At 43.0% G+C, this 72,089-nt stretch overlaps 1 protein-coding gene across 1 annotated transcript; it reads left to right on the top strand.

The window, feature by feature from the left end:
• Window positions 1–12,002: 12,002 nt before the first annotated feature.
• On the top strand, window positions 12,003–39,655 carry OPN5 (opsin 5). Its single transcript, XM_006190729.2, has 6 exons — window positions 12,003–12,132; window positions 16,012–16,131; window positions 20,412–20,582; window positions 23,944–24,278; window positions 35,565–35,806; window positions 39,592–39,655. The coding sequence occupies exons 1-6, from the start codon at window positions 12,003–12,005 to the stop codon at window positions 39,653–39,655; spliced, it is 1,062 nt and encodes a 353-aa protein (XP_006190791.1).
• The last annotated feature ends 32,434 nt before the right edge of the window (window positions 39,656–72,089 follow it).

Consider the following 72,089-nt stretch of genomic DNA (forward strand, 5'->3'; position numbering starts at 1 on the left):
TATTTTATTTCTTTCTGTAGGTCCATGAATTGCATATACATATATACATACATACTGAACAATTTTAATAACTGTATGCATGACACTTTTCTTAGAGACTGCTTCAGAGAGGTGAGCACAAATATTTTCAACATGCATTATACAATTCATTAAAACTAAAGAGAAGTATTGCATTTTTTCAAATTTTCAATTAATTAATCTTTAATATTGTTAGAAAGGTATTGCATTTTAGGGGCCATGGTTTGGTGGCTTAATCAAAGATCGTTTACTTTTTACAAAATATCTTTTGAGGGCTTTTCTTGTGACTTCCTAGCAAAGTTTCCATATCTAAAGTGATAATTTATGGTTTCATACGTCTATCTGAAAATGGTTTTCTATGTTATGCAATACTCAAGTTGTTTTATGGCTATTAAATTGGATAGCAGAATTTTATATTCTTCAACTATTTTTTTGCATTTGTTCAATCAAAAATGGAGAGTATGTGAAGATGTCCCACTGCGATTAGGAAACTATTTCTCCTTTTTAAACCTGTCAGCTTTATATATTTGAAGCTATGCTAGTGTCTAATTCGCTCTTTGACTTACCTACTGCGTTTCTACTTTCAGTTATTGTATTTCTCAGTTCTCGAATTTCCATTTAATGCTTCTTTTTACTGATTCTAGTTCCCTGGTGAAATTCTTTACCTTGTGATTCAGTTCTGAACATGTAAATCACAGACTTTAAAGAAAAATGACTATTTATTAACTCCAGTACCTGTATCTCTTTATTTTTATCATCTGCTCTGTATCTTTTCTTTTTTCTTGAAAATTATGTCTAGTAATTTTTGACTGAATACCAGCCTTGGCATAAGAAATACGGTAGAGGCTCTGGTTGGTTATCTTCCTCCAGACAATAGAAGGTTGTCTTCATTCAATCAGGGCTTAGACTGATTGTAAGCTTTTTTTTTTCCCCCCCAGTCTTTTTAAAGACCTGATCTATTTCCTCCTAACCTTAATTTCTAGGATGCAGTCCTTCTGAAGCCTTGGATTACTTATCAGTATCCCTGTAAATAAGCAGACAGGAAACTTCAGGCTTACCTGCTCAGCACAACGAGCTTGCTAGTAACGTTGCCTGGGTTTTCAGCTTTCAGCAGGCACTCTTTGTTGACCGTGGATGTCAAGTTCACGCTCCTGCGCTTCTCCGTTCTGCAGGGTTGTTGTTGCTCAGTTCCTGATTTTGCAGCGGTAGCCTCCAGCTCAGATACATTTTTTTCTAGCCTCTTGAGACTGCTGGAGATCCTGCTCAAATTTCCTCCTGTTATCTAGTTCTCACTCAGCTTCTGAGCCTCCTTTTGCCCTCATTACTTACGAATTAGCAAAAGCTTTGATACTTACGAATTAGCAAAAGCTTTGATACTTACGAATTAGCAAAAGCTTTGAAGAGAACAGCTTCAAGGAACTCCGGTAAACTTGACTGGTTGTTTTATTGGTTCTTTAGAGGTGGTATTTTCTGCCTTCTTTTAACTCCCCAATCTAGCTCCTTAAACTCAGGAAGACTAGATTCTTCCTCCCTGAGTCACTCCTGGCAGAAAGCTGGACAGTTACACAGAGGGCGGACACTGTCAAGGGGTCATTGGATTCAGGTGTGAAGGAAATGGGAGAAAAATCCTTGAAGAGACCTGGAATATGAGCCTTCTAGTCAGAGAAAGGAGAAAGGCCCTGAAAAGGAAATAATGAACATTAAAAAAAAAAATTAGTTGTAATAAAACTTAAATGTTACACTAATTTACTTATCAAGAATTTGTTACAGGGCAGGGATAGTCAAAATAATAATTGTACATCCCTTAAGATGATTTAGATAAATTCAAGTTTGTTCCCAGCTAAGATGGAAGCAGTCTTTCAAAGGCATGGACCCAGGGAACTGGATACAAGCTAATATTCTGGGGGGAAAATGCGAGATATATTATTTATGGTAGCTCAACTGACGAGTTGGATTGTTTCAGTTTAGTTGATGCATAGGGTTTTTTGCTTCCTGTGTAGAGAAAACATTCATCGAGATGGATTTTAACAGTGATTGCGTTTCTTATCTAAAAGGAGGAATAATTCTGCATCTTTCCTAATGCCCAAGTTTATATGTTAAATCCCAGGGCGGCAGCATTAGCCTACAACCATCTGCTTGAGTATTACTGGTGTTAAGTCAAAATGACAGACAAAGAAGATTAAGGACAAATAAATGATTGAGAAAATCTTCCTTTATCAAAATCAGGAGCCCCAGAGCTCCAGATAAAAAGTTGTATCGAAGGATTAAAAACATAACACCATGACTGATCATCTGAAGAATGTGGGAGCAAGAGAGAAGAGATAAAAGTCAACTTAACTTCCTACTCTTCTTTTTTTTTTTTTTTTTTTTTTTTTTTTAATGAGGGAACAGTCAACACTGTTTGGTCTCTCTGTGCAGGACCTCTGCTGTGTCATCCAGATTCTTCTGCTCGTGGTTCCAGTTCTCACATGGAACGTCCCCCTTTTCATTGATTGATTCATGCAACAAATATTTAATGAGTGCCTACTGAGCGTGCTTCTGATGCTATGCCTGGTTCTGGGGACAATCTTGGTGACCAAGAGATGTCATCCCTGTTGTCATGAATGCTTCTGTCAGGCTGAAGAGACACACATTAAAAAGATAGTCGCCAGTTTTATAAAGGAGAAGTTGAAGATTACTTGGGAATAGGTAACAAGGGAACACGGGTCAGTGGACCAGATGCTGGGAACCACTGTTGTCCTGGTGGTGACCTTGAGATCATTTTGGCTGAGACTCTGAAATGTGTGAGATGCGTTTCACAGGTTTCTTGTCTTGAGGGGGTCCCAGCAGAGGTTGGGAGCTGGATCTGATACAAGAGCCCTTGTCTTGGGTTTAATGCTTTTACCTACCTCAGTACCCTTACCAAGCACATCATCTCACATTCCTTGGCCCATTTCTAAAATAGATGGACTTGCTGCGTCAAGATTTTTGGAGACGTTTATAATTCCTATTAATGTTTATTGGGCAGGTACTTATCTCAATTGTAATTAAATAAATTTTGTGTAGTGACCTTGCATCTCCATTAAGATGGAAACTCTGTGAAGGCAAGAACAAATTTTTATCTGTCATTTTAAGATTGTATCCCCAGAACCCAGAAGGTTTGCTGGCTCATGGTAGAAAAACTGATCTTCTTTATTTTAAAAAGCTATTACCTGTATAGTTATATGGATATTATAATAATGCATGGAAGATGTCATCATCTTCCAAAACATTAGTGTCTTTCTCTTTGGAATTCCAGCATTTGAGCCTCTCTTTGGATACCTAACTCTGACTTTCTGTGGCCATTAGTTAGCTTTTCATACAGATTGTAAAATGTAACTAATCCTGGAACCTGGGTCTGCTGAATCCACACTCAGATTTCATTTTGTGACGAGAGCGAATCTATACATAAGGTGGGGTCTGGCACTGGTAGAGAATCCACATGCAAATTTAAAAAGTCAGTGTTCTTTGTACTGTTCATTCCCTCCCTCCATTTAAGCAGCTCTTCATCACTTTTCTCATTCCAACGTCTTTCTTTGGAGAGACATAATGATTTTTAAGTTTTAAAAAATAAATCACACATCTCCAAGAAAGACAAATCTGTCCTCCAAATCCAGGCTTTGGAAAACAAGGTATCTGATCTCCAGGTGGAGGATAAGTGGGTGAAGTGAAGCACGATTTACGTTAAGAATATTTTCAAAAGAGGGATCATGTCAATAGCCAAGATAGGGAAACAACCTAAGTACCCATCAAAAGATGAATAGATAAAAAGAAGTGTATATGTGTACAACAGAATGTTATTCAGTGAAGAGAAAGAAGGAAATCTTTTTGCAACAACATGGGTGGACCTTGAGGGCATTAAGCTAAGTGAAATAAGCCAGACAAAGACAAGTACCGCATAGTACCACTTCTATGTGAACTCTCAGAGAGAAAAAGTCAAACTCGTAAAAACAGAAAGTAGAAAAGTGGTAGCCAGGGCTGGGGGTTGGGGGAAATAAGGAGAGGCTGGTAAAAGGGTACAAACTTTTCAGCTATAACATGGTGACTACAGTTGAGAACACTGTATTGTACAATAGAAATTTGCCAAGAGAGTAGAACTGAAATGTTTTCACCAAAAGAAAGAAAAAAAAAAGATAAACATGGGAGGAGATGACTGTGTTCATTAACTCAGCAGAGTGGAATCCTTTCACGATGTGATTTCAAATCACCATGATACACACTTCAAACATCTTATAATTTTATACTTCAGGGCTACCTCAATGAAGCTGAAATTAAAACATGGGGTCCTTGGATTGGAAAAGCACAGCTATAGTGTTGATAGGGGATAAGATATTTAAAACTGAGATTATATTGGAAAATCTGGGAATATTTCTTTGATGGGGGGGTTAGGCTGAAATAATCTTGTTACCTTTTAGGAGGCTTGCCTAAAATGATTCTGTTTATTGACACATAACCTTTTTTTCCCCCTCTAAAATAAATACCATTTCCCCCTTTTGTCCATGAAAACATACTTGAAGCCATGTTTTGTTTGGGTTCAGGGTTTGTTCATTGATTCAATTCATAAGCATTTAATGAGCTTCTACTAAGAAGGAAACAGTGTAACCTTGCGTGAGCTGTTGGACTTCTTCAAGTCTGTATTCTTATTGACAGAATAGCGATAATGACCATAACCTACTTTGTAGCATTAGTGCCCCTGAGCTGTGATGGAACAATGCATGTGAAACACTAAACACAGAGCCAGTTATGGGAAGAGCACTTGATCCGTGCCAGACATTCGATCCCATGAATGCTTAATGCCAAAGAGAAAAAACCCTCATTTTCCATCCTGACAAACCTTTAGAGCTGTAAACCAGGTCAGGACAAAGTGTCAACGTCTATGCTTTAAAAATTATGTGTGAAGTTTCTCTTTTTCTATTTTAGTGTTATTTCTCAGGCAGTTATGTTAGGTAATTGAAGAGAGTATGTTTTGATAAAAAGTAAAAAGCCTAAGAAATCAAACAATGAATAAAAAGCTTTAGGATTTAATTCTTGATCATAAAGAGTAATCTGAGATTTTTCTGTTTTAAATCTGAAGAGGAAAAAGCAAGCATATGGTATCTAAAGGACAGTCAGCAAATGGCATTATTCTAGTTTCTAATCAATAGAAGGGCCCAGTAGCAGCTGCTGGGTTTTTAATCACCAATAAGTTAAGCTTCCAAAAATTGCATCTCTTCTCAATAATTCAATAAGATGAGATTTTTTTCCCCCAAAGATATGATTGGTCCTTTCAGCAGAGGGGTGGAGAGAGCAGGGAAGTCTAGAAAGTGAATACCATTCACTGGATACTGCTTAAAAATCAGTCGAAGAACCAATAGGAAGACAACGCAAGGTTTGAACAGACCCAGCCTGAGAAGCCCAGGGAAAGAAATTTCTTTTTGACAGGCCCTTAAATTGGTGAGTTTTAACATGGGGACAAAAGGGCTGAGAAACAACAAATTCCAAGATTACTGTCAGGCAAAACAGGGCTTTGAGTTGAATGGTCAGTTAAAGGGAATTTTAAGGATTGCCAAGGCACGATTCACAGGGCTTAGAGACAGTGGGTCTTAATTCCCTCATAGGGGACGGCTCCGTTTTCCCTTTGTGGTTACAAGAACTAGGGGCAAGTTAGAGCCCGTCCGTCTGAACCTTTATTCTGAAAACCGCTGTGTAATTGATGAACTGAATGAGATTTTTTCTTTTCCTCCTGTTGAGTTTAGGCTGAAATCTATCAACTAATGCTTATCAACTTATGTTTAAAAGGCATCGCAGAGACAGAATTTCAGATCAGGCATAAAACAAGGAAGGCATCCAGCAGGAAGGCAAGGAGAGACTGTAAAACTGCAGTCTCTGATCTGTCTGAAGTGCTCAGAGCTTCCTGCCAAAGTAACTGTGTGTCTAGATGACTTGTTCCTCCCTGTTTTGTTTTTTTTTTTTTAAACCTTGTATCATATGGTTTCTTTCTTTCTTTCTTTTAAAAAAATTTTTTTAACTTAATTTTTTGGGGGGCATAGATAATAGGTTTATTTATTTGCTTATTTATTTATTTAATGGAGGTACTGGGGATTGAACCCAGGACCTCATGTGTGCTAAGCACATGCTCTATCACTGAGCTATACCCACACTCCCCACTGGTTTCTTTCTTTTCGAGAAGGAATGAGTAGGTCTGGCTGCTGAAAATTCTCTGTGTGCCTCATGTTGACCATTGTTATTACTATGGACCACTTCCTAGCAATGAATCACAACTCACACGATCTGTATTGATGTGTGAGCTCAGAGCCTGGAGCACTTGAATTTGGGACGAAAGGGGGGGATTTCAGATTTTTTTTTTTTTTTTTGCAAGATTATTTTATTTTGCCCACGTTTCTTTTAATACTAGAATTTGAGGGGTGGAAGAGGAAATAAAATGTCTACCATGAGGTTGCAGACAAAAGTGTTTCCACCTTGAGACGGGTGTGCAGGTCTGGTGCTCTGTAATGATGCTGACCGGGACCCTGAGGTTCCCAGATCATTTCTGGGGTGTACATTTTCTTGTACACTCTTGCAGCAACCCCTAGGCCATGTGCTACCTCCATTATCTGTACAGGTTTGGGCTATTCGACTGCTTCCTTAGGAAGGGACCCTAAGGCACAGGGTACAGGAGGACCTCTGGGAGAGAAAGAGGAGAATTAGCCCCAGGCCAGAGCTGGACCACCCCATCTGGTACTTGAGTTGGCGGGAGTGTGGGGGAGGTTCTTGTTCTGTGATTGAAAAGCGTTGAGGGCTAGGAATTAAAATAGTGATGCTTATATAAAATTTGTACCTTGTTCTTTTTGCCTGGGAAAAGTGGGTTGGAGACAATGTGGGATAAATGAATTTGAAACTCATTACTCATAAGTTCAGAAGAGGAGAGATGATTGAAATAGGAGTTATGTGACAGCTGGCACTTAAAAAATTAATACAAACAATTTAAGGCGGCATTAAGCAGACCTCTTTATTGCTTGTGATTCTCCCACTGCCTTAGACTTGCCAATTTACTTCAAGCTGAACTGCTTGGGAATAAATTGATTCGCAGGTTATTATTCTCAGCAGACAGCTCTGCCCCTTTTTTACATGGCTTAGAAGCTACTGAGTTGCATTGATTGCTCTCTTGCTGGCTTGGTTGTACAGCAGAAAATGTTGTTCTTCCCTTCCTTTTTCCCTCCTTCACTTCTCCCTTTTCCCGCGCCCTGACCCTTTCATCCTTCCCTTTTCTTGTCTTGTTTAAATGGGTCAAAAAATATGACTATTTTATTTTCTTCTCTAGCATCATATTGAACCCTGGCAGAAAAACCTGAAGGGTGTTATGTGCATTTCTGTTTGAGAGCCAACCTCGGCTGATCACTAGTTTTCTTTGTGGCTGTGAATGTTTCTCCTGAAGAGAAGGCAAGGGTCCCATTAGCACTGACTAACAGATAAAGGTCACTTCTTTGGAGACCTGGACTGGGGAGTATTTGAGCCCCCAAATTATAATTTTTTTCTTGACTGCCACTTTGCAGGTCGAAGTGCTTGCAAATTCCTTTTTTATGGCTAAAAGGAAAATACGATATCCTTCTATGTGCCCAGATAATCCAAATCTCTTCTCTAGGCTGCAGGCTTGGTTTCCAACGCATTAGTGTAAGTATTGTCACTGCTTATTGCACGTTAAGCCCCGGCAGCCGCTGACACGGGACAGAAATCATTATGAAGAGCACAGCTGATGCTCAGTGAATTTACAGAGCCCTCCGTGAGCGAGAAGAGACACAATTTCTGGGGAGAAGCTCCCCAAGGTGTCACCTGGCGTTCTGGACCTGTGGTGACATCCAGGGCAGAGCCAGGCACACGCTCAGGGGCACAGATGTGAGCTGCCTCCTGGGTGGTGAGATCGCAGGGCTGTGCGTAGAGTCCTTGGCAGAAAACCTTTCTATCTCGGCTCCTGTGAGGCACCCCATTCATGGCAAAGCCCTGGGGAAAATCACTCGTGGACCCCATAGAGGTCTGCCACGTGGTCTGTGGCCAGTCAATATTTATACATGAATATATATGAATGAATGAATGGGTGTAAAATTTCCACTGAAGTTATAAATAATCTGTAGCACATACTTTATTAAAAACACACACCATAAATATTATAAAGGTAACTTACTTACATGGCATAATTAGCAAATGAATATGTCAAGTGCCCCCCAAATAAAAAGTTGACTCCCAATGTCACTGTACATGAGAGCTATACTATCAAGATTCATAATAAAACACTTTTAACCCTCAACATAGATCTTTCCATATATTTTTGCTACAATTTCCTTTCTCTTAGAAAATGCTTCATAACCCTTTGACAATTCTTTTTTTTTTCCTCCACCAACTACATTGTGAACATCCTACTATGTCAACGGAATGTATCAACTCCATTTTTTTTTTTTTTTTTTTTTTTTTTGGAGGAGAATTTGACAGGAAGGGACAGGTGCGGGTGGTGGCATGTGGTTCTCCAATGGAGAAGGTGGAGCCACGTTGAAGAGGAGAGACTGAAACAAAGGAGCCAAAGAAAATGCCACCTTCTGGTCTTTGGTAACGTTTTTCCTACACATGGCAATAGGCTCAGTCTTGCTGGTCATCGAGGCTGAGGTGCAAAGAAGTTTGGTCCTGAGCTGTTGGCCTCTCACCATAAAACGCCAGTCTCGCCAGTGGAATAGATTTCTAGAGTTGATGTCAAAGTGGATCTAACCACAGACCCCTTCTCTTCTAGTCTTATTGTGAATAATCCTTGCAGACAGTAGTCAAAACAGGCAAACATCCACTTGACAAAGACCCATATAAGCCAGCCATTTGACTTCAAATTTTTTTTTTTTTTTAAAAAGCTATGGCTCCTTGCTTATGTTGTATCAGGCTTAAACACTAAGAAATTTTACCTCTAGAGGTAGAATATTTTCAATTCTTGCTGCTCCTCTTTCTTTGGCATCATTTCCTGAGCTCTCAAGTGCTTCTTTGTTAACTTTCTGGACATTTCATGGCCTTCCATGTTCTTGCAAGTGTCCCCGTGGGTTACATGGTTTCCGGTCCTCACCTCTACGTGATGTAACCAATATCCATCTTCAGTTCCACTGGCTGCTACTTGGTCCCTCTCAAGTAACCAATTTAATAAACTCCTTCATGGGTGCTGACAGACTGACATCTTACGTTCTCAGATAATATATACATAGAAATACATTCTGGGGTGATACTAAAGACTTCAGGCAAAAATTGGTAAAAGGTTCAGAGGCCAGTGCAGGCCAGTGGGGAAGCTCATGCTGGACAGAACGCGTTCAGACATCTGGTGACAGTAGCCATCCCCAGTGCCCAGGAGTTTTTTGCTGACTCCTACCCTGAGCCAGTGAAAACTGAGCAGGGCAGAGGGGGAAATTTGTTGCCTAACTTTTTTTTTTTTTTTTTTTTTTGAAGATCCTTCTAAGACTCCATAACGTTGAGTAGAATTAAACTGTCATTTTTATTACGAATTTATTGTATTGACTTCCTCTTAGGAGGTAACGCTTCCGTCATTCTGTTTTTCCATATCTGCTAAATAGTCATTTGTAAGTCCATTCAGTTTATACTGGAGCACTTGGGTCTGGCTCTGCCTCGAGTTACCGCTTAACTTTTAATGTGGAATCATAGAGGATTTTTTCCAGTTTAATTGAGTAACAACAAAATTTAAACGTTTATGGGTGATGGGGAGTGGGGATGCTGTCAGATTTTTCAGTAATAAGCTGTTCTGAGAAGCATTATTCATGATCAAAAGGACCATTAATTAGCAAATGTGAGGGCAGGAGAGTATATTTTATTATTTAAACAACTATGCTCACGTGAATAAAGTGAATAATCACATAGAACTTACTCCAGGAAGTTTAATTCATATCTTTGCATCAAATTGTGAATTCGGGGGGGGGGGGTCCTGAGCATTCATTCATTTTATTCTCCACTATTAGATGGGGTGCTTCTCTTGCAAGCCTTTTGCACCTTCCCTGAAATATTAGACTCTTCAAAGAAACATTTCCAGTGTCATGCAGTATTTCCACAGCAAACAAAACTTCCTTATTTTGATGTAAAGTTTCCCTAGATGCACCGTACTTTTAGAATCCCCAGTCACAAATGTGTTACTTCAATTCTTCACTCTTTAATGTGTTTTGCTAAAGCAGCATTTCCCTGTTTACACGGTCCCTCTGAGCACTAGTACCAAAAGATACTTTGAAAGAAAAGAAAGTTTCCATGGTTATAGATATGGATACACTATATACTATGAGATTCTCTGTAAGTTGCCCCCAGACCATGGAATCTAAAGAACAACTTGAACACAATCAACAACTAACATACGAAAAAGCAAATACACGTGTCCAGGGGATTCAGATGTGCAGCTGGCTGAGAACTGTTGGTTTTGATGGTAGGATGCTATCCTGGGAAACCAGGGGAGGCAGTGATGAGGGCCCTGAGCCCCCAGGGAAGATAGAAAGGGACACCACGTGTCATAGACAGGTCTTCAAACAGAGGAGGTACAACAGGGAAGAAAATAACCAAACTACCTAATTTTATTCACACACTAAGGTAACTCAGGCCCATTCGCTACTGTGAAAGGAATTCCGTAAAACAGGTCCCTGAACCGATAGAAGCACGACTGTGAGTTGCATTCGCTGGTTTCATTGGTACAGCTGGTGGCCCCCTGCAGAAACCTGTGGCCACATTGCTGCCTCCTGCTTTGAGCCGTCTCCGACGGTGGGGAAACACCACCACAAAGTCAGGATCCCACAGCCGATGGTCTTTCTCCTTGCGTTGGTACCCTACCCTTCTTCCTTTAGGACTAAATTTCCTTTAGAATATTCTGTGCATGTGGAGGCAACCAAGAGGCAGAATTAAGGAAAGTGAGCGAGGTTAAGTACCTCTCAGAGGATTTCAGGAGGTGGGGAGAAGACAGGCTCTTCTTCAAGCAGGCATTGAAGGAGCCAGATTCATCTTCTGGAGGATGTAGACCTTGGACAAGGGACTGAAGGTCAAGTGGAAACTGAATAGACTAGGAAGACAGGGAAGAGACACTACATGCAGAGGGAGCAATGTGTGACGTGTGGGGTTGAACTGGGCTGTGATGTGTGAGGAGGAGTGATGAGTCCCAGATAACCATATTATTGGGCTAAGCTTTTCTACCTCCTCTCCCTCAAGAAACGACCTAAGTCATGTTTTTGAAAGGAATTAGACACATCTACCCTCAAATATTTTATTGCCAAACTTGAATACAACCAAGACTGAACTTATTTCTGTAAGATCCCACAGTTCAGGGCATCCCTGCTCATTGCCTAGTTCTTACCTTCATTTGAAGAATATTCTGTGTTCCTTGGTACTCAATGCTCTAATAACTAATGACTATTTTTTCTTTTAGAAAAAAAATCCCCAAAACTCTGAAGCTCACGGATCATATAGCTGACAGAGATGCTCTTCCAGGCAATTTGGATAATTTAAAAAACAGCATAATCTGGCAAATTAAAAATGTGTTATATACTTATACTATATTTAAAAAATGGATGAAACCTGTCACATATAAATCTCCATATAGCATCTTTTCTTTGCTCAGAGCTTTGCAAAATAATTGCTAGAAGCAGTAAAATGAATGGGGTTTGGCCTTCAAACCTCTTATTCACCCAAGGGAGGTTCCAAGTGGCCCAGAGAGGGTGGCGATGATAAAGAAATGAGATAATGCAGGCTTGGCTCATCTACACGCTAATGCTTGAATATTGGCATAGCTGGATCGTTCAAGAAAAGCATTCAAGGCGTCACCAGTTACGGGCTAGAGGCTCACACATGGCGCCAGGAACTGGATGTTCATTTGAAAGCAGGGGGCAGGGCCTCACGATGGGCCACGTGGGCTCACCCAGGTCTGTCTGTGGCGACCTCCAGGCATCGCATCTGCTTTTCAGGCCCGGGCGCTGCAGCACAGGATGGCGCTGAACCACACGGCCCCGCCCCCGGACGAGCGTCGGCCGCGCCACCTTCGGGATGGGGACCCGTTTGCTTCCAAACTTTCCTGGGAAGCGGACTTAGTGGCTGGCTTTTACTTAACAATAATTGGTAAGTGTCCTTCATTTTCCCATGCGAAGCCTGCATCTAGAAAATTCATGCCATGTTGATTTTCCACAAAGATGCCCGCACTGAGGTGGGCGTTCTGAGCCGAGGGGGAGACCAGGTGGGACGGGGAGGGGGTGGCGTTCCGGAGCGCGTCCGCATCTCTCAGAAACGACTCTGTTCGCTTTGTTGTTAGGGATTCACATCCCCTGCATCATCCACAGACGTTTTACCGCAAGACAATTTCTCTTGAGACTATGTTTCGTTTTGGTTGCTTGTGTAGTAGTAGGTCTGTCTTCTGAATAACAAAAATGAATGACAACGATCGTTTTATTAAATGGACTGCTTTTACGTTTCGAAAAATGCTTTTGACATAATGATCAGAGCGTAGGCTCAGAATGGGCCTTAGACCTCATCTGATTCAGCCTCTGCTTTTCACGACGCGGGGAACCGCGTCCCCGGGCGGAGCCAAGTGAGCACCGAGTTTACTTCCGCTCAAGTCAAGCTGCACCACAAAAACATCACAGAGTGGTTTTGGTGAGAGTTGAAAAAAGAGTGTATTAATAATACACGGAAGCTAGTCAAGGGGCAAACGTTTTTGTGCCTAATCCACAGAGTGGTACGTCTGCTTCCAGGCTCTGCTAGTCCACGTGGTGGCCGCGTGTGCGTCCCGAGCGCTTGAATTGTGACTTTTCCAAATGGCCATGTGCTGTATGTCGTGTAAATAGATACTGAAGACATAGGACTAGAACAAATAATGTGACATAGCTCATTGATAATTTGAAACAACTGACTACATGTTGAACCTGTAACATTTTGGACACATTAGGTTAAATAAATGTATTACCACAAGTAACATGATAATATTTTTTCTGTGTTTAGTATGGCTACTAGAAAAAGGTTAGACCCGTATGTGGCTCACATTTCTGGTTTGTATTATATGACGTTTCTATTGGACAGCACTAGTCTAAGCAATTAGAGTCAACCACAGTACTTTTCTTAAATTCACAACCGTTGTTTTAAATTTGGGCAACCAGTGTGCAGATGGGTTACGTCTTGAGGTTTACCTGCCTTTAGTCTTTTCAGATGTTGGGTCAAGCTTTCTCTTTCTCCTCTCCTTCTCTCTTTCTCCTCCCTCACTCTCTCTCATCTACTCATCGCTGGCTAAGACTTTCATTTAACCTCCTGAAATTAGCCAAATTCATTAGAAAGTCTGGAGCCCCCTCGATGGTCAGTGCTTAACACTGAGTCAGAAATTCCACTGTGAAGGGACGCCCTGGGATCCATGGCTTTGTTAGGGTTATTGTTGTACTGATTTAAATTTGCATTCTTATAGATGGACCTTCATGCCCTTTCAAACACAAATATATTTCGAGTGCCCATTCTTTGCTCCTGTTTGAGTGGTTGGAAACACAGCAGCGAGGAAAATGGGCGAACTAGCCTCTGTCCGCACAGGGACCATCTGGTAGTAAAATCTGCATGGCATTTTCAGTCAACATAAGCACTTTTCAATTATTGGAAAAGAGAGAGAAACAGACATCTTATAAATTGATTTTGTCCTCATCAGTTTTGCAAGGAATGAATTAAAGAGTAGCACCTTTAACCTGACAGATTTCTCCAGGGGACACAACGTAGGGAGGGTGATTCTTTCATTCCCCACCCCGGGTGGGAAGGGGAGAGGCAACTGGGCTGGGTGGGCAGTCAGGGGAATTTCTCACCTGGTGCGGAAATGGAGGTGGAAGGAAAATCGATGATCATATGCAAAGCGGAGCTCTGAGAGCAAGCCAGAAAAAGAGGTCCAGGAAGCCGCTGAGCAAAGGAAGCATCAGATGACTCAGAGAGTCAGGGAGTGGAGCCAGACGGGCGTTCAGGGTGAGGCCAGGGTCAGCCGGAGGAGCTGAACTCATCCTAGACCCCGTCTGGTGCTTGGTGCTGTATTGTCTGGTTTCACCCCCTCCCAGGACAGGTGCGGGGATATGCCCCGATTTCTTCTAAGGAACCAGAGTGGAATGACATTCTTGGTGAGCTTTGTGAAATACTAAAAGTCTTGGGGGGAAACTGGAAGATGAGAAGACAGTATGAGTTTGGAATAGAGGAGAAATAAATTAGAGATCCATTTCCACCCTCTACACTTTGGCAATAACACTTCGTTTATTAATGGTCTATATAAGAGATGTACATTTTTTTTTTTGCATTCATAGAAGGATTTAGGATCTTGATCATCAAAAAAAAAATGACCCCCTCACTTAAGCTTTTACCTTCTTCTTGATTTCCTTTATGCATCATTAAAAATAAGTTTGCCTTTTCCTGACACTCCCCTACAGGGAAGACTGCCTGTGGGAATAATCTACATGCAACTTATAGAAAACAGGCTATTTTTGGATAAACTTTGGGCGCTGGGTGAAGCCTTATTAGTAAAGATAATCTAAGAAAGGGGAAATAACGTAATCAATATTCTCAACCGAGAAGGGTGTTTAAAAGAGCTTTGTGAATCAAATGCATACGCGTAGTCGCTGTTTCTAATCTTTTTGGATACGAAATAGGAGGCACGTGTTTGCAATTGTTCAAGCCATGTCTTCACATTTGAATTTCCTAGTGTGCCTTGCTCGCCGGTTTCCTTTAATGAGGCGTGGGTTTCTTTTTAGTTGGTTTTCTCTAGAATCTCCACAGTCTCCTCTTTTTTTTTTTCTTTTCTCTCCTGTCTTAACAAAGCTAAAGAGGTTTTAATGGACCATCAGGCAGCGCTGACCCCAGGGATTCAGAAGTTCCTAAGAGCACAATGCAGCTAGTTTCTGGTGGTTTCATACCGTCAGCTGAAACACACAATCCCCCCCCCCCCCCCGCTTGGCACCCCAAATGAATTGTGGTGGAGAAGTAGAAGTTAAAGCAGAAAACTCTGGGTTTCTCCTGTTAATACTCTCCTTATTCCTTACTACTAAAGGCAGCTGTACCAGATTCTCATTTATACACAGCTACACTATGAAGCAAGACTTCCTGAAGAAATCTACTCTACATGTTAAGCTATGGAAGTAGGTGTATTCTTTTCTTAAATAAAGTCAGTAGGGATTGGGTCTTTTTGGATGTAAACTGGGTTTGTAAGAGCTTGTGAACAGTATCTTTGTAATGCCAGAGGCCATCAGTCATTAATAAAAGGATATAAAAAAGTGGGGACACATTTATTCCTTTTGTTGGTAGGCTGGAGGGTTGACGGCTACGTTCTCTCCCTTTGGTGGGAGGGGAGAGCCCATATTATCAATTGCCACCCACTTCCCCTCGGTACCTAGTCCAGAAGCAGCCGCAGACACCCAGCATCCGTGTGTCCCAGGATGCAAGAGTCCTGGGATGTGTCTCCAGGTGTTGACCGTGTCCGTGCAGGGGGTCATGCCAGCCTACTCTGGCCTCTGCCTCTCCTGAACGCTGGTCCCCTCTCAGGAGTCCACAGTGATAGTGAAAGCACCTCATTGGTTTCGTCTTCAGACTTTGTCAATAGCCAAGAGGTTAACCCTTTTATCAGAGGGAAGGAGTTCTATAAAGCCAATAATCCATAAAAATGGCTAAGGAGATGCTCCATCCAGGGGCCAGTACAAGAACCGACCAGGGCTTCCCACACCCTCCGGAGCTTCACTGGGAAATCAGTGGTTCCTTTTTCTGGGTAAGTTCAGTTGGATGATCCCTGACTCCTATCCATTTGGAGGCAACCCATCCCTCGCCTGTCACTCACAACTCCTGCTTTTTATTTCATCTTCTTAACTTAGATTTTTATTTAGAGTCCTCTCACTACCCTCTAAATCTATGGTGTCCATGTTTGAAATTGAGAAGTGTTTCAGATCTGAGGGAATGCTAATTTCTGGTTTTAAAGATGGGAATTTATATTTTTCCTTGTAGGGATTCTGTCCACACTTGGAAATGGGTATGTCCTTTATATGTCTTCTAGACGAAAAAAGAAGCTGAGACCTGCGGAAATCATGACTATCAATTTAGCAGTCTGTGATCTGGGGATTTCAGGTAACACAACCATGCTGTTTCTTCTTTGGGGGTTTGAACGCCCCATTCTAAGGTCCTCCCTGGCTCGCAGATCACGCCCCCTCCCTATCTCCTTTTGTTCCTCACTTCACAAATCATCTTTACAGAGTTTGTGGTAAGTCAGTAGAGTGTTGTCTGGCTAAAGAGATTATCCATTAAACATATATTGAGTCCTTTCCATGTTCCTGCACCGTGAGATGCTGAGGATTCAATGTAAAATGACACTTGATACTTTAGACAGTTCCACGTGTAGTGGGCTGAGTGATTCAGAAAACAGAACCTACAGGCAGCCTCTAGGTCACTGTTTTTTAAATTGTTATTTTTATTTTATTGAAATATAGTCAATTACAATGTGTCAATTTCTGCTGTACAGCACAATGTCCCAGTCATGCATATACATACATACCTTCCTTTCCATATATTTTTCATTAAAGGTTGTTGCAAGATATTGAACATAGCTCATGTGCTATACAGAAGAAACTTAAAAAAAAAAATCTATTTTTATATATACTGCCTAACATTTGTAAATCTCAAACTCCCAAATGTACCCCTTCCCACCCCCTTTCCCCGGTAACCATAGGATTGTTTACTGTGTCTGTGAGTCTGTTTCTGTTTTGTCGATGAGTTCATAGTGTCCTTTTTTTCCCCCTTTAGATTCCACATATGAGTGGTATCATATGGTATTTTTCTTTCTCTTTCTGGCTTACTTCACTTAGAATGACCATCTCTAGGTCCATCCCTGTTGCTGCAAATGGCATTATTTTATTCTTTTTTATGGCTGAGTGGTATTCCATTGTATAAATATACCACAACTAGGTCACTGTTTTGAGCTCTATTATATCCCTCCTACCCTTAAGGAAATCTGTTAAGACAAACATTGAGGGGATAAGGTCTTCAGGGTAAATGATGGGTCTGAGAGGTGAGTATAGGAGGGGGGAAGGGCTGCCCTTCTAATGACATATTTAATTGTGGCTTAGGGACTGATTACAAGTAAAGGAAGCTGCTAGTTCAGTGGTTCTTGAACTTGTCTGCACAAAGACGTTACTTGGGGAAATTGAAAAAAAAAAAACCAAAAAAACCAACCCATAGCTGGGCTTCATACCGTGAAGTTTTGATTTAATTGTTTGAGAATGTTACCTGGGTATCAGGTTATTTAACATTAGAATTTCCAGGGAAGTTTACTGTGCAACCACAGTTTTGAACCACTGGCTTATTTCTTGCTTCTCTGGCCTCTCTGATAATCCAGCAAGGAAGATCTGGAATAAAATTTCTCTTTACCTGTAATTCATTTTTACAAATAGGAATGATTTTGGGGTAAGTCACCTCCCTTTGTTTTTATGTATAAAATTCCAGGGTTGCCTAGATACACTCACATATGTGTTTGGATCCCCATTTTCCGCTACTTAGCCTATGGTGTTAAATTATCGAAACTGGGGAGATTGTGTTTGAACAGCATATACCAACCTCTCTTCCCGCTGGAAACCTCTTAGCAGTTTCCCATCTAAAGTATCTCTTTAAAAATGTTCCTGATACTTGTTTCTTTCTTCATGAGTGCATTTTTCTGCCACTGCCCATCCCTAAAAACAAGGCTCAATAGTAAGTGTCTACTTTGTGACACCCTTTGCGTCACTATTTGTCCATTTGTCACACAGCAGTAGATGTGTTGCCCTCTTACTGAGTTCAGATGATCTTGGTTATTAGGGAAGACTTTACTCAGCATGGACAGGCTTAAATATCATGAGCTCTTCTGGGAAATACACATGCACATTCAGAGGAGCATGACATCTCAAGCCCTTTGCTGTAAAAATCGTCAAGACGAACCCCGGGGAATTTGCGAGGCTGCAAAAATGACTGCCATTCTTGGTATTGCCACGCGATGGCGGTGTCGCAACGTGAATGCTGGCGCTCCCGGTCAGCTCTCCCTGCTTCCCCCTGGCGGTCCTCTCTGGTACTGCACGTGAAATGCTTGAATAAAACCTGCCATTTCAGCCACATCCTTCACCACCCCTGCTGAAGGCTGGATTAGACTCGGTTTGAATAAAAATGTCCTTAATTGGTCGGATACATTGAAAATGCTTTCGACCAAGCGAGTCTGCTCTAGAATTGATATACCACCTCATTACTCTGCATATGTCTTTAGAGTAATTCACCAGAAGGCATTTTCTTCTGTAGGTTAGTTTTCTCTGATTAACTCAGATCATTTCTCCAACTCTGAATATCTCTTAAGGACACTTTTTCCCTTCCAATAAACCTTACATTTTTTTAAGTGTCTTTAAAATTCTTTTCTTGGTTAACTATATTCCATGATAAGCACCTAGAAGAAACACAACCGACAGACCAGACATATTTCACCTCTATAACTAATATTTGTTGTTTAAATATCAATGGCTTTTAATTGTGTATATGTGTTAGAATTACCCAGGGAGCTAATATATATATATATATTCTGATGGCTAAGTGTTTACTCCAGATAAATTAAATCAGACTATTTGAGGGTTGGAGCCCTGGGCATTGGGATTTAAAATAAAGCAAAACAAAACGACTCTTCTTGTGATTTGAAAGTGCAGCCGGGTTTGAAACCATTCCACCTAAACATTCCAGAATGTCTGTCGAAACCCTTTGAGATCCCAGATGTTCTAGTTGACATCCCACAGGTTCATCAAACCTCCACTCCAGAAGGAGTTTAAAATACATTTTGCTCATGGATCCAAGGCACAACAGACACGAATTCACTCCATCTGAGTCACTGTCTCTATTGTTGTTGTTGTTGTTTTCCCCACTCACAAAAAAATTGAAGTATAATCAGTTTACTGTGTTGTGTGTTTCTGATGTACAGCATAATATTTCAGTCATACATGTACATGCATATATTCCTTTTCATATTCTTTTTCATTTTAGGTTACTACAAGATATTGAATATAGTTCCCCGTGCTACACAGTGGAAACTTGTTGTTTATCTGTTTTATATCTAGCAGTTAGTATGAGCCACTTTCCATTGTCTCTTTTGCTGCCTTTAGCACCCAGCCAGCAGACAATTATCTCAAGCTCGGAGTTTGCTCTCGCCTCTGCTTGGAATACTTTCCTTTTATTGGCTTGAATCTTCCACCACTGATTTAGCATCTAAATGCCGCATTCTCAGAGAGGTCTTCCCTGATCTCCTTTCAGAACACAACCACTTCTGTCTGTCTCCATCCTCAGCTTCATTTTCCTTCCCTGCACTCCTCACTACCCAACATGACGTCATTTCCTTCTCAGCACTCCTCACTACCCAACATGACGTCATATCCCATCTTATGTTTCAGATTGTGTGTTTCTATTGTTTCCTCTATCTGTTCACAAAAAAACCTGTTGATCTCAATCTCCACTTTGTCCTTGACACATAATGGGCACTGGGTAATTATTGGTTGAATAAAGACCAGTTCTTTTCCACCGGGTTTCCTCTCTGACAATGGGTTAGCCCCAGTAGGACTAGGACGCTCGGATATGAGGGTGCTCAGTCCAGCTGGTGGGAGTATGAACTAGCTGCCCAGACAACTAGAGATGTCTGCCTTGCTCACAAAGGTGCCCAGTAAATTGTGTTAACTGACTGAACTAAGAATATACCAAGGGAGGGGCACGCCTGGGAGGGGTGGGGCGGGCCGGCACCTGCAGGCTGCAAATATCAGTTACTTGGTTTTTCTAAGGTATTAAGGCTGGAGAACCCTCTTTCAGTAGTTAGATCAGACAGAGAATTTGGAGACCTTCCTCAGCCATTCCCTTCAAGGGAGGCTGAATGAGGAAGGTGCAGGGTGTGAATTAATGTAGAGTACTTTCTAGAAGAGATTGTGTGATTAAGGGTTTGGCAAAAAATCTCATTGTTACTATGGGTTAAGACTTTCATTAGGAAATAGAAATATATTTATGAAATCACTAAATTATCAGCTAAAAACTCAAACTAAATTTTGAAGTAAAAATACTTAAACATCAGAATACATAAATAAATAACATATAGTAATAACTGAATATTTATATTATAAATAAAAAGGTTATATAATTAAAAAGAATACTTTCTAGAAAATAAACAAACAAAACAAACACGAATGAAGACAAGGAACAAATAGTTTAAATCTCAGAGATTTGGTTCTGGTGGTAAACACATTGGACGTAACAGTTACTAAAACAGCTCTGTCTTGTCTGAATCGGAAAACTCAACAGCAGGTCGAGGTAGGCGGGTAAGTCTGCACTGGAGGGAACTCTCCTTGACAAACTGCTTGGTGCTCTAGTCGTAGGCAAACCCTTCACCATCATCTCTTGCTTCTGTCACCGCTGGATGTTTGGCTGGATTGGCTGCCGCTGGTACGGGTGGGCTGGATTTTTCTTTGGCTGTGGAAGTCTTATCACTATGACTGCGGTCAGCCTGGACCGATACCTGAAAATCTGCTATTTGTCGTATGGTAAGTAGGAAGGTTTCTATTCCCTGATAGTCAAATCTAGGTGGCTTGTCAGAGCGGTCCATGTTTTACCCATAGGGAATAAACAAAGACTAACCTCAGAGACCAGGAGCTTTTCTATTTGTAGCCTATCTTGTTCTAACACAGGTTTACAGATTTGAACTGCTATCGGTGTAGGTTTCTTTTAATACTACTTTTATGGGAATGTCTGGTGCTTGGCTATGATGGTTTTAAAAGTACCATTTCTTTGTATAAAGTGTGCAAGCTCTTACTGTGTTCTGCCTTGCAACAGAAGAAATCAAATGCATTGAAAGGATGTTAGGTCTAAGATGTCTTAGCTGTTTCCCCACGTAGTAAGTATAATTCTAGAGAAGGATGTTTCTGATTCTCCTTTGGCGCACAGTCTCCCTGTAACTGCAGAGATGAGGAATTCTCCCCCAGGTTAGAGAGCCGTGCCTGAGGCAAGGACACCCGTACAGAAGTACCACCCAACATTCTCTTTGTGTGTGGGAACGTAGAAAGCTGAGTGGTTAAGAGAACTGGTGAGGGGTGAGCCCGCAACAGCCAAGTTCAGAGGCTAAAGGTTTTCTGTTTTGTTTTGTTTTCATGATTAGACCATTCCACATGTGAAAGATAACGTTTAGTACTTCGGCTTCTTGGAGTTCTGGGAATTTACTGAATACAAAAGAGAAGCGTTTGCACTCTTAAGTTTATTATTGAGAACCAGCCACGACCAGGGACTAATACTGGTTCCCATTGCATTGTTTTGTACATCAATCTCAATCAGCCAGGTGGGTGTGACCATGAGGACACATCCTGAAATGGGAAAGATCAGGTTGATTTGGCACTCTCAATGGGGTGGAATTTTTCTTTATATTTTAAAAGTCTACAGTCCTAAATTAAAAGAAAAAATGTTGAGGGGGGGTGTCAAGGGGTAGGGCCATGGCCTGATGTCTTCACCATTTAGGGCGCTTTTTTTTTCAGTGCTCAGTTTTTTTAAAAAAAAATTGCATCTCTTTTCTAAACAGTTTAAAACTTGCAAATAGAAAGAGCTTAAATCAAAGATTCCAATAAAATACAAAAATATAATTATACATATCCTGGATGATTTCAGAGTCAATTTTTTTCTGTAAACTTATTTTTGATCCTATCAAATAGATTTTAAATATATCTATAGCTTTATAGACGAAAAAGCAAGAAGTTTAATTTCTAGGGAATATTTGAGGAATACTAAACCTCTATATCTCTGCTTTTTAAATATTTTCTTAACTTTAGGCTTTGCATCAATTAAAGAGATGGTACTGCCACTCCCTGAATCATGGCAGGGCACAGCTCCATAGGGGAACTGTTTATATTTTTCAGCTTCTTCTAAGGTTGATTCTCAATGGTCTGGTTTTGTCATTGGATTTGTCCCACTGGTAAACCCTCCACACAGTGTCTTGGAATGTTGGAATTAGAAGGCCACTTGGGGGCAGCAGGTAGCCCTTCTCTCCATGTAATGTGATCAACTGTTTTAAGGCATCCCTGCCGGACAGCCACTTGGCCTCTTCTTGAGAATAATTCCAGTGACCAGTGACGGGGAGCTTACTACTGCACAAGGCAGCCCGTTCTCTGATTGGTCTGCTCTCATTGTTACAATGTTATTCCTTATATTGAGACAAAACTGCCTCCCAGTAACCTCCACCCATTGGTCCTAGTTCTGACTTCTGGAGCAACACAGAACCAATCTACTAATCTGCTCCCTCCTGTACTTGACAGCCTTTCACCACACTCGAATGTAAGTATAAAGCACCTCACCAAGTAACCCTGACCATGAATGCTTACGCGCGTGCACGCCTACGCACGTGTCCATGCATACACGTGACTATCCGTGCCAGGGTGTTATCCGCCCTAATGGATGACCCAAAGCCGACAGCTATTGTGGCTACAAGATTGCTACCCCCCTCTCTGGTGGGCTCCTGAAATTTGCATTTCATGATACAAACTGCCATGCATTTGAAAACATAGAGACAAAAGAATCCATCGGTGGTATTTCTCGTGAGCATTAGTTGAGACAAACAGGGGAGTAAATATTTGCGTCCATGGAGCATTTCAAAGTTTCTAAAGGAGGCCTGGCATTTCTTCTTCTCATCCTTATCAAAATCTGTAAGCAATATATTTTTATTTCCTCCATTTTACTGCTAAGATCACTGATGTCCGGAAAGCTTACGTGAAGTGGGTCAAAGGCTGGAAATGAGAAAGATTAGGCCCTTCTGACCTCCCAGACCTCATGTGACCCTAAGCAGAGGCAGGCCTTAAGTCTGTGCTGAAGAAATCACTTGGCTTTTATTAAATAAGTTTTGCTATTTCTTCTCTGCTACCCCAAACCCAGGCAGTTAGGAGCCATGTCTCTGGCCCTTCCGGTTTCGGGCAGCAAGCGGGATGGGGAGGTAACTTCCCATGTAGGCAGGAGCCCCAGACCCGGCTGACCTGTCAGTGGTTGTACTGAGCTTTGGAAAATTATTGCTCGTGCTTTCCAGCTTTCCTTAGATGGCCGCTCTGTTTCCTCCTCTTGGAACTTGCTTTTGGCTAATGGAAACTAGTGCTGGAAAACAGAGCTCATTTTTTTTGTTTTGTTTTACTGAGAATATTTGCACAGAATTACTTTTGCAGAACGTGATACAGGCGAGCTAGATTCTCCACCTCTACCACTATGGCTGTGTGAGTGTGATTGTTCTGTTAACAATGTTTGAAGATTCAAAATCTGCTCTCGGCCAGCAGAGTCGACCCCTCTAAGATCACACCACACAGTCACAACCCTGGCATCAGCCTGCACCCCACCAGTGCTTAGGAAGAAGGTGAGGTGAGGGACGTGGGAGCTTTTAGGAAGAAGGGTTTATTAAAGACCCAGGCAATGCCTTATCATTTCTCACCTCCTCCAAAGACTCTACCTTAGATGAACCCTTAATACGTGCTTTTTTTCTTTTTTTTTTGAGCTCCATCTTTGTAGTCTACCAGTCGGCCTCTTGCACTGGATAGGATCTCGAAGGTCATTCCCAGTGCTTCCCAAGATCCTCCACTGTCTTCAGCACCGTCTCATCTCTTTACTGCCACCTTTCCCCAGCTTCTGTCACTTCCCCATCCCAAGGCTCCCAGATGCCAGAGAAAACCCTCCCTGTGGAATCACTTCCAGTTTTATTCTCTTGGAAAAAGGCCCCAGTGGAACGCTTTTCCCTCCACCCCCACTCCCTCCGGCTTCGGTTACTGACCACTTCTCCCAGAAGCCCGTGGAATAACTCTTTGGATGTGGAATTTGACGTGTCAAGGGGAGGTATCCGGGTGTCGGGCAGATTACATCCTGGTAATGCTCTTCTTCCACCTCCAGGGGTCTGGCTGAAAAGAAAGCACGCCTACATCTGCCTGGCCGTCATCTGGGCCTATGCCTCCTTCTGGACCACCATGCCCTTGGTAGGTCTGGGGGACTACGCGCCGGAGCCCTTCGGAACCTCCTGCACCCTGGACTGGTGGCTGGCCCAGGCCTCGGTGGGGGGCCAGATCTTCATCCTGAACATCCTCTTCTTCTGCCTCCTCCTGCCAACGGCGGTGATCGTGTTCTCCTACGTGAAGATCATTGCCAAGGTTAAGTCCTCCTCCAAAGAGGTGGCTCATTTTGACAGTCGGATCCACAGCAGCCACGTGCTGGAAATGAAACTGACCAAGGTAAGTGCAAGAGGGACGATTTAGAGATGTTTTCTAATCACTTACGACGTCACAGGGTGAAGGGGGGGGATGTAGGACTTGGAGAACTTAGAATGTCCACTGTTTCTGTCCTTCTGAACTCTGTTATCATTTATTTAAACCTTTGCAGTACCTCCTTCCTCTGTCTCTCAGTCCCTTATTTACACACACACACACACACACATACACACACTACTTCTAAGAGCCACCAAATTTGTACAGTGGGTCTACTGGGGGCTTATTCTCTCTGTTGAATAGGATATTATTGGTGCTTAAAAATTATTTCACTAATAAGAGCAGCATCTTAATGATTCGTAAAATGCCTCACAGTATTTACTGTTTTGCCTGGACTTTGGTGGGCACGGTTAGAGACATTCCTTGTTTACAGAGTGAGAGCGCACCGCACCTGGTTTCCTTAACACGAGAGCAGTTTCTGCAGCACCGAGTCCCAAGCCCCTTTGGAAAGTGCTAGTCTCAGCGCTGGCCGCTTCTTCGATATTAGGGTCTCAGGGTGAGGGCGGACAACCTGAAAACAGACGAGGGTTTGGATTCCATCACTGGCACTTGCCGGGTTTGTGACCCAGAGTGAGCCACTTAACTTCTTTGGATCTATTTCCTCACCTGTGTAGCAGGAATAGTGGCGTCTGCCTCACTGGGTGGCGGTGGGGATTCAATGAGCTGAAACACGCTATCCTGTTGACTGATGCACGGACGATGTTAAAGAAACCGCAGTTCCTTCTTTCTTTTATAACTTTTAGGAATTCTGGTAAGGTCTAAGGCAGTGGTCTGTACACTTTCATGGTGTCCCACCCTTATATTGAAAAAATACTTTTCAGCTCATACCCTCAATATAAATGACATGTAATGCCATCACTGTGTTTTTAATATTAGCACACCCTAGTTTCTATCTTATATATGTATTTTTTTAATTGAATTACAGTTGACTTACAACATTGTGTTAGTTTCTGGTGTACAGCATGGTGATTCAGTTACACATATATATTATTTTTCTTATTCTTTGTCATTATAGGGTATTAACAAGATATTGAATATAGTTCTCTGTGCTGTACAGTAGGACCTTGTTGTTTATCTGTTTTATATACAGTAGTTAATATCTGCAAATCCCAAACTCCTACTTTACCCTTTCCCACTCTTCCCGACCCCGGTAACCATAAATTTGTTTTCTATGTCTGTGAGTCTGTTTCTGTTTTATAAAGAAATTCATTTGTGCCAATTTTTTAGGTTCCATATATAAGTGATAGCATATGATAGTTGCCTTTCCTGTCTGTTTCTATCTTACATTTTAAAGATAAAAATAAATGTAGATTGACGTTCTAATCATTCTTCTGGTATCCCCGTCTATCCTGTGGCCCCTTACTCACCAAACTTCAAGTGTCCTCACAGCTTTCTCCAGAGACCACTGGCCTCAGGGACCTGGAGTAACCCGGTTCCCTCCAGACCAAAGGCGGCTTCCTAATTAAGTCAGGACCTTTGTCCTGGTATTTTTTAAATATATATTTAATTCATTATTTAATTATTATTTTATTTTGAGGGGGGTGTTAGGTTTATTTATTATTTTCAGAGGCAGTGCTGGGGACTGAACCCAGGACCTCATGCATGCTAAGCATGTGCTCTACCACTTGAACTGTACCCTGCCCACCCGCATCCTAGTATTATTTTTCTCTCCAAATTTCAGATCTTTTGACGTTGCACAGGGACCGCCTGGCTGCACAGCGTGAGCTAAAGGTTCTGCGTGGTTCTTGTTCGCCTTTACTCTCTAAACTCCACATCCGAGTAGGAGGAAGTTCGAGAGAATTTTTCATTTCTTTAAATCTGTGCCGATAACCTAAAAATAGAGCAGATCTACAATTGGCTGTAAAGTAGGGAAAACATTTCCATAAAATGCAGGATCATGAATTAAGTTCTTCACTTCCAGCTCTTCTTTTAACTCTTCCCTGTGATTAAAAAAGACTACTCCAAATAAATCAATCCAAGTTCACTGTAGCTGAAACTGAATCCAAATTCTGTTCTGTACCCAGTGCTATTGTGGGAACTGGGTGAACGCAACAGAGATAGCAGCGTTCCTTTCCCGCAGCTCCTGGACGGGGGCCCGCGGAACCCCGCGGTGTCTGGGACGCAGGTGCGTGGATGTTTGCTGACCTTGCAGCTCTGCCGTTTGGCAAACCAGGAAGCTGCCGGGATGTTATAGGACGTCTCCGGCCTCTTTCCCATCCCCAGTGCTCCTGGCCTGGAGACACGTGGATGGTCTTGCGCAGTGAGTCTGCGTCTTCCTACCGGGGAGGCCCTTCTCCCGTTCCTCTGAGCCTTTACTCATCATCCTCTCTGCTGCTGGTTGAATTGCTCAACTCAGCCCGCTCACAGCCGGCTTTTGCAGACACCCTCGCATCCGGTTCTCTGTGTGTTCTTGAGGACAGGCAGCTTGTTGGTCAGAGCTTCTGAAGCACATCATGCGTCCGCGTGGAAGCTCAGCTCACACCGTTTAATTTGGGGGGGGGGGCTAGGTAATTAGGTTTATTTATGTCTTTATTTTTAGAGGAGGTACTGGGGATTGAACCCAGGACCTTGGGCGTGCTAGCGCGCATGCGTGCTCTGCCGCTGAGCTGTGCCCTCCCCCTCCCACCGTTTGACTTGTGGTACCGTTCTCCTTGACCTGCACTGCGCAGACCAGAGTCCGGCTCACGTAGACCAGATTAACCAAAGAGGTGCTAAATGGAAAGTGTAGGCGTGCATGTGCATGACTTTATTGTACACAGATCTTCTAATCTATGCTTTCAATAACACTATGCTATATGTAATGTCTGTACTAGATGTTTGTATTTCATTTGCAGATATAAAACCTATATGAAAATAACCTGAACAGACAAGATTTCTAATTATTCACATTTATGCCAAAAATTTAAGCCAAAATTCAACCCACGTCGAAAAATAAACACAACTTTCCATGGCGGCCCCTTCTGTACTCAATTTAAACTGTTTTCAATTACAATTTAATTTTGATCTTGCTTTTCTGTACTGGGTAAAAATAAGTAGAAAACCCTTCGCTGGGCCTTTTCATGGTCTTAGAAGCCGGGTCTTCCACCCCGCTCCCTCTCAGGGTCAGCAGTTGGTTCATTCACTTGGTGCTTCGGATCGCAGAATGGCCTGGTCCAAAAGCTTATTATTTAAAGGGCATCTCCTGGGATTCTGAAATCAAAATCATTCTTTTTTTTTTTTTTTTTTGTGCTCTATTTATTTCTGGGTGGGTTATAATCTGGGCCTACTTTTTGCCAGCCTGGCCTTGTCAACTTAAAAATCAACGTTCCATCTATAAACCTTTCTCCACATTGTAATTTCCTTCTAATTAATGAAAAAAAATGGTATTGTTAGACTTTTATAGCAGGCTGAAATTTCACAGACTACAGAAATTGCGGAGGTGTGCAAAAGAAAAAAAAAAACAAAACCCAAAGAAACAAAAAAAAAAAAGAAGAAGAAGAAGAAGAAGAAGACAACTCCATTTCTGTGTTCTTATGACTCGGGTTCATCTCATCTTTAAGCCTGCATGTGACCTGGTGAAACTACCAGCATTACACAATCAAGATAAATTCAGTTGAATCAGGGTTTCCTCCCCTTCCTAGACTCTGTGTAAGTTCCAGGGAGGTGTTCGTGACTCCACGGGGCCCGTGGGTGGGGGCTCCTGGTTTGGTTGCTGTCATTTATTGGCCTTGGTGTTGCTGAGAGAGCTAAGTTTCCCTCTGGCCTCAGGCGTGGGTTGTCGTGGGTCACTTTTCATTCTTGTTTCAGCCTCTTAAGGCTTATCAGCAATTCCAGCTACTCCTCCATCGTTGGACCACAGCCCTTCAGGTGGATGTTGGGAGGCGGGCAGGACCCTGGGAAGTGAGGCACAGGCTTTCTGCTCTCATATCCCCAAGTGCATTGAGGGTCTGTTTCTCCCCGACCCCATCCCTGGCCCCTGCGCTCAGTCCAGGGCCGTACCTTCAGGACACCTTCACAAGGTCAGCTTCCACTTCCTCTGTTGTCCTCCTTCGCCGTTGGGCAGTAAGCCCTCCACCCATCTTGGGGTGGGACACCTGGCCCGTGTAGCCACGTACATTCCTGGAAATTGTCCACACAGTGCACTTAATGCCCGAGTCCTGCAGGTCTGTGGCGGCAGATACTCAAGGTCATTTTTGTCACGCTTGAGACCCTTTCTCTCAACAATTTCCTCTCTCGAAAGTTTTGAATTTCTGTTTTGAAGCTCAGAAGCTGAGAGACGAATGGCTTACTTCTCGGGGCGTTTTCTCCTTGTAAAAACCTTCATCCTGATGCAGTGCCTCTTGCTGCTGCTCTAATGAGGGGAAAGGCAGAGTCACAGGAAGGAAATACTCAAAGCATCAATTAATTCTTCCAGATATTATTATGCTGTGCACACGGGTACTTCATATTTATTCATTTAACACACAGACATCACTTATGGTGTTCCAGGCAGACCCCGTGGACCCCTGGGTTTCTTTAAATTTCTCTTCTTCGAGGACGCCTTCCTGAGCCCTCCTGGCTGGTTGAAGTCCCTCTGCTGTGGGCCATCAGAGCGCGTGGTGCATCCACTTTTCTGAATGACACATCTTTGTGGCTCTTCTGTGCAAGACAGTAGCTGGGTGAGGGCAAGTGCTGTTTGCGTGGCTGCCACCTCCTGTCACCTGCTAGTTGCTTAACCAGCATTGCTGGTATGACACCTAACAGAAGACACTACGTTAACCTAATGCATTTGATCGGTGTTAATCAGTTCCTTGACTCCCCTCCCCCGCTCGAGTGCCTCTGTCCCTTTTATTTTGTTTTGCTTTGTTCGTTTATACCGACTGTGAAGTCTTTTTAAAACTCATAAATGTAAGCCTCTGCTTCCTTCAAATGACTCCTCCCCCTTATTGCTCATTGAACCATATTCACCATTGAGGATTCAGATCAGAGAACCCCCACATGGACTCTAAGTGTAGTTGCTGGGAAAGCTGAACTGTATTCTTTTCGTCTTTTTTTAATCAATTGATTAATTCCTTTCCTCTGGTTCATCTTCGTTGTTTTTAGCTTAACTCTTACTTCCCAGAGAAGCATTCTCCAAATTGAATCTGAGTCCTCCTGTTTAAGCGTTTCATTGCTGCTTTTTCATTTCCCTCTTAGAACCTGTCCCAATTTATAATTAATTACAATTGCATACTTATTTTTGGGATTATTTGTTCATTGCCTGCCTTTACTACTTGTCAGTAAGGCCCCTGGGGGTAGCAACCATGTCTTTCTGCTCACTCTGTGTCCTGAGGACCCAAAACGATGCCTCAAACATATACAGATATATTTGTTGATGGAAAGAATTTCAAAGAAGGGGTCAGGCTCAGTTTTGCCACTAGCTCACTGAGAAATCTCACATAGCCGACATTTGTTAGTTATTTTGGCTGCCAATGATTGAAAGCCTTTCCAGGTCTGAAATGTCCACGTTGAGAAACTGTCAACGTCCTGTGTCTTGCTGGGGAGTAGCGGGGGAGGAACAATGCGTCTGTGCAAAGATGGCTTCTTAATTTAAAAGATGCACAAAGATCAGTTATTAATTTTCCAAGATTCCCTTGCAGCTAGAGTGAAGTTTTGACCCTAGGTTCCAGCCATAACTGCCTGTCTCAGGAACTAGGGGCACCCGGTGGAGACTGCTTCAGAGGACACTGCTATAGAAGCCGTGGTTTCTGTATCAGAACCGGTTGAAGTCATGGTTTTAGGTATCATTTCTGTCTGCTTGGCCCCAGTTCTAAACTGAGCGTTCCCAGTGATGCTGTATCTTATCCAGTATCTTCCTTTTCTGTCTCACTCAGCGAAAGTCCATTTCTGTTGCTTGCGGTTCAGAATCTTGAGTGACTCGCCTTGGGAGAATCACATAATCTCTTTGGGCTTTATGTGCGAAAGGAGATGGGGGAAAGGAATTAAGTGATATCTGCACTACCTTCTAAAACTCCAAGGCTGTATGAAAATGGCTAGCGTGGTGGGGTTGTTTAAAGCTTTTATCACCAAAACCACCCGGCCTCTGGACTGGGCACTCGTTGCCGTCTGAGCAGCAACCTCCCCACCTTGAAGGCTTAGTTCATCTGTAGTGAATAATGTGATATCTCCCTTGTTTGGTTGAGCTAGGTACTTATAAACGTCTATGTTCTATTCTGTAAGCCAGCCACCGCCTAGTCAGGCAATACTGCGTTCAGCTTTAGACCAAAACCCCAAAACACAGATGGAGAAAGTGACATGATCTAATTTACAACCTCCCCTCCAGTCACAGCTCTCACTTGTTTATGGAGTAGGGGTATTTTAAGATTTGAGAAACTTGCAACTGGGAAGCGCAGAATTCTTCTTTTTCTTCTACTTCTAATTTCTTTTTAAAGTATGAACTAATGTTTTCTAGTTGGATCGCAGCCCAGGCTGACACGGCAGAGGCACCAAAGCCCTCCGAAGTGTTTTCTTTCTCGGTGCCTGAAGGTGGGTCTGAGACAGTTGGCCTTTGTTGTTGTTCTGCTGATAAAATAGAGGGAAGGAAGGAACTCAGACTAGACGTGTTTGGAGTTGTCGAATTACTTAGTTTCTTAAAGGTGATGTGAAAGCTAAATATCACCACCCCTGCTTGATATAAATGAGGGAACTGAGGGCTGAGGAAGGTGGGTCACGGTTGTCCGACCCCCCCATCTCCCCCTTGCCCTGAGGGTCTCACTCAGTGACAGCTGCCCACACGTGGATGGTAGTGGTCTCGTAACTGCCATTTATTGTTGCACTGTCATCCATTAATACCGTTCTCCCCTCTGGTTGGGAACAGATCCATATACCTGCTGGCTCGAGCCAAGATAGGAAAAGCAAATCTGCTCTGCCTGGGCTCCTGCCACCTGTGCGCTTCCTGGAAGCAGGCGGGGACCCTCTCCCTGCCCCATCTCTCACTGCGCAGATGTGGTGAGCTCTCTTCCCGTGACCTTATCTCATCCCAGCCACTGAAATATCTCTGTTATCAGCAGTCTAGCTGGTTCTGGAGTGTGATTCAGTCTTATGGTTGGTGGAGAATTTATTCCACGTCTCTGGCCCTCATTGTAAGCCTTCACTCCCACATCAAGCCCTCTCCTCATGTATTTCATTATCCAAGGCCAGCACGCAGCTTCCAACGTTGGCTACAGTCTTACTTCTGTCCGGGCAAAGGAGCCTGGTGCGAGGAACTGAAGTGGCAGGTCTCAGAGAGGCAGGGATTCTGTCTCCCTCACACTGGTCAGTGGAGCTGAACCATAATTGGAATCCAAGTCCTGGAGTGTCTCCACGTCAGACTTCTGCTCTCCCACGTGGCCTCGGCACACAGACAGGACAGGACTTCCCTTCTTGGACGCATTTTCTGCTGTAATGGTTCAGACGTATCAGGTCAAGAGGCAGAGCCTTGTATAACTTGGAGAATTTACTTTCGACTCTATTCTATTTTTGCTTCCATTGGTTAATTCCCTGGAATGGATCCATGTGGGCAATATTGCTTATGTGACACTTGATGCCAGCTTGAACTGGAGCTGGAACATACCGATATCCTTTGGTTTGTAGCTGCAGCAAGATATATTTAAAATCAACTGGGTTGCAGATGTGTGATTCTTTTGTAGAAGCTAAAACATGTATTCTGTGAATTTCCTCCCACAAAACCTGTCTAATTTAAGAGTTGGAGGTTTTTGCTCCCTTTCCAGTGAACCAAAAGGCAGTGACAAAAGTGAAGCACTTAAAAAATAAACAACTTAGAAGAAATTGACAGGAATAAGTGCCTGTGTTAGAACTGGTTTAAAGATGTCTGGGAGAGAGATTTTGGAAAATAGAAAAGAGGAAACTCAGAAATGTGGGAAGTAAGGAACAGACTGATGGGAAGATTAAATGTGCTCCAAGTTGAGTAGAAAGTTCTGGGATCACTGGGTGTAACAAGAAAGGTTTGCAAATTTTTGCAATCTCTCTTAAAATTATTTGAATACTTAATATGATATGTGGAGTATATTTGAACATGAGAAGCTTGTAGAAAACGATTGTGCCTCATATTAACTTTGTATTCACTTCAAAAATATAAGTAACACTATGCAATGCTCTTAGAGCTAAGCTTTTATCTCTCTTTCTGCTTTAAACTTGATTCTAGTCATTCAGCTTGAAGCATTTGGCTTTACTCTAACCTCAGAGAAAGCACACCGATTCATTTGCGATGTGTTTAAAAACCACGGTGTATTTAAGTCTCCTGTGTCTTTTTAAAAAAGGATAACAGGATGCACATGTTTTAAGTCCTTCCTCTTCCCCGTTGCCCACGCCCATTAAAAACAGCAAATACGTAAAATGGGGAAATATTACGACTAAGTGCTAATCTGTTTCTTGTCAATGCCTTTGGCAGCAGCACAGAAAACAGCTTTGGAGACACTGTGAAGTCATCTTACGTCTCACCAAAGGAGACAGGATGGAGCTGTGTGAAGTTCCCAGACACCTGCTAGGGCAGGCTTTATTTATATAGTTATTGTTTGGGGATTTAGGGAAAAAAAAAAAAAAAAAGACCCTCCCTGAGAGCTTTGGGGCATCCATTCCATTTATAACCAGAAGTCACACAGACCAAACCCTGACACCATTTCTCCTGGGTAAGCTTCTGCAGAAAGATGGAAAGGCAAGCAAACGGGAGAGCTGCATGTGTGCGCCCGCCTCGCTGATAACTGCTGAGCACAGGTGAGCATTTTGGCTCAGGACTCTAGCGCGGGGGCTGCAGGATGTGCAGGGTGTCTGGGTTCATTTGCTTCATCACTTTGGGACTGAGATTCTCTATTTGCAAAATGGATACTGTTTTTTTTGGTTTTTTTTTTTTTTCTGCAGTTAATATTTAGAAATGAGCCTTGGACTTCTGGGGTAGAAATTTTGAACCTGAGACTTTCAGGTAGATTCCCCATGCTTCCTTTTGGACACAGCACACAAATGTGGGGTTCTCAGGGCGAGGACACCCTACTGGCAGGCCATTCCACTCGTCAGGTAGACCGAGGGCACGGACCACTTCCTGCACACAAGAGCCCTGCTCCCACTACAGCACCTTGAAATGCACATGCATACAAATGACTTCATTATAAGAAAAACTTCTCCAGCTGGATTTCAAAAACAAAAAGGCAGGCACAAATATCATTGCTTGAACTATTATTAATAAAACATTTGATGTCCCGTTTCTCATCCCTGATTCTCCACGCCAGCTTGCTCTGACCTGGATGTTGGGAATTGTCACTTTGCTTCTTCAGCAAGGGGGTGGGGGAAAGAGGAAGTGGTGGCCTGGCCCCAGAGACCTCCATCCTTTCCTCCTCCCAGGATTTGAGGGAACTCAAAGGTAAAAGGAACGCTGACTTTTCCTCAGACTGCCTTATAAAATCCCAAAGGTGGGTCTGACTATGCTCTTTCTGGTCATGTGTCCATCCCTGTTCCTACGATTGCAGCCAGGGGCGCGCAGTCTTCTGGTCAGACTTGGGTCCTGTGATTCCTGCGATGCCAACTCCAAAACCAGAAGGGACGAAGGTGACACTAAGGTGGAAGAGGTACTGGGAAGAGGAAAAGAAACACAAACACACACCACCAGAATTCCACCACACAGAGGGCAAACTTGACCACCGTTTCATTATTTATCTTAGGGAAAGAATATTCTTGCAGATTACAGCAGAAGGATTCTTTGAAGTTAGCGCAGTGTCTCTCAACTGGGGTAAGACAAAACCCACACCTTGGACTTCCTTTGCCGGTCTCTGTTGACTGTGTGAATAAACAATGACCTTTCACCCTCCTATTTCTTTTTTATTTTATTTATTTTTCTAGGGGAGGAGGTAATGAGGTTTGTCTATTTACTTATTGCTTAAGTGGAGGTACTGGGGGTTGAACCCAGGACCTCCTGCATGCTAGGCAGGCACTCTGCCCCTGAGCTATCTCCTCCCCTGGCTTCCTATTTCTTCCCGTTGCATTTTAGTTTACGGGTCAATCTTCCTAAACACAGCTCTCCCACGTCTCCTGCTCAGAATTCCACTAATGCCTCCAGGCACGTGGAGTGAAGTGCAGGCTCAGTAGGACGTTGCGCAGAACCCCAAGGACATGGATGTTGGCTGTCTTTCCAGCTTCGTTTCTCTTTGCTGCTTTCTTATACTCCAGAGTGACATGCTGCTTGCTGTACAACCTCACACAGACCTGTCTGCGCCTTGGTTCCTGCTGGTGTCGCCAGGATGCCTTTACTTCCACTTGCCAACGTGCGGGTTACATGCCACGTTCCTCATGAAACCGTTCTTACTTGGCTCCATCGCGAGTAGTTTTGTCCTCCTCCGACTGGCACTTAAACCCCGTTCAGCTTTGTGCTGTAGGTGTTTGTGTTCTGGAGGGTGACAACCCAGGCACAGAGGTGTGCTGGCGTCCCCAGCTGCACTCACACAGTGTCTTACACAAAGCACTTGCTAAAAAAAGATGTGCTGAATTAAAGTGGGACAATCTCCAGGGTCAGACAGAGAGTCACGGGTACAAATTAGAACTACATTCCTAAAGGCGGTGAGACACTAGTCAGGGTGCTTTAAACACCATCTCTAACCAGTCTGTGGTCTGGAAGTTAAGAGGCTCCGAAGGTAAATATAATTTTCTGAGTGAGAAAAGCACTTTCTGGAAAAACCTCATTTGATACCGCTGTGCCATTTTGGTTCAAGCTCGATCACTCTCTTTTCTTTTGTAGCCAGTGAATTTCTACTCCCTGAGCCTCAAACTTGAGAAAAACTTGAGCCCCAAGAAATAACATTTAATAGAAAGATCTGAAGAAGATTCCTATTAGAATTTCAAACAAGGGCAGAGTTTCTAAGTTTCCTGAGGCAAATATGAGTGATTAAAAATTTCATCAAGGTGAACATAGTCTCCATCTAGCTTGTAAGTGAATGTGGGTTGAGAAGTCGGGAAGTTTCAGGAGCACAGATGTCTTTTTAGTGTGATTTCCTGCTCAATGTAGGCATAACTGGACAGCTTTTGTGGGGTTAAACCTTGGGTCTTTGTGTGCATTCAAATCCTAGAGTGGAGAACGCACAGGCTGCGGTAAATGATAAAGAATCCTTATAACTTCTGAACATCTCAGAAGTCCGTAAGAAATGATTCTGATTGGCAAGATACATGAAAAGCCAATAGACTTTCTTGGGTGTAAACAGGCTACCATCTTTGTCCCCTCCCCATCATTTCCTCCGGGTGTCTTGATTTTGTTCTCTTGTCACCTTCCCTCCCCAGGTGGCCATGCTGATTTGCGCTGGTTTCCTGATCGCCTGGATTCCCTACGCCGTGGTTTCGGTGTGGTCAGCTTTTGGGAGGCCAGACTCCATCCCCATCCAGCTCTCCGTGGTGCCAACCCTCCTGGCGAAGTCAGCAGCGATGTACAACCCCATCATTTACCAGGTCATCGATTACAAATTTGCCTGTTGCCAAACTGGTGGTTTGAAAGCAACCAAGAAGAAATCTTTGGAAGACTTCAGGTACAATTTCAGAAACTGGAAGTGGATGACACCTTCTCTGTTTCTAAATCCCCTGGGGTTCAAGCCACTAGGCTGTGCTGCCTTCTTAGAGCCAGAGGTCATCACTGAGTGTTAGCACTAGAAGGACTTTATTTTCTCTTCATTAAAATTCCCCAAATCAAGTAATCAGGTACGAAGGAATTGGACCACAGGTGGAAAGGGTGAGAAAAGTCGTTTTGTTTTTAACTGTAGAGCAGCTAACTTATGGAACCACGCCGATCTGAGCAGCCGCCTTGTATCACTCTTACGTACGTGGAAGCAAATCCATTTCACTCCGGTGCTACTGCGCTACGTAGCGTTGAGCCAAAATTAAGCTTTCACAGCAGAAAAGATTCTCTTCTTTGAGAACATTTCTACTATTAGCTTAAAGTACAAGATGTGGATGGGCCAAGGCAGGGGAATCAGGGAAATGACTTTTTACTTTCTGCCAAGTTCTTTATTTTATTTTCACAACAGACCCATATGATTCCTTCTCTCTGTCAGATGAGGAAACTGAGGTTCAAGTAAGGTGAGGGTCTGTTTGGCTTCAAAATTCAAGACCCCTATGTCTACTTGCTTTAAACCGATAGTCATCCAAGTTCAAACACAATATAAAAAGATCTACGTTTTTATACTCCCTTCCCTGACGTTTTGAGATTTTGATGTCCTATTTTACATCTTCTGTTACACGATGAACAAGTCTGGGGATCCAGCACCATTTTTCCTAAAGACCCCAAAGTCCGAGGATGAAAGACTAGACGATTGGTCGTTTTGTGTGCCCACTCAGGGCCAGCCTTGGTGAATGTGAAACAGGCACCGCATCCCTGGTCGGCAGCGAGAGGTGCTGGGGAGGCCCCTTAGTTCTTAAGCTCGATGGTTGCACATACTATTTTCTTTGAGTAAGTAGGGAACGGAGGAGAAAGGTAGAAGTGACTACAAGATGTGGGTTTTCACCTTGTTCTCTCACTCTGCTTGAGCAAGTTGAGCAAGTGACAGGTCTTTGGACCTTTATGTGTCCTCAACATGTAGGTAGGGCATCAAAGAAAAAAGATTTAAAAAGGCACAAATGAAAGGTAGTGTTGTCAGTGGTGCTATGGTTCCAGGGGGGAGAAACAGTTTCGAGGTAGAAGGCAAGTGTTTAAGAACAACTTTGCTATTTACAGTAGTTCTTTATCTTTGGGAAAATGAACTACTTAGAGCCTAGGGCTGGGATGAGCTCATAGCAATGCCTGTCTTAATAAGCCTTATAAACTTATTAATTATTTTATTAACATAATTATAAATAATATAATAATATATAATATAATTTTATTACATAATTTATAATAATTACAAACAATAAATAATATAATAAATAATAAAAATAAACAGTAAAATAATAATAAGTAATTATTATTAAATAATATGCTTAATAAGCTGTAATAATTACACAAAATGCCCATGTAAAGGGGGCTAGGTGACAACAGTTTAGTGTTTTTTCTTCCCCAACTTGTTGGTGGTTATTACGTGCTTTGTTGAGTTGAATATAAATTCAGATACTAAAATGCATCTATTTTGGACGTGAAACACTTTGCCCTTGTCAGCTATTAATACTGTAACATGAATGCAGGTAGAAAGAATACTTTCAGTACAGCAGTTGTGGGAGAAGATGGTGGGGGCACTTTTTCATCCGAAGGAGGGCAGAATTGGACAGGAAAGGCCGAAGGCAAATTCCACTTCCCTTATAATTTTGCTTGAGACTGACTCTGGGTTCTGTTTAGTCGCTCACAGGTGTGACTAGCACGTCAGTATTCAACACTTAGCGATGCAAAGAGAGACATTTATGTAGAAGAAAGAGACCTCGGGCCGCAAACCTTTGGAAAGATCAGCCAGGCAAGAGAGAATTCGGTTCACCTACTCCTCTTAGCCGTTTATCTGAAATACAGCAGTTGCCTTGCTGGAGGACCAGGGCCAATTCCCGACCCCAGAGTTTCAGCTTCTGGTGGGAAAAGCAGGCAGTAGTGCTGAAGCAGGCTGGATGCCTTGGATTCTGGACATCGAAGCATCTTCAGGGAAATCACGCTGAAGAGATGTGAGGAGCTGGCAGATTTTAGCAGGATCTGCTTCGGAGGAGAGTCAGAAGGCTGTGAAGAGGCCACCAGACGTGGTTTTTGCTTTTGTTTTTGTTAAGCTTTCCCAAGAAGACAAACAAACTGCCCAAAAGAATTTTATTTGTCTTTGTTGTTATTTAGAAGCTAAGACAATGGGTCACGTAGAAGCTTACAGAGTGAGGTCAAGTGACAGGAAGCCAGTTCAGAGGGGTTAACGTACCACCAGAGCAATTCAACTGAATTAAACCAGATTAATTTTATCCTTATCTTTCTTTTTCTGAGCTCTCAACTGTATTTACTTATAATGGGAAGTCCTCTTGGGGAATATTTTGAATTCAAATCAAAAAGCTAATGTGTTGACTATGAGATCGTGGAAGTAAATTTTGAGTAATTGTCATGGTTCACTAAAAGTTAACTCACTGCTTTTTTTTTTTTTTCCTCTGAATTGAGTCCCCTGAAATTTTGGTAGAAACTGATGAACTGAAGGAAAAGCAACATGGCCAAGAATGCTTTTTGAAATGTTATTACTTGCTAGGCTACATTATCCAGATGTAGCCTCCCGTATTTTGTGAGCAATGTTTTTGCACCCTGGCTGTGTGTTAGACACACCCAGGGAAATTGGAAAAAAAAAAAACTGCTACCTGGACCCCAGCTGCAGGAACTTGGATTGAATCGGTCTGGATGGGACCTGAGCTTCAGTGATTTGGCTGGTTCTCCCTCCCAGATGATTCTCCCACTTGGTCATTTTTGACAGCCAGTGACCCAGAGTCTGGGAAAGGGAAACACTGACACGGGGGCTCATGGAGTCATACGCCTCTCACCCACCTACCCAGCAACTGGTGAGGCCACCCACCCCCAGTGACTTCAGATGCGAGGCCAGTCTTGGGGTGGGAGGGGAATAGAAATGCTCAAAAATACCGGGGGTGCATAGAGAAGGACCACATTCCATGCCCCTAGAACTTTAGTAAAAGTAGAGAACAAAGAAGAACAAAGCCCCAAATTCTGGCATTGCTTGTAGTCGAGCCTCCTTGACCACCTTAGTTTAAATGCTGTCTTTCCAAAGAGCATTCTTTCAGTGGGTGAGCCCACCTGAGTGGTAGGTAGGTGTGCGGTGAATTTCGTCCTAGAGGATAAGAAACTCACAGGAAATGCTTCATAAACTAGTGGCTTATTTTTGGAAAGCTCTGCCCAAGGGATTTCTTGACTTCGAATATTCTGTTTAATTAATTAATTAATCTTTATTTAATTTTAACTCATTTTATTTATTTTATTTTGCGGTAAGGAGGAAATTAGGTTTATTTATTTAAGTGGAAGTACTGGGGATTGAACCCAGGACCTTGGGCATACTAGGCAGACACTCTACTGTCTGAGCTATACCCTTGCCCCAACTTTGAATATTCTAAACTAAATTATTATTTTTCCATCTCTTTTTTAAAAAAAATAAAATCAAACCAGCATCTTTATTTTCTTAGTGGAGGTACTGGGGATTGAATGCAGGACCTTGTGCCTCCTAAACACGCGCTCTACCACTGAGCTATACTCTCCCTGTCTATCTCTTAATTCAAGTCTTGAGCGTATAATCTTCATGGTGCTCAAGGTTAACATGATATACATGCGTATCTATGAGATATATAAATATACCCACTTTCAATTGCGTTTTCCCCCTCCTCCGTCTAGGCTGCACACCGTGACCACAGTCCGGAAGTCTTCTGCTGTGCTGGAAATCCATCAGGAGGTATGAAGATGGACACACGTTACTCACGGACACAGTTATTCACTAATTTGCCTCGTCATTGCTGTTAGCGTGTGATTGCGACCACACCTTTCTCTTTATATTATATTTTTATATTTTGTACACTTTTCCTCTTTCTCCTTAAGCCAGGATTTACTGGGAAATTCCGATGGCCCATCGGACCCTGGAGGATGTAGGTTACTGCCTTAGGGAAGATTCTGGGATGAGCCTCCTTGGAATTCTCTTTCTATTCTCTTTTGAAACCCATTGTCATGCCAAACAGTGTTAAATCTGAGATACTGAGAGAAATGGTTAGAAGTTTTATTTATTAGGGTGTATTTAATCTCATCCTGTCATCGTGATTATTTCTGAAGGTAGGGCCAGGGAGGCAGTTCCTGGGGTCCCTCAGGTGGGTGACACGGGGGTGGGGTGTGGTCAGTGGTTCCCTGACAGGTAGATGCTTCTGGTTCTTGCGGCTTCTCCTCATGCCAACAGAGGGTCACTGTCTAAGGGTAGTGATGCCACAAGGTAATCCTCTAGGGAAATCAGTTTTGCTGTAAATCCTTAAATGGAAAACCCTCTTGAATCTCAGAATTTGAGGACAGAAATCATCCCACTGATGATCATTTTACTACATGGGTTTTTCTCATTAAGTTCTGCACACAACATAGTAAACGTCACAGGGCATTACTAGCAGTGATTATTCAAGGAACGAATTTAGGGAACGTAGCTGCGTATAAATGTTTCTTTTATTTGTTTGCTCTTTGTTCCCTTTGTTCTTTTCTGTTCCTTCCCCCTCAACAAATACCCTGTGAGCTCTGCAGGTAAAGAGATGCAGATAAAAATGGCAGAGAGTGATTTCGGTGGCGGATGCGTGCCTTTTAAGAGCTAATGAAAGTGTCAGGTGCGTAAATGTCTGAATTGGCCTTCAGCTCCATGTCTAGCGGATTTTTTTCTCCTACTCCAGTGAGCAGGGCCATCTGTACTACCGTTCTTTATTTGAGGCCAACCAGGAGTTCTCCGCGCTCCCAGCTCTGTGGCTCTGTCCGCCTCCCCCTGCTGCTAGGAACGTAAGCCTTGCTCACCGAGTCTGATCCTGCCTTACTGAAAACAGCAGGTGAGGAAGTGAGGAAGGGAGGGGAGGGGCCGTTGGTGCTCCCCCGCCCTCTCCACTCCTTTCATTCAAGGATTTGAGTGAATGGCCCCTCCTCCAGGGCTCAGCCCTCAGGACAGGCACCTGCAGGTTCTCTGTCTTTAGTTTCTCCAGGGTTGGGGTGGGGAACGAGGAATGGGCTGGTGTGTGTCAGTCAGTGACTTAAGGTCAGGGCACAAAACACACTCTAGGATTAAAGCAAAAGGATTGACAACTCTCCCTGGGGCTTGGGACTGCTCCCCAAGGTCCTGGGGAAAGAGGCAGGATTGTCATTAGAATAGAGATGAATGAGAGTTTCAGGCAGAGTGTGAAGTACACACGGGTGGAATAGTGTGCAGGTGGGGAGGCACATAGGTTTCCAGCGGAGTCAGGCTGCCTCTGTCTGCACCCCAGCCCGGGGCCCTTCGGAGAGCCTGCAGAATGGGGGCAGTAACAGTAGTTTGCTCACACGGTCGTTGTGAGATTTCAAAATACCCATCTAAGTCACGTGGCACCAAGCCTGGAACAGAAGGAGGATCCTTACCTAGCAGCAGCTGCTGTAATTGTTATAAGGTAGGTGCTGGAAGGGGTGGTCAGGTCAGGGCCAGGTCGCACCCCAGGGCTTTGCTGTTCATGCTGTTACGTGAATTTCACCTCCGGGGTAGTGGAGAGGCCCTGAGGGATTCCAGGTGAGGCCAGGAAGCGATGAAGTTTATGACTTTTAGAAAGACCTAGAGAGACCAGACTGATGGCCGTGTGGAGGCGGACTGTCCTGGATGGGGGTGGGGTTCAAAATTAGAGGTCGGGAGATCCGTTAGGCAGTTTTATAAAGAAATTAGAAGTACAACGATTAATGGGAACCTGAATTAGGGGGTGGTAATAGAGATGGAGATGAGAATATGGGTTTAAAATCTTTTAAGAAGTAGGAGAGCTTCACAATTGATTGCGCAGGAGCTGGAGGGGTCAGGGTGACGTACACACGGGCATCTGCTTAGGAGACTGAGGACAGTGGTTTCTAAAGAAGGAAAAAATGCAACTGGAGGAGTGGGCTGGGAGGCAAATAGTGAATTATATTTGGGATGTGTTGAATACAGTGTTCCCAACATGGGCTATTCAAAACAGGTAGTTAAAAATCATCTAAAGTCAGAGCCGATGCTGCTGCGATTAGATAGTTTGGGAGTTTGCAGGTGGGAAATGACTGTTAAGGGAGAAATTGTTGACTTCAAAAGACCTGCAGAAAATGAACTGCGAGTTTTCGTTTTATTTTGTTTTTGAGAGAATGTTTATGGAAGTGAGTGATGCAGGGAGTAAGGAGGAAAGAATATTGAGACGGGTGTCGGATTGTCTAGAAGGCAGAACTGAACACGGACATGGTAGGAAGACCCTGAAGGCAGCCCGTCCCTGTCATTTAGTAACTGTTTAACTGGAATGTGGTCTTTAGCACAGCTTTAGAAAGCGTGAACAAGAAAAGCTGAGGATAGTCTTGGGGCGGCGGTGAGGGGAGGAAGCACTTAATACTGGGAGCCTTGAGGGAAGTTCTGAAAATTAACTTCTGCTTCCTATTTGAAAACGTGATTTAAAAAGTGATCCTCCAAGCTGTGGTTCCACATTTTGGGGGGGGGGGGTGACACTTTGGGAGCTGGGAAGCACCAGAAGTGTTCCCAGTATTGATGGGGATGGGAGAGCTGGTCCTCGGGATGGGATGGAGGAAGAAAAGAATGAGTCTTTGAGGGTCTGCTTGCATGCACCAGGCTGTCGGTGGATAATTGCCTCCCCCAACCCCCCAGGGTCTTCCAGTGATTTTAGAAAGCTCTGTGTAGTTGCCAACACTTCTACAAATTCGATTTAAGCTTACTGTAGCTTAAAAAAAAAAAAGACATATTACATTTTGTGTGCTGATGTGGTTGTGTGAGACAGACTTTGGAATCTTAAGCAGACACTGTGCCTGTGTTCCTCGAGGTTCTGTTAACTGGCCCACTGCCTGATGTGGGATGAGCCCTAGGGAACTGAATGGTTGAAATCCAAAGAGTTGTTCTCAGGTGAAGATTTGGGAAAGATTTGGAAACATGGACTAGAATATTAAATCGAGAATGTATAAATCTTAGATCCCATATTTATTCTTTAAGTTCACATATTCATTTGCTTCTGCGGACCTCCATTGAAATATGACCTGTCTCATTAATGAATAAATGAATTCGTGAAATGGGGATTAAGAAGAGAAATGCCCTATTAACTTGAAAGTTTGGATTTCAAGAATCATAATAAAATCCAAATATATTTTGATTTTTTCCAAGTAGAGCGAGGCAACAGGAATCTATGACACAGCAAAACCCAATTATTTGACTCTTAGAAACACAGCTGTCTCAAGAATCAAGCATTATGTTTATTTAGAACTGAAGTGGTAACTAAAATTTTGGTCTCTTTTAGTTTTCCCTTGAAAAACACACTACCACCACTAATGGTCTTTAGAAATATGAATCCCAAATCCACCAATGGGAAGGCCTCTCCATTAAGTTAGTGCAGATGAGGAAGGCATGGGGTGGGCGGGAGAGGAAGAGACTGAGGGTAGGATACTGAAGGGGTCACTGATGCCCACACCACAGAATGTCTTACAGAGAGCCGGAATGTTACAGGACGTTTTATAGAGAGTGAAGATACACAGGCAGACCTCAGAGATACTGTGGGTTTGGTTCCAGACCACCACAGTCAATCAAACATCGCAATAAAGCAGCTCACACGAATTTTTTGGTTTCCAAGTGCATATAAAAATTATGTTTACACTATACTGTAGTCTGTTAAATGTTTGACAGCATCATGTCTAAAAAAAAACAGTGTACACACCTTAATTAAAAAATGCTTTATTGCCTCAAAATTACTGACCATCATCTGAACCTTTGGCGAGCCGTATGAGTAACATCAAAGGTCACTGATCCCAGATCATTGTAACAGATTTAATAATTATGAAAAGTTTGAAATACTGTAAGAATTAGAAAAACGTAACACAGAGACACGAAGTGAGCTAATGTTGTTGTAAAAATGATGCCCATAGACTTGCTTGATGCAGGATTGCCACAAACCTTCAGTTTGTAAAAATGCAGCATCTGTGACGTGCAATGAAGCCAGGTGCAGTAAAGCGAGGTCTGCCTGCATCTGTATAGAAAGACTGTTAGGGCAGACCTCATCAGTCTTTGATTCAATAGCTTGTTTTGCAGAACGGGAGCCGTTCAGAAGGCCAAAGAGTTGACCAGCCTGCATTCCTCTTCTGAAAAAGTGAGCAGATGTCAGGAAACCTAAGAACTATAGCGATCTGATAAGAAATCACATTGGAGGGCATGTCCGATCTCAAACCATTTTTGTCCACCACGTAGTAAAACTGCTGGTCACCACTGTGACCTGGAATGCTTTTTCAGATTCTACAACTTTCAGTATAGATGTTCATTAGGTTGTGGAATCGTGTGGTGTATATTCTGAAAACAATTTTATCCAAGAGACTCAAATCAAAGCAAGCACTGTCAGTACTTTCCTCAACTTGCTTTTTCTTAACTGTGTGTAGGGATCTTCCCAGTTTGATCATGAAATTAAAGATACATATATATTATATATATTATATATATATATATAATATATATATATATATTACCCTCACATGTACCACAGACTCTAGAAAAGACAGACATACATTATATACATTACATGAAACATATTTGAGAGCAAACGTCATTCAGATTCTGTATGTGCATTATTATTGGCTTTGTTTGATTTTGGTTTTAACATGGACCAAATGTGCGGAGGCAAACGCTGCATTTTCTCATTCAGCTTTCAATTCAGGAAGCTTTTAGTAAAGTGCTTGCCGTCTACACTGCGCTGCTTGTTTTGGGGGCTATGGGAGAAAGGGAGGCTATGTTTTCAGTTCTTTAGGAATTTGGGGGTTTGGGCAATGTTTTGATCTCCATCTACACTGTAAATGTTTCTAATAGTAATACGTTTTGGATGGGGCTCTGGAGGCATCAGTGGGTTTACTTTGATGGATATCTTGAGAAAATGCCAAATGTCAGGACAGATCCTGAGAACTAACTGGCCTAGATGCTTCTGTGTCTCAGATGAGGAGAGAACCATGGGGTTTCCGCCAAGTCTTCTGGAGCTGAATTCATTCCTTTCCTGGGGCTGTATCTCTGGATATTTGAACGCTTGGTTTGAGCAAAGGAAAAGTTCACACATCTGTTTTTTTCCCCAGGTTACAACAAAATTGGGCTGGCGAGGTGATCTGGGGCAGAGTGAATGATGCATTTTTTCCCCCAAAGATGAGCGCATCAGAAAGACAGCCGGGTGTGGAAATAGTGAGTGAGTACAGTTGCTCGTTCAGCCAGAGCTGATCTCACTCCCAGGCTCTGTCATTTCCCAGCTGCGCCGGCCTGGGCAAATTACTGGGTCGCTCAGTGTCCTCATTTGTCCTGGCTGTGACATAGGGACAGTCTTCCCTCATTAGGATTTGTTGTGAGCGATTTGAGTTTGTAAGGGTTTTAGGACAGTTCTGGCCCCTTGAAATTACACCATGAGTGAAAGCTGCTATTATCATTATTGTAAGAACTATATCATTATTCCCAGTGGGCTCTGCGGTGACAGCTGTGAACCCTTTTCTCGAGGTGGGAGGAGAGTGTTCTTCAAGACGTCTGGTCACTACCGACCTGGGAGGGGTTCAAGCTACTTGAGAAGGTGAGCGTCACAACAGAAGCATTTGTGGGAGTGGCCACCAGTCACTCTGCCCCTGGGAGCTGCTCGTGTTAGGAACCGCCACCTTGGGAAGATGCTTTAAGCCCCAGTCGGGGGTGGCAGGTAGTGCATTTGACTGAGAGAGTAGAGGTTTGCTCCGTTCCAGTGGGAACCCTTCTGGAAGGAGAAGGGCGTCGGGGTAGCTTGTCTATTTAGTTCTAATGGAAGGATCAAGATGACCGGCCCTTCACAGACACTTCATGGGGGGTGAGAACCTTGTCATTTCCCGCTGTGGATCTTTTAAGGAAAAGAGAGGCAGAATCAGAAATTCTCTTTGGGGTTTAAGCTAGTGATAGAAGTTCTCACATGGTTACCTGGCTCTCAGGTTCCTGGCTGGAGAGCGTATTGTAGGCAGAGAGGACTCCACGTGGAAGGCTTATGCAGGAGTTTTAACCGGCTCACGTCAGTGTATGACGTACAGAGTATGTGGTCTGAATCCTTGTCGCCTAGAGTGTCGTCTTTAGAATCCGAGCTTGGGTGTTTCTTCAAAGCTGGTTAGATGCACAGAACTCGGGTCCCCGTTGTGACCTACTGAGTCAAAGCTGCAATTTAACAAGGTGGTTTGTGTGCCAGTAAGGCAGTGGTTATGTTAAGACTAAGGTGATGAGTCCAATGGAAAGCTGGTGTCAGGGCAGGGAACTGGGGGCTTGAAAGTGCCCCTCAGTGCTGGAGAGATGTCTTCAGTGGAAGGACACTCTCTAAGCTGTGTCCTTGGAACAGAGGGATAATATGGCATTAGTGTCGTGGAGGGTTCCCTCCTGTGGAATGCTGGAGACAGGGACCCTTCTCTCCCTCACGAAAGCAGGGAAAGGGACCAGGAGGCTGGTGGGTGAGGTGAGTCAGCACCTTCCTCACCTACAGGGATGTGAGCGGGGGTTGACTGTTCAGAGCTCACTTGCTCAGAGAGAAGGCTATTTTCCCTGAATACCGAGAGTTCTGCTTTTGTAAGTTCTTTTTATTTTGAACGTGGCATCCACTAGCAACACCCACCCTCCCGACACCCACACACCCAAATGAACAAAATCTAATTTTGTTAGAGGAAAAGAAAAACATCTGATCCATTTTTAAAAATGAGCCAAATTTGGCAGCAGCCAGCCTGTGGGATTTATCCAAACTGCCCAGAATTCTATCTGAATCTACGCATGTTGACAAATTCCATCCATGTCGGAAGCAAAGCCACGTCTGAGACTAGACTGGTGAAAAGTTTTAAAAGCATTGGAAGTGAAGAATTAGAGCATTAAAATAGCAAGTCACTCTCAACACTTCCAGAGAGTGGAGAAAGAAACGGGCACCCTTCTCTGAATACAGGACTGGGCCTGAACACTTTTGGGCAGACACTTCCCAGCTAGTGTTTTGTAGGAACTTGCTGCCATTGGGGACTTGGCAGGGCATCCATCCAAGAGAAAATCTAATTCTGCTGTTGAACCCCCTTGTGGGTTGTAGGTGAAGCTCTTAGCTCAGGATGAGGATGAAACCAAGAGCCTTCCAGAGATGATACTTCTCTTAAGATGGCGAAGATGGCCCAGGGTGAGAAGAGATCCTCCCCAGCTCTTCTGAGCCTTTCCCTGGAGCTGTTAGCAGAGGTAGCTGGGAGCATGTGATGCAGAGTGTGGGCTGGGAGCAGAACAGTCCTGGACGCCAGCAGTCAGGTCAGGCTGGAGCCAGGAGATCAGGCAGGTGCTGCTGTGAGAAGCAGCTTGCTCCAAAGTCTTCATGGCAAGAGACAAGAGCCCTTGCACTGTAATGGGTTGAGCAGATGAGACAGAAATGAGAAGGGAGGGGCGGCGCACTGAAATAGTGGACAAACAAGAGAATTGCCTGTCTTGTGCTGGGTCGAAGCAGCTGCTGGAGGATTGGAGGCTTGGAAGATCTCACAAGCAGGGGACTCTGTGGCCAGAGGAGGGCAACAGTTGCTCTAGGCAAACGCTACCAAAAAAAAAAAAAAAAAAAAAAATTGCTTGCAGAAGTTGATATAAAAATGAGGCAAGTATGACTTCTTTAAATTCATTTAAAAATTATTTATTTATATTTCATTCCTGGAGGAAAATGCCAGAAGTGGTTAAATCATCGTGTACATAATTAGCAGGACAACAAACACCACAAGTAGAGTATCTAGCTGTTGCCTCTCCCCTTGGTCATCCTAAATTTCCCAGGCAGTGGCCCCAGTACCATGTCTTTCCCGACCATAATTAACTGAATAATTCTGAAGGTCATGTAGATAGGCACTGTAAGTATAAATGGGATTCTGGAGGGGAGAGAGGGAGCAATTTATCCCATATTCAGTGGTGTAGTGCTTTGGTTGCATCTGGTGTCATTTTGATTTAATTTAGTGTCATTGTTAATGAACAGAGTTTATCATTCAATGTAAATGATTTTCAAATGAACAAAATTGTTTGCATCAGTCAGGCTGTTGCTATGGTTGTGCCTTTCTGATTAGAGTGTCTTGTGGGGTTTTCGAGTCGTTTTGTATTTCAGAATGATAGAAATTACAGGGGAAGCTATACCCTACTGATTTTATTCCTGATGATCAGCATAAATGTGGAGTGGGGGGAAATCTGATCATCTGTTGTGAGCCTCCCATGGCAGCCTGCTTTGTATTGATTCCAGTTAGCCCAAATGAGAGGTGTTCTCATTTTAGTGGAAGCTACACGATTAAAAGTTATATAAAAGATCAAAACTGGAGTTATTTGCCAGAAGTACATTTTTCCAAGGAAAATAAAACAGCTACAATATTATTACATTCAACACGTGCAAGCATTGCTCTGGTGTAAAGGTTAGCAAACTATGGCTCTTGGGCCAAATTCCAGGCCACTGACTTTTTGTCAATAAAGTTTTATTGGAACACAGCGACACTCATTTGTTTACATATGGTCGATGGCTGCAAGAGAGACTGTCTTGCAGAGCCTAAATTAAGTACTTTCTGGTACATTACAGAAAAACTTGGCTAAAAGCTGCTGTACTGTTTAATGTGTCTTAGGGACTCTGGTGGATATTTTTTGTCCACTATGAGGAAACTGAGGCACAGAGAATTTGTGCAACCTGCTCAAGATCACACAGCCTGGCCGTGGAAGAGCTGGGATTCCAGCTCTCTCACTTCCCCTAGAGCCTGAGCCTCTTACTGCTGTATTTATTCTGGGTTTGGATTTCCTCCTTCCCCCTCACTTACTTTACAATCCTACTCTAAGTCTCTTAAAATAATTCTACTTCCTTGACTGATTTACAAGTGGGATGGAAAATTAGGAACTGATTTCTAGTCCTTTAAATGCACGCAGGAGCTCCCAGACCAGATGTATCAGGTCCTAACCCCGCTTATGTTACAAGGGAACCGGTTGTCTGGGGGTGTGGTGAGGTGCTAGCGGGTGAGGGTAAATTCAGGAATCGTTTCATGACTGCTTCTTATATGGGAGGCTCGAAAAAAAATAATGCATGCTCATTATAGGAAAAGAGGTCAAGATCTGGTGGAAAAACAGATATGAGTAGATAGATGATTTCAATACAAAGAGGGGAGTGTTTTGATGGAGGTTGCTGGGGAGCTGAGAGAGCGGGGAGGGCTCTCCTGAACCACAGCCATGTGGGCAGGGGACGGGGCGCTGGGAGAGTCCTGGAAGAGGGAATCCCTGATGGGAGCTACTCCCAGAACAGATTGCTGGGAGGGTCTTCAAAACCAGAGAGAGCTTTGTGAGGAAGAGCACACTGTACGTCATGGCGAGTGTGTTACAGAGGGGCTGGGAGGTTGGTTAAGGGACTGGGGAAGAAGTCATCAATTCAGGAAGGTCTTTAACCAGCACAACATTGTGGTCAATACCTTCCTTCACTCTCAGCTAACTGTGGGAAACGAAGTGTTTTAGTACATGGATTGTCCCCGGATGTCCACGTTTGGACCATATATTTAAGGTCAGCGCAGTCCTCATTCTCATCAAAATGTGGCAACTGGAGCTCCTTTATCAGAGTTGCCTGTTTAAACTGGAACTCATCCCCTCCCTCCCCTGCTCCACACCGCCTACAGCAGACTCTCTGCAGAAAGGTACCTATTTAAATCCGTGTGATGTTTAAATTGAGTGGTGTTTATTTATATCTGCATTTAAATAAACAGCCGGGCGGTTCTTATACACCTCGCAGTTTGAGAAGCATTGACGGGTGGTTTTAAGAAGGAGAGTAGGGGGAACATTAATCTAGGTGAGGACTGAGGCCAGTTTGAAAAGGGACAGCTGGGCTTCAGAGGAAAAAAAAGGTATTTTGGAAATAAAAATTGGTAAGCATTGGTGATTAATTGGCTGTGGGGAATGGACAGCAAAGGAAAAGGAAATGTTCTTCTTGATTAAAAAAACTCTGCCTCAGGTTATTAACATGAGATAGAGAGTGTTTTTCTCCCACCTAAAACAGCACCTCTTCCTGCCTTCTCTCCAAGGTTAATTCAGATGCTTTCTGCTTTTCATTCTGGAAATGAACCAGACTGTTGGAAATGAGCACTCAGTTTACTTCCCCCAGAAACTCAAAACTATGTCCAGAGTGGTTGTTAGGAATGTCTACTTATTTGAATGAAGATACATGGTATTGTATATTTGGGAAATTGTCACGCCAAACGTGAGGGGTGTGGAGCCTGGCATGGAGCTCAATCTAGTTAAATTAAGGAGGCAGACTGGCCATTAGAGAGCGAATGAAGACTTGTTTATAAAGCAACATGATTTTTTTTTTAATTTCTATGAGGAAAAAATTATTTAGTGGATAGTTTATCATTGCACACGTCTGTGGATCAGATCCCCCCAAATGAAATGTTCAGACTTCACAAATCCACGAGCCAATCTGTCATAGAGAATCCAGAAGTGGTATCAGAGGTCCCTGCCGTGCGTTTGAGGGAGACCTTCTCGAGGGTACAGTTTGCTTTGTTCTCAGTAGCACAAAACCCGGTGTGATTCCAGCAAAGCCCCAGGCAGCAACTTTATTGGAGAGAACGTCTCTAAGGGGGTCGTCAGAACTGGGTTCTGCCCCTGGTTCATTGTATGCCTTTGGTCCAGCACATGACTGGAGAGTGACGTTGAATCAGATTTGAATTTAAACCTCAAGGAGCTTATCTTCTAGCAGGAAGGGCAGAATCAGGGGTTGGATGGCTGGATGGCTTGGCTTCAAGGAGGAAGTACAGTGTGAGCAGAAACGGAGAGGACTGATTCGATATTCAGGCATAGGAGGAGGGGAAGCGGCTGTACACCCCCACCCTCACCCCAGGGGCATGACTAGAGGATTGGAAACAGTTCGTATTGGATGCAGCAAAGAGCGTGTAGGTGTAAATTGGGCTGTTCAGGTGAGGAGGCAGCAGATAGTAGAGGGCCTGGAGCTTAGTCTCAGGCAGTTCCATTTCATTCTAGGCAGTACGTGGGCGTAGGAGGCAAGGAGTCCGGAGACCAGGCAGGTGGGACAGAGAAGAAAGGAGGCCTGAACTAGAATAGTGACCGTTAGAACGTCCAGGAGGGGAACAAGATGAGATGCATCTGGGGAAGCTGGAATCTGCAGGGCCAGTTACATGTGAGAAAAGGAAGACGTTCACGGGAGAAGCCGTACTCATTGGCAGTGTCCTTTCCCGCCCCTGTCCTCCTGGTGTGTGCGTATGTGTGAGTGTGCGGTACGATCAGGGTCTGAGTTTTGGAATCTCTCTGCTAACTAGTGGTGTGCTCCTCCATGAAACTCAACTTTTCCTTCTCTGCAGTGGGAACAACACATTTACTGATTGTAAAGGATGCGTGTAAAATGCTCACACAGCGTCAGGCGTGTACAGAGAAGTTAGCTTACAAATGTTGGTTCTCTGACCTCCCACCCCCACCCTATTTACGCGATCAGGAGAAAAGTCGTTTACTAGGAGTATCAAAATAGAGGTGCACCCTAGGAATACTGAAGTCAAGTAGCTTAGCTGAATTGTCCTGTTCTAGCATAACGGCAGCGTTATGAACGGCAGCACGCCGGAGACCCATGCTTTCAGCCTCTTCCTGTGCACACCTCAGTCTAGAGAGTGAGGGACTGACGTCCTACTGAATTGGGCCTGTGACAGGAGCTCGTCTGCACACAGTGCTGGTAAAAGGAGGTCAGTCTGCGTCTCCATCTGGGGCAGCTCCATCCACATCCAATGTACTTTGACTTGTTCTCTTATAGATGAGGTGCTGGGCAGATGCGAGTGTGACTGGTGATAATATATTTTCATAACTGACAAAACAATGTGCAGGGGTTGTCTAGTGATGGGAAGGGTCACCCCTTGGTAATTGGTGCCTTTACCGTAGTATCTGAGCACCTCTCCGGGGTTTCTCCTGGTTGCAGTGGGGATAGTGTGGGCCTCCTGTGCCCACAATACTCCCAAGTCATCACAGTTCATGTGGGGGCTATTGCCTTGTTCCAGAAGCAGGTCCCCAGATGTGGGTCCTGTAGGCAGAAACTGTCTAGTTCTCGAAATTGATTTACTCTCTCCTCTTTTTCTTTCCTTTTTTCCCTTCTTAAGGATCTTGAGAATGTCCCTTGTTAGATGTCTTGGGAGAATAAGAAACCAAGCCAGGGCGACTTGAATCAACTTTTTTGGTAAAGACAATGGTGACCTATTATTATAACTCAATAGAATCGTTTCTTAAATTTACTTTTTCCTTATTTGAACTACACAATAGGAACAAAATTAAAAGAGTCCGCCTTGATTTCAAAGGTAACTCTTGGTTGAAGAGAAAGTCACAGTGCTTGGCCAAAGGGAGACTGGAAACAGGAAATTTAGAGGATGGAAACAAACTTAAGCATCTTATAAATTTTAGCTGGATTGTAAACATATAAGAGATGAATAAAAAGTGCCCACTAGGAGACTAGGAAATGGGCTAGCAGGGAAATGACTAACGCATGAACACAGTTCTTGGTGACGCGTGGGTTAGCTCTCTGAGGACTTTCTAAAGGTTAAGTGAACCATAATAGAATTTTGTTATGCCCTAAAGTAAGTTGAAATCATTAAATACATGATGCAGATATGCAAGCCCCTTTAATTGGGCATAATTAAAAATAATGAGGTATGTTTTACAAAATGACATTTAGAATAAGAGAGCAGTTAGGGAGAATTTGTCTAAAGCCAAGTGCTAGTTGCTTGGTGATTTCATTGTTATCCGTAGAGAGACTTCTCGGCGTCCAATACACTGGGCACTTTGGCAAGTGAAACAGGTTCTAGGTCAACTGTAAGTCTCTTTGGATTCCCTGCCAGCTGGAAACCTTGGCGATCTGGAAAGAGGGCTTTAGTTAATGTGAAGGATGTAAGGACTCCTCCAGCCAAGCCTGTTTCTTACGGCGTCAGGTCAATGGAATGTTTGGTTTACCCAATTCTCTGTGAGCCAGGCGCTGATTCTGTTTTCCCTTCTGCCAAACCACTGGCTGATTTTGACTGAACTCGTGTATCTGGCAGGCACAGGAGAGAAAAATCAAGCTAGTTGGGTGTCTCCACAGGTGACCTCTTGAGGTCCTTTCAGGTGTGTGGAGAGCTTCACCTCCAAGTTAGTGAGAGAGGCAGATCATTTACCTTTGCCTGAATGCATCTGTGAACCTCAGAAGATTAGCCATTCCTCTCGGACTTTGTGTGTGTATGTGTGTGTGTGTGTGTGTGTGTGTGTGTGTGTGTGTTGTGTGTGTGTGTGTTTCTGGTTTGCTTCATATCTTTTCAAAAACTTTTATGGAATTTTTCAACAATACACAAAAGAGGAAGGATAGTATAATGAATTCTAATATATCCATCAGTCAGTGTCAACAGTGAGCAACACACAGCTTATCTTGTTTCACATATAGCCTCCTCCTCTACCTGCCTCTCCTCCCATTATTTTGAAGCAAATAACATTCTGGGATTTCGCTACAATTTTATGAATGTCTGATTTGTGAGAACAAGATTTTCCAAAGTATAGTCCACAGAGCGACTGCGAAAATAAAGGGCTCTAATCTTTAAATACTTTGGGCAAATGCTAGACATCACTCTCCTTTTTGAAGAGGTTCCCTGCACCTTAACCCACGAATGGTTCTGAGAAGTCTGCGTGTTAGAACTCATTTAAACTAACATCTTCCAAACTGAACTGAGTCTGGAACTCTTTACTTCCAGCAGATCCTATTTATATCATATGGAAGAAATGCTGAGAGAGAGTATTTACAGCATTTACTAGGCACTCACTAAGTGCCAAGAATTCTGTAAAACATTTTTTATGTGCATTACCTTCTTTAATCTTTACAATAATCCTTTGAGATGAGATTTCCAAATGAATATATTGTCCCATTTTCAGATGAAGAAATCGAAACTCAGAAATATGAGAGAACTCAAAGGAGGTCCCCCAGCAGGTGGGTTTACCGCTAGGTGTGTGTGGTCCCTTGACCCTGGGCTCTCAGTCACCATGCTGTATACTGGGAGGAAGTGTCAGTGATACTTGATGACCTGAGCATCTTCTAGTGGCTTTGATATCCCCGTTTTCTTATAGTGACAAGGGCAACAAAGGTGCAGGAAAACACACTTGGTCAGAGTCACTAGGCTAAGGATGTTGTTTAGTAATAACCATTTCTATTTCCATTGTGCTTTGTACTTTTTAGATCATTACCAATGTCTGGCGAAAAGGGTAGGCTGAGTGTTACTCCTATCCAGCTGATAAGGCACCGAAAGGTTCATGTCTTTCCCGAGGTCACAGGTTTGTTACAGGGCTGGAGTGAGGACCGAGATATTTATGTCCAGTGCCTCTTCTTTTGACTGCCCCAGACTCCTGGCTTGTTCTGGTGGATGTGAACTGTGGAGGCAAAGGATAAGCAGGTTGGGGAGGAGACTGCTTCATCCAGAATTCCTTGCTAGTGGGGAGTCCGTAAGTGGAGAGGCTCTTTTCAAAATATTCTAAAAGCAAGCTCTGGTGCGTCTCTTACCATCTGGATCATGTTTTCATGTTTTAGGGTGAGAAAGGAGAAATCTAAAGATTTCATTTTCTTAGGACAACCTATGGCTACCATCATATCCCTTTACTCCTTTATACCAGAAGAAACTCCACCAGTGCTCAGGTGGTACCCACCCACCCCCAACCCCCAAGCTGTTTTGGAAGCTCTGGTCCATGCCCTGTTGGTGATGGGTGAGGCTCTGTGGAACCACTCAGTGGTTCCCTGGTTGAGGTGCCCATGATATAGTTGGAAATAGCACTGATGGAGGGTTGGAAGAGCGCCTCTTTGTTGTCTCTCTGACTTCCCCTTGTCAAGGTCGACATGTTGTCTTCTAGAATACTTGTTTGCTAACTTCTCCCCTGAGTGTAAAATTATGCAGAAGATTTTTCAGATTATTCCATTATTTTCAAATGTATCATGGGAAGCAGAGCAGTTGCCTGCCATCTACACAGAATTCAGCACCAGCATTATCAGAGCTTTATGGAGGCAAACGAAAATGCTTATTTCCTCTGGCTGAGACTCGCATGGAGATAGGGAACATCTGGCTGTGGGCTGCTAATAATGAACATTGTATCACTTCATTAAAGTAGGTCAAGGTAAACAAATGTGATAGCTTTTTCCCACCCCCACCCCCACCCCCCATGCTATAATTACCAAAGGCAACTCAGGAGGTTTTAATCCTGTATGTATCTAGGCCATAAAATTATATAATAAACACTCATCATGGCAGGTGATTAAAATACATGTCTCCAGACAGTTGAAAAGAGGAGGGATACAGAGCAAAGAGCCCCGTTCTCATTATTTATTATATTCCCTCCCATAATTAAGGAAGGTGTAAATTTGAAACTTACGAAAACCACGCAGGCACCATGAGATAACAAAAGGAGCGTTGGTACTGGGGTTAGGCAAGAATTAGTTCTAATACTTTTGACTTTGAGGAAAATCATTTAATTTCTTTGAGCCTTGGTTTGCTTATTGGGAAATGAACATAATCATAAACCTTTAACATGTTGTTCTGGGGAGCAAATAATATGATCTATGGATGTACAGTCCTAAACAGTTTACTACTAATAATTGTAATTTTATAATATGAGAGATAAAGCCAGAGCAGAAAGGCAGAAACAAATGACCACAGAGTCCCCTGTCAGAGGTCCTCGTGGTCTGGATGGAGGAGGCCATGGCAATCATGGGGACTGTGACAAGAAATACGAAGCTATGTTCTGGGGCCAACGGACCCTTCACCTGTTCATCAGAGCTTCAGAAAAAAAAAAAAAAAAAAAAAAAAAAAAAAAAAAAAAAAAAAAAGACAGGTTCCAGTATATATTTTGAAATCCTGGAAAACAATGTAGTTTGTTATTTGTATTTGTTTTTCAAACTTGGGAAAATACCGGGCCGATGGCCGTTGAAGTGTTACCATTGAAGTTGAATCATCAGTACGTGAAGTCCGTTGTTAAGGACTCACTTCGCTGTCCTCGTGGGTGACTACAAAATGCTGACCTGAGGGGGAAGGGGCGTCCTTAGCAACCTGGAGGCAAGGAGTGGCTTAAGCCTTTCATTCATCCTGCCAGCAACTGCGCTTCTTGATGCATTTCTTGTTGTAAAAATGTCTTTGGAACCACCAATTATTGCTTCCTGTAGATGGTTAGACCCCTGACTCTTATTTGGGAAACTTCTCTAGAAGCATAATTTGTTGAGTCACCTTGTACAAAGCCCCTGTAAGCCCTCTCTGTGAGACTGTTCAGAAGACGCTCTGGTTTCCCCTTCACCTCTCCCCCCCAGGGCGGTGTTGACCTGAAGGGCGCCTTTGGTGCCTGTGCTGGGGAAGAAATGGACTCGTCCTTCTCATCTCTGTCAGCTTCTCCTTAGCCAGACACTTAAAATAATTTCTCTCTTTTCTTTTCAAGCCACAGCTGTGTTGTTCAAGTGCATTTCTTTTTTTCAATAAAGAAAATATGCCGCACTGTCGTTCCGAATTATTTTGGTCTTGTTGGTCTTGTTTATTTTAAATCTAAAGACTCAGCCGCGCAGTGGGTAATAAATGAGAAGCTTTGACGGAACTAAATAGGAATACTGTTCACTAAAGGGCCTGGCCCGAACGTACACGTCGGTAACTCTCTATCTGTTCCTTACGGCGATTTGTGTGGACTTTTCTAAAACTGTAAGATTTAGGTAAAAATGCTCACTGGTTAGGACTATTTCTTACCATTTGACTGGGCGTTATCCAAGCAGCTTAACATGTCCCTGGGAGTTACAGCACTGATTTCCTTGTCTACACAACAGCACACCCCTCAAGATCACCGTCTGAAAATTGGAACAACCTGTCAGTACCCTGTTGTAACCTTTACGCCTTCATCCTTAGAAGGCAGCACCGTCTAGTCAGAAAAGCTGGTTTCTCCACTGACTAGCAATAGAAGAGTCACTGCGTATTGCAACAGGGGCCCCAGAAATGTAGAGAGACACGCCATCCAAGAAACCCAATACCATACAGCTGTCTCAGTCCTGTATGATGGCCATTTAAGAAAGAAACAAAAAACATGGAAGAGAATATTCTAGAAATTTCTCTTAAAAAGTAGATGTATGAAAGCGTGTGCAGTGTGGGGGGGGGTGTGTGCACGTGCGTGCGCACACGTTTGTTCATCCCACAAATACAAGGGATTAACACAGGCAGACATAAAGCAGCTCATAGGGTAGTGACAGCCACATTTGAAAACCTTTTAAAATATGGCTAGTGATAACGTTTTATTAAAACAAAGGCCATGCTATGCTGGACACACACGCACAAAACACTCCAAACAAGCCAAAAAAAACACCACCCCCCAATCTCAGTAGTTTAACACGATAAAAATGTATTGCCTGTGCCTGTCACAATTCAGTGCCGATGTGCACAAAGGGATTGTGTTCCGTGCAGTCCTGCAGGGTCGGGGTCCTTCACGGATGTCCTGTGCTGTCTCCATCTTCAGCATGACCTTCCTCCAAGGTCACTGCAGAAGTGGAGGCTCTAGCGGGAGATTTTATGGGTCATACGAGGAAGTGCTGTGAGTCATTTCCTCCACTTCCATCAGTCAGGACTCAGTCATATGGTTCAACCCACCTGCAACAAGGTCTAGGAAAATGAGTCTTCCTCTGTGCCCAGGAAGAAGACGAAATGGTTTTGTTGAACACATCACACAAGTAGTGGTGGCTGTTTTGTTTTATCTGTTGACACCAGTGAAGATACCAACTCTGAATCCTGCTGCAAGTCTTTTTAAGTCCTTGTTAAAATACAGTGAGGAGGAGGATAAATAGTATCCATGATATGGATCCGTAGATACAGTCATTTCCCTTAACATCTACACAGAGACTACAAACGTCAGTGGTTCCAGCAAGTCAGAAGTTTACTTCTCTGGTAGGTGGTCGGGTGCCCTGATGCTGAAGGGACCCATGCTCACCAGGGACCCAGGCTCCCTCTACCTTGTTGCTCCGCCTTTCTCAACGGGTAGAATCCGTCTCAATGACCCAGATGGCTGCTCCAGATCCTCCCATCACTTCCACATCCAAGTGGAGTGGAAGGAGAAAAGGAGAGGAAAGCAGGTCCATTCTTTCAAAGGATACTGCTTGCAAGTCCTACATAGCATTTTTTCCCCACAGTCTTTTTGCCAGAACCTAGTCACACAGCTGTCTCTACCTACAACAAAGATTAAGAAAAGTGGCCTTTATTCTGTTGGGGGAGGGGGGAGGAGGATGATCCCCGATGGCTAAAACAGGCAGTTTAATTATTATGAGAGAGAAGGAGAGAACGGAGACGGATAGCAGTCTCAGCCACAGCTCACCTCTCTGCCACCCTCGTCTTCCAAGCCATCAGTGGATGGTTGAGTCCCTCTCATGGTGCCATCTCTCTAGTTCTGACCCTTCCATCTCCTCTTCCCCATTTAATCCCAATGCGGTCGTATTGGGTCCATCTGGACAATTTAAGGTCACTTCCTTGTCTTTAGGTCAGCTGGTTAGTAAGCTTAAGTCCATCTGTGAAGTTAATGCTTCTTTGCCATATTATATAACACAACATAAGAGAACATGAGATAGCATAACATAACACAGCACGACGTATTCTTAGGTTCCAGAGATGAAGCCATACACATCTTTGGGGACCATTTTTCCTGCCTATCACAGATCCCAAGGGGCAGAGGGAGAAAACTGGCAGGTGGTAGCCTTTTAGGTATTAGATAATGAGTTTCTTTAGTCCTTTATTCATTTATTTAGTTAGGAAATATCTGTTGTGTGCCTGCTGTGAATTTGGCATTGAGCCAGGCGCTAAGGATAAAGTATGGGGGGAGAAAAGCAAGCAAACAAAACCTACTCTCTCCTTTCCTTGTAGACTTGAGAATCTGTTGTGGGAAATAGACGGTGAACAAGTCTGCAGCAGTGCACGGTGGAACGCCCTACTGCAGGGGCAGGGCAGCAGCTACAGGGCACGGATAAGCAGCCTTGAACCCAGGCGTGTGGGGCGGGGGCAGCGGTGGCAGCCAGGCTAGGGGTTGGGGGGGTGGGGTCCGGGCTGAAAGGGGAACTGTAGCAGGGAGAGAGAATATACGTGAATGACAGCTCAGTCTATAAGAATAACTAAAAAGAGCAGGTCAGAATCGTGGAAGATGGGCACAGAATTTGGGAGATGGGAGATGGGAGAATTACGAGCTCAAGTTGGAAATGGAACTCGAGACCAGACCATGTTTTGTAAGTGATTTTGAGGCACTGGCCCTTTATCCTGAGGGTAATGAGGGACCATTAAGGGCTTGGAGGCTCAGATTTTCTCTTGTACAAAGTTCATCGCCTAGAGCAGCGCCAGGTGAAGGATGGTGGTGGTTTTGGAAGTGGGGGTGAAAGGGCAGGAGTGGGACATATTTTAAAAAGTGTGAGGGGACCAGGGGACTGACCAGACATGCTGAAAAAAGGAGAGAAGAGCCTCAGTGACTCTGAGACATTGTCTTTGGTGACCAAGTACAAAGGTGAGTTTGAACTGGGCTGAAAGGTGCGGAATGTGGAGGGTTCAGCAGATCAGGAATGTTTCACTCTCTGTAGAGGGAACTTTGACAGACTTTGATACATCCTAAATAAAAATATTAATTAAAAAAATTTAGAGCTATCTGTGGTCAATAAAATTGCCACCTTCTTATTTTTTATTATAAAACATTATTTCATATGATTTGAAGATCAGGTTGAAGTTGAGATATAGAACAAGCTTTCCTTATAATGAAAAAGAATATGAAAAAGAATATATATATGTATATATGAATCACTGTGTACACCAGAAATTAACACAATGCTGTAAATCAACTATACTTCAATTAAAAAAAAGTCCTTTAAAATAAAATTAAAAAGGATCCAAGCATTTTCTCTCTTTCCTCCCATGTCCAAGCTAAAGATTCAGTGATGGTGAAATGACTTCATCTCACTAGGCATGGTGACAGGGGATGTCTTATGAAAATCTGTTTACAGCAGGACATTTTCAGCCCCTCACCCGCAAGGCAGCAGTGTGCCTCCTCTGGAGAACATCACGCTTCTGTAACTCATTATGTCACAGGCTCCTCTTCAGTGTGAATTTCCTCTGATTAAGAAGAGTTGACAGAGGCGGGAGAATGAAGTACCTTTCTTCTCCTCCCTAAACAAGTCATACTTAATGTTTCTTCAAGGTCAAGTGCAGTTGAAAACAGGATGGGGTGAGAGCTCCTTAGGTGTTTCCTAATAACTGGGTGTTCTCGGCAGAGACTTTTGGCAGGAGAGCAAAGTTAATTTATCAAAATGCTTCAGACAGCAAAATTGCCTGCCAGGTAGGGGACCCAGAAGTTTCAGGGCCTGTCATAACTGGATTGCTCTTTCTTTCCCTCTAAAAAGAGTGCTCTTGATGCTGGAGTAGCGAATGCCTTTGAAAGCACAATCTCAGAGGCAGAGCAACCATGTTCTCCTGAGGATTTTGTTTGTAATTTTATTTTACGCGTTACCCTCCAACTGGCTTTCAAATATGTTAGAAGAATTATCAGTCACCCATGTTCTTCATCTTGATGGAGACTGGGTGACGCCTTGCAACATATATTTGACAGCCCAAGGGGCTCCTCTGTTGACTTTCCTCAACTGACCCTTCAGTCATTCTAGTCGCCTGTTGTGACCTGTTATTCAAAGACTTGAAGATCTGGAAAATTGATCTTGGTTGCCTGTGGATTCAGGGCACATACATGTATTCACTTTAACTCATAGTGTCAAAATAAGGTCCTATTTTCACCACTCATACCAACTTTCAAACAGCATAGCATGGTTAAGAGGATAGGGATCAGCTCTGGACTCTAGCCCCAGATTCACCCTCCTAGCTGTGTGATCTTGGGCAAGTTACTAAACCTCTCTGAACCTCAACTTGTTAACTAAGAGGATGGAGATTGCAGTTGTATTTACTCAGTGTAATATTATACAGCCATAGAAGATGAGGAAATCTTACCATCTGTGGCAACATGGCTAGACCAGGAAGGCATATCAGATGAAGTAAATCAGACAAAGGCAAATACTGTACGATCTCCCCCGTGGGATCTAAATCAATCCTATTCCTTTCCTACCAATTTGCAGTGAGGTGGGCCAATGTCTGGGTGACAGTTCTTTCTTTTATCTGTTCCCATCTGTTCCCACCTTCCTTCTGTTCCCACCTCCCATGGCCTTCATTCCCACACGACCAAAAGCCTCTCAACCCAGTCTGGGGTCCCAGCAAACCCAGGACTCATCTGTCTCAGCCCCAGCTGACGGCATGCTGGCAGAGGGAAGCCCGGTCTATTGGAGAATGACGGGGTGTGGGTAAGGAATTCCACTCCTGCTTTTAGACCCGCTCATACCACCAACCTGCACGTTACCTGCCCCTTCGATCCCTGAACTCTCTAGAGCTCTCTGGTGAAAACTGGTGTGCTTCTTACTAGTTGTCCTACCTTACAGTCTTGGCTTTCCATCTCGTTTTGTCTTCTAGGTCGGGTATCACACTTCCACCTGTTTTCAAGCTTCCACAATTTTGCTGACATCTTCGATCTGTTATTGTTTATCTTCTCCTACTTCCCCTTATGGGTATATGCCTTTTTTATTCCTTAAATGCCTTGTTTTTTATTTTTTTATTTCTTATTTTTGGTCCATGAGGAATAATTTTAAACCAGTAGGATAAACATGCCAGCCTTAATCTGAAGTGTGGTCTTCTGTCGCCTCTGATCTTTATGAATCCATGCCTCACGGTAAATTACAGCAGAACACGCTGACTCAACACTCAGTCCCTTTTGGTTGAGATAGCTGGTTTTGGTCAAGTGTAAATTTAAATCTAACCCCCTATCTATACCGGCTTAGACGATCTCTTTGGGATCGTTTGGTTTCGTCTGGTCACACGCTCAGTCTTTTGAATGTCTTCTCTCTCTCTTCTAGCAACATGGCCGCCAAGTGGGTGATGGGGAGAGAAGGCTTCGGAGTCATGTAGTTTCCTCTGGATCCTCTTGGGTCTTTGCTAGGGGTGTTTGATGTGGTTTGACTCTAGGACTAGTGATTGTTGTGGTGCAAATGTTCCATCTGACACATTGCTGAAGGCTGTGGTTCTGGCTTTTTGCTGCCAATAAGGACTCTTCTGTGTCTTGGGCCTAATTCCCAGTTCCCACGAGACACTGGCTCCCTTAATGTGGGAACACATTCCATCCTCAAGGAGGGAAATGGATTTGCTACTTTATAAAAAGGAGTCTGATAAAACTTAAAAAACAAAACAAAACGATTAACCTAAAAATCAACCCACCATTCTCAGAGCTCCCAGGAAGTCCCAGACACGCTTCCGGGGACAGTCAAGGCGGGTGGGTTGGTAAGTCTGGCCCACCTGGCAGAGGAAAGGCTGCCTCTCCCACGTAAACGGCTCTAAGACCCTAGGAGTCTGCCAGCAGGGGGCGCTGTGGCCCCACAGCCTGGGACAAGCTCTGGGCCGGGAGCGAAGGTTGGCTCCCGGGCGCTGGGCCAGCTGAGGGCCTGGCTGGCTCGGGGTGGCTCTGGGAGATAAAGGCAGACTTCCAGAGCTCACACTCCAGTGCCACCCCACGCACATCCCTCACACACAGCACAGGACCTCTAGACCTCTCACAAATCCAGCTCCCCACTCAGGCCTGGACCATCCTCAAGCTTCTCTGCCTCCACGCGCCCTGTGCAGGCTGTGGGGAACAAGAGATTTATTTCCCCAGTCATGTCCCTGAGCTACGCTATTGTGCTCATGTTTCCTATTGGCTTTGAGTCAATCATCCCAGCAAGCTCTCCCCAAGGTTCTCTGTTCCAAGCTGAACAGAAGAAAACATCATTTGCTTTCAGTTTTCCCTAAGCCTGTACACACTGCCTTTGCCTACTGGGATTTTGGCACAGAGGAGCGGAGTTAGGACACATGTTTCTCATGACCTTCCTCTACACACCAATTAACCTAGAAAGAGCAGGCTTACCCTCCTCCCCACTTCCTGGCAGGGTATTCCCCCTCCGTTACATACTTCTTCCTTGGGAACACTAAGCGCTGTGGTTTTGCCTTGACGGTGAATGAGTATTGCCTCGAAAGTATGCAAAAGAACCTTTCTTCTGCCAGTTTTGTCTTTGATATAGATAATGCAGAACAGATTGTCACGATGGGTCACCGAAGTTAAAAAAAAATAGCAAGTGTATTATCCTTTTTATCCATGTTTAACTAGAATCAAGATGCATCCTGAAATATTTGGGGGAGGAGAAGATTTTAAATAGGTGAAAATTATTCCAGAAAATAAGAGAAGACACTAACAATGGAGACAGCCAATGTAAAGGTCCCAAATAATGGGAAAGAAATGGAAATCATGTATGTTCTAGTTGTGTAAGTTCTGTCACCTTGATAACAGGCAAATCACTTAACTTCTTTGAACCTAGTAATGCCACTTATGAAAAGTAAAAGACTTCCTTGGTAACCTCCGGAGTACTTTCCAACTCTGCTATTCTGCATTTTAGATTTTAGATATAATTTAATGATGTTCTGTTTATGTATGACTGCATAACAACCGCCCAAAAGTTAGTGGTTTATAGCAACAATAATTAATTTTTCTCAGGAATCTGCCACCTGGGCTTGGATCCATGGGGAGAGCTAATCTCAGCTCCAGCCAGCATCATCTGGAAAGATTAAGTGTTTCAAAAGAAAGGAAAATTCAAATCCCATCTTTGGAATTTGGTTGATGATCCCAACGGGAAACAGAGCAGAGGGGTGTGTCTTTCTCATTATTCATCACAACTGATAAAATATTTTATTTCTTGATAATTGGCAGATAATAAAATAAGTCAATCTGTCATTTTATCAAGTAGGTATCTCCATCTCCATATTTCCGCAAGACAATGATAATTGAAGTTCAGCTTCAGACTTCAAGATCCTGAAGAAAGATTGCTCTATAATTAGTAGAGTGTTGATGTTACATGGAGGCCATTGACTCCTGACTCTTTGAAGATATAAGAGGAATGAACAAATTCAAGCAGTCAAAAAGTTCAATATACCTGGCCTCCACAAGGCTGAGGCTGAAATGGATGGAGGGGATAAAACAGAAGGCAAATTGACTAGATGAATACAAGTTTCGAGATCAACAGGAATAGATTTTCAAAATACTGGGAATTTTCAAAGGCCCTTTCTCAAGAATGGAAGAAATAATAATAGTAATACTGACAATGACTTACTCCACATGTATGTGATAAATTCTACATTAAGAGTTTTACATTAATTATTTCAAACAGACCTATGAACACAAATGAGAATGTATGGAATGAATACCTGATGGATGAGTAAGTGAATAAACCAATGTAGCTAGTAATCTCTCAATATGTATTTGTTGGATCAATACATTCACATTTTAAACTATTAGGCAACCAAGGCCATGAGAGGTTAAAGATCTCTCCCACGGTCACGTTCAAGCAGGTGAGTGGCAGATGGACAACTTGAAATGAGCCAAGATATTTCCAGTTCTAAACACCATGCATTTAATCTCCAAGCTGTAACTTGGAGTAACATACTGCAGTGAAATCACAGAATAAAAATTGGAAACATGAAAATGAGAAATACTGAAAAAAAAAGTTTTTTGTCAAAGCCAACTTTCAGTTTAATTCAGTAGCCTATGAGGAAGTAAACTCATATTTCTAGTGAATGGTATTTATAACTCCTGAATGCCTTCTAAGATGGGTGAGCTCTGGTAGCCAGAGGGTTCTTCTTAGATCTGTGCTTGGGTGAGAGTTGGTGAATTTGGAGGCTATACTAAGAGATAAATCATTGCTTTCTTCAAAAAGAAAGCAAAGGATTGAAAGGCCTGACAGCAGACCAGAATTCGGGATGGGAGCCCCTTGAAGGAATGGCTGAGAAAGAAAACAGGTGAGCAGCATCAACAGGACTTGGAAGAAGAGACGTGTTGCTCAGGGCATCACAGGGTTACGTGCTGTGGAGATTTGAGCATAAAATGTCTTCATCTCCCTTTTGAAATCTGCCCTCCATCCCAAGCTACTCACTAGTGTTTTGGGTACGTGCAGATTTTTTTTCTTTTCTTCTGAGGAATAAAAAGATGTGCTGAGCCCTACTTCAAACTTGGCCTGAGTGAGAACAAAGGATACATTCAGGGGCAGCTGTCATCCAGGTAATACTTTGCTTTACTTTGAGTGACAGACAATGGACCACTAGATTTTATCATAGCCTGAGGGAAATAGCCTTCAGATCACACATTTCCTTACCTTTGAATCCAAGCTCACCAAACAAAACTTTTACTCCTGAGGTTGCCCTTCCTGCCAGGGGGCAAGGTGATGGAATGTGGGGCCATAATCTGTGCCCCAGGCTCCACGAGGCTCCTCCTCACTAGACCTTGATGGCAGTCAGTCTCTCAGACTCCCTGTGAGAAGAGCCACAAACTCCATGTCTTCTGGTAAGAGTCTTTGTTTCTCTTTCCTTATAGCTTTACCAGGAACTGGAGACAAAATCTGTCTCAATCTCCTTTGGTACCTGAATCCTCGGCTGGGCTCCAGGGAGACCAAGAGCAAACAAGATACTTGGGTCTCCTCACGGAAGGTGTGTTCTGGTCTCCAAGTGCCTTCTGTGTTTCTATGTTGTTGTTCCCACCTCCAAGCAGGAGGAATTGAGCATTCTTTCCTTTGCATTCTCCTGTTCTTTGTATGAACTTCGACCAATGTATTATTCCATTTAGCACTCTTGGAAACCATGTTGGACCCCCCCCCCCCCCGCTACAACACAGGCTATTTAGGGGAGAATGTAGGTGATCAGCTCATGATTGATGAGTGTAGATGATTGAGTGAAAGACTGAACAAACATCTCAATATGGCAACTCCATGGACCAGGATTGAATACCCTCAACTTTTGGAGGGATTGAAAATGGCCAGTCCATCCATTTCAGTGATACATAAAAACTATTTTCATCTCTCAGTATAATATTGCATGGCACCCCAAATAGCACTGGCTCTTTATGTCTTATAAATACCACCAGTGCCCTCTCACCTTGCTTTCTCATCGCTTTTTTGAGCTCTATTGACTTAACTATATTTTTGTGTGTTTTTTCCTAGCCCCACCACCAAACCTAGGTTTCTGGTAAATTTCCCTGTATGTTTCTCAGCCCAGTTCATTTGGATTCTTTCATGCTGGCCTCTTGAACATCTTTTTGCCTGTATTTCTTGATTTTCTTCCCTTGTGAGGTTTAGGAGCACTGACTGCTTTATTATCAGTTGCAGATTTGGTTTATTGGTTGTTCTGAATCAATAATGAAGGTGTAAAACGCCGTTTGACTCTAGGGGCCGCGGACGACACCTCCCTTTAGCAAGATTCATTTCTGTTCATTTATTGATGCTGTCAGCCTTCCAACCACGGGAATGTGCAAAGCCTAAGCAATTTGCAAGTAAGATTTTGGCAATATTCTCTAGATGCTTTCTGAAAGTCTGATTGTATGGGTGCATTGCTTATACATTCAATTTCTCTCCTATCCTGATTTGAATGCTTTTCTTTTTTATCGATAGGTGGTCCTCATGGCTCTTTTTGGGCTTAAATACTTACTGATTTTCTCTTTACTACTAGATTCATATTTCACCAAACTTCATTCACCACTTTACCAAGTAGCAATTACCAAGATCCTTTCCTCTTAACAGGTCACTCCTCCCTGGCCCCCGAGCTAACTACTATCTAAGGAAAAAAAATCCATTCATCCTGCATATTAGGAAGCAGTGGTTCCAGTGTGCCCTAGTTAAGCACCAGTTGGTGGTGTGTGGACTACGTAATGTATGAGATGATGGACAGATTCAGAGATTATAAACTGAGGTCAGAAGCCCAGACGAACTGCTTAGCTCTTAGTTACAATGGATAATAGTGCATAACAGCTTATATAGTGTTTTCTATATTAAAAGAGCTACCTTGCAGCCTCGTGTGGCATCTAATCTAGCAGAATTGGTTATTCTGAGACAAGTTAACTTGTGTTGAAAACACATGCACTTAATTGACTGTTTGTTTGTTTGTTTTTTAAAGCATTCTGGACTTTGGTAAATTAAGGAGGAAGTAAAATTTAACCAACCCAAAGCGTTCCCTTTCTTCCAGTTAGAACTATAACACACCATCCCGCAGGGGAACAACAAAAAGAAACTCCATTTTTGCTAATCCCTGCTAAATAGTTTGTGAACACATGGCTAGCTGAGCTGTTAAGCTTTACCGCTATTGATCTACAGTATTACATTTTCCAGAGACTTTTGCATCTTGATGGGGAACTCTTAAAAGCAGTAAGTTTTGTAGATCCCAGGACTGAAATTACAATGACACCGGGTCCTGAAGTCGATGGTTTTGGAGATGGTTTTCTTGCTTGTCACGCCTGCAACTTATCTCATACTATCTGCTCCCAGCAAATAGGCAGGGACGGCTCCTTGGAGAAGGGTCTGGCTGAGAGCTGTGTCTGATAACATCTCCTTTCAGTTCCCTCTTTCACAGACAGTTTGGGGGTGCTATTGTGTGTGTTTCAGTGCTTATCTTTTCTCACCGGCACTCTGGTCATCATCTCCGGGATTCTCAGGGATGTGAGGTTCAGTGATTACATCCCCTGCCATAATAAAGTTTTTCTTTTTTCTTTTTTTTTTAATCACATAAAAAGCTTTATTAAAACCAGACAGCACAGAGTACTATATTCAACATCCCGTAATAACCTTTAATGAGAAAAAAATATGAAAATGAATGTATATATATGCATGACTGGGACAGTGTGCTGCACATCAGAAATCTACACATGGCAATTGACTGTACTTCAGTAAAAATTTTAAAAGGTTAAAATCTGATTCCCCTGGAGTTTAGCAAATAGTTAAAAAATATTATTAATAATAATAATAAAATTAATTTCAATGATTGAAAAACTATACCTGAAACTTCTTGTTCCAGCCTATAATGGGGTGCACTACAATACATAAATAAAAGCACACAAATGAAACATGCTGTAAAAGGTGACTATGCATTGGTTGGGGGTGGGTCATAATAAAGTTTTTCATTTGGAGTTTGGAACAGAACAATTAAGGCTTATGAGATGTAGAGACCTGACCGCTTGGTTAGAGGGGAGGCTAATAATGTTTCTGACATGTTGACTTTCTCCCCAAAGTGGGAGTAGAAGGAAAGAGTGATTTCTAAGTAGGTACAATTAGACCTCCAGGAACTGCATGAGCTTCCTGGCTTTACCTTGTTTTAATGGTATTCAGAGATGCCTGCGAGTTTTTTGGTTTGTTTTCCCCTGTAATGGGAATTTAAAATAGCCCCAAACCCAGGTGTGTTGGCTGCATACAATTTCATTTGCATACCACATAGAGGAGGAGAGAAAAATCTGGACAGTATTTTTGGCACTTTAATAATATACCTCCAAGGAAGGAAAAAGCCACGCAATTCATTTTCTTTGACAAAACTTTAATTAGAAAACCAGACTCCTCTGATTATAAAAGTTACACAAGCTGATAAATCTTGGTAAGTTATAGAGAGAATAATTTTATGAACATTTTAGACCTAATAAAAAAGTTAAAATAAGTAACAGCATTCATCAGATTAATTTTGTTTTCACATGATTTTCTAATATAAAAAAAGCATATAGTCGTCAACCTTTATAGAAATCCATATATGTTTGTAACAGCTTTTCATAATGGGAAGGGGACAATATTCGTATTTAAATGCTGATACTAATAATCAGTAGTGAATTATCAAAACTGCCGAAAGCTGAAGCATCGTGACAAAAATTTACGATCAAAGATACTGAGGGAACTTTTGAGTCTTCCGAATCCAGCAAAAATGATCTTTTGGAAAAAACCTTGACACAAGAATTCGTATTAATGTTGTATTGCCTCACTTGAAAAAAGAAATACATATGATCATTGTTGCTTGACGTGTTTTCAGAACAGTGACTTTTTCTTCTCTGTCAGCAGTTTGGTACCAGAGTGGTGCGGACCGGGTGCTGGTGTATTGTGCTGATTGCAGGAAATGGGATTTAATCTACAGTAAACCAGAAATCTTCTTTTTTCTACTCAGACTAGTAATAACAAATGCATATGGACAATACCAAGCTTCATCTGAAATCTGTAATTTCCTGGTGGGTGAGGGGCGGGGGAGGGGGGTTAAACTCTGTCCTGCAACACTGCATCATTTCAAAATACCTTGCTCCTTAAAACTCCCGTCCGGAGCAAGGCGGCATCACATTGGCACCCTGATAATCATCTTTCAGCAAGATAAAAGGACAGCTCTGTGTCCAAACAATAAATGAGGAGTCTGGGTAGCATGAAGTAGCCACCCATAACATCTACATTTCTTTATTGCATTCTGATTTTTTTCAATATTACATCGCAACGCTGACCCAATCTTCTACCATCACCGAACCGTTTGAACCTACAGTGTTTCAGTTAAAAGTGCTGCTAGGTCTCTTCGATGGTATCCGCACAGTGTGAGCTGTTAACGAATCGCTTGTTTCCTTTTGGAGAACGACAAAGTAAAAATTGTGAAGTGAACTGTCTCATAAAGACGGCACCACGTTGAGCACACAGATATTAAACACACTAATGGCTGTCATTAAATAGTCTTTTACTAGCTGGTACTTTAACACTTACATCCCATAGTGAATTTTTATTATAATGGTTTTTTGAGCGAACTGTAACTAGAAGTAATTAGGTATCGGTACCTTGAGGACTGAGGACAAGACATCCAAGGATGCCATTTTGTTTCACACCTCAAATGCAAACTCAAAACACAAACATTTCTGGGATATTGCAGTTGATTTAGCTTGTCAGCTAAAGAGTGGCAGAACCAGACCGTCTACGAACATTGAAATTTGAATGTTATTAGCAGTCTCTTCCATACATTCTCTGGGAAGTGTTCTGCTAGAAATTCTATACCACCTGAGAGGCCGGAATGAATACCCCAGCAATTATAGAAGAGGCAAGGTTCCTAGATAGAAACATACTTGATTTTGCAGTAGGCACCCCCACCCCCACCCCCAGGGTTTGGATTCCGAGGCTGTCATAAGAGAAAAATGTGATTTTAGTTTATAATACCAATCACCTTGCTCCAAAATTAATTCCTTACGTAGGACAAAGTAATGAGGAAAAAATATTGTATATATTCAGCTTACCTCAACTGCAAGATTCAAGTAGATAAAAACACAAGCAACAATTTCAGCTGAGAACGGGACAGAGATGAAAAACATTACTGGGAATAAAATAGCTATCATATCTCCCAAGAACGTACAAAACTTAAAGAAAACTTTGCATATGCTGAAACCTATGTGGTATACTTAAAAAAGCATTTTCTGCCACAAATAATGTACTGCTGCTTCGCCAACGTAAGTTACATTATTTTGGAGAAATTCGAGTAAGGATAAAAAAAAACCAGTCATAAAACAAAAATCAATAAAAAATTTGAACAAGCAACAAGGCTATACACTAGCCATGTGAATCAGAATTTCTGTGGTTGGAATTGAATAATAAATCTGCTGGTGTTAAAGAAGCTAAAACAAGTTCTATAATAACAAGAATTTAGAAGATGAGAAATGTCTACGAGAAAGGGAAACAACAATACAGCAAATATCACCACTGTACAGAAAGGCTTCCCAGCTTCCTTCCTGAACCGATGAACGTAAACTACAAAATTTCTTCTTAATTCTTTCACCCATTAGAGGACTAGTGATGGTACAGAACCTGTGATTTAATTATGAGCATCCGTTTTTGAGACTAATAAATGAATCATTAGTGTGAGTTTGGGAACAGCAAGTAGAATACCAATAAATTATTCACTTTGAGGGAAGAAGGGAGTGTTTCTGGGCATCAGATGATAGATTTTCCCTAAGCTTATGTCAGGCTAGCTTTGGATGCTTGTGTACAGAATCCTACAGAAAGTGGCTTGGGGCACAACTTTGAGTTCCTTAGCCGAGAAGTAGCACAGTGATTTCCCCCACTTAAATTTGGGGGTGCATGGTAACCGTTCACGTTTTCAGCTGTATTTTTTTTTTCCCATTGACAAACGAGGATATGAACACGGTCCCTGCTCTGTCAAAAGAAACCATGGCTTTTGTTAAAGTTTAAGCTACTGATAAATATTTAAGGGAATGAAAGGCTGGATGTTATTATTACCTGGGAAGAAATGTACAGGCCAGGAATTTTGTAATTTACTAGAAAGTCTACCTGAATTACTTACTGGAACAATGAGATCCCTCCATGACTTCCACTTTACAATGGGAACACCGGAAGCTTTCAACGCTCTCCTGAAATTAGTCCACACTTTGATCTAATTTCCTCCCTCTCTCCCTTTGTCCCTTTCTCCTTTCATCCTTCCTTCCCCAAATATTTCTCGAATCCCTAATGTGCCTGGCACCATTCTGGGGTACTAGGGTTATAGCAGTTTGTAGAACCAAAAACAATCTCTGCCCTCGCAAACCTTTTCATCTACTGGAGACAGATAAATAATACACAAGCAGTGTGATAAGGAGGGAAGGAGGCGGAGAGGATCGCGATATTGCTATAAGATGGTGATGAAGGCTTTTCTAAAGGCATGGTATTTACAAATACAGGTTATGAAAAAGAGTGAAGAAGACTTATGACTGGAGGTGGGGAAGAGGAGCATCCAGGGCAGTGAGAACTGTAAGCTCGAGAGGATGAAGGGGAGAGCGGAGGGAGAGGAGGCCAGGGAGGAGGCGGCAGGGGACAGACCGGGTACCACTTCCCCCCCACCGTGCACTTTCCACCAGACGCAACGGCCACGGAGAGCTGGCCCCGCGGCTTCAGCAGGTCCGCTGCACTCGTCCAGGTGTACGTGAAGTCCCATTTCCCTCCCATTGTATTTTTTTTTAATGCCAACAGGCCCCCATACCCAGGTTCTCTTAACTCTAAAACATGAGCCACGCCAAGTCATCCTCAACCATTTTTCCGTGTTTTATCACTCATGGCTGTTTCTTCCCTTAGCATCTTCAAATAAGATCCTGGGCAATTTAGGGTGGAAACCACGTAATAAATTGTCTCCTTTCCTTACAGTGCATAGTACTGAGCTCAAGGTAATTCAATGAAAGAAATACATGCCTTAAAAGATAACTAAAGATATTTTTGTCCAGCAAAAACAAAACAAACCAAAACAAAACAAACCAAAACAAA

This window comes from Camelus ferus, chromosome 20 (genome assembly GCF_009834535.1).
Source record: "Camelus ferus isolate YT-003-E chromosome 20, BCGSAC_Cfer_1.0, whole genome shotgun sequence".
Taxonomy (NCBI): Eukaryota; Metazoa; Chordata; class Mammalia; order Artiodactyla; family Camelidae; genus Camelus; species Camelus ferus.

Excerpts from the sequence above, each read along its gene's own strand:
- OPN5 (XM_006190729.2), top strand. The coding sequence starts at position 12,003 with ATGGCGCTGAACCACACGGCCCCGCCCCCGGACGAGCGTCGGCCGCGC. Across the intron at positions 12,133-16,011 it reads CTTTTACTTAACAATAATTG|GGATTCTGTCCACACTTGGA; the intron begins GTAAGTGTCCTT and ends TTTTCCTTGTAG. Across the intron at positions 16,132-20,411 it reads CTGTGATCTGGGGATTTCAG|TCGTAGGCAAACCCTTCACC; the intron begins GTAACACAACCA and ends TTGGTGCTCTAG.